At 40.2% G+C, this 72,089-nt stretch overlaps 1 protein-coding gene and 1 pseudogene across 1 annotated transcript; both read right to left on the bottom strand.

Moving 5' to 3' along the window:
* Positions 1 to 34,376: 34,376 nt before the first annotated feature.
* LOC126595456 (uncharacterized) lies at positions 34,377 to 35,141 on the bottom strand. Its single transcript, XM_050261745.1, has one exon. It carries the CDS (start codon positions 35,139 to 35,141, stop codon positions 34,377 to 34,379), a length of 765 nt encoding a protein of 254 aa, XP_050117702.1.
* A 14,574-nt stretch (positions 35,142 to 49,715) lies between these two features.
* LOC126595454 (CASP-like protein 4A3) lies at positions 49,716 to 50,529 on the bottom strand (annotated as a pseudogene).
* Positions 50,530 to 72,089: the final 21,560 nt, after the last annotated feature.

Raw genomic sequence — 72,089 nt, 5'->3', positions numbered from 1 at the left:
GACACCTTCCGTTCCAAAGGTGGCTAGTTCGATTGTTGATAGGATCGCTCAGCGTAGAAGTTCCGCGGTGCCTTCACTGCTGAAATTTGTACCAAAACGTCCGTTTGGGGCTAAGTCTGGTTCACTTTTGGGGAGAGGCTCGCTACTATAAAGAGTGACATGGTGCCTTCGCCTGCTGAAGTGGTGCCAAAACCTACTCCCTGTGCTGTTGAGACTGTTTTGTTTGTTAAGAAGAATGAGGCTACTAATGCGGGCAGTTGTGAAAAATCCACCAAGTCTGTTTCTGTTGAGATTTGTGCGCTTTTGATTCCAGATTCGTTTGAGGACATAGATGTGTGTGCCAATTTTGTTGATGGCGTTAAAGGGGTTGTTGGCCCAAATTCCTTTGTGAATCATACGATCGAGTATATGAGGATTGTTCTGCTGGTTATGATGCAGAAAACGACAATTTTAGCAGCTGAGTCTATGTTCCTTAATCAAGAGGACACCAAGGCTGCCAAGGAGGTGGCAAAGACTATGGCAGCCGAAGCTTACTCTTCGGCAGAGAAAGTCAAGAGGTTGGATTATGAGCTTGCCGCTTTGAAGGGGTCTAATAGCTCAGCCTTCACTTCTCTATAGCTTGAGACAGCCTGCTAAGAGATTGTAGTTTTAAAGACTAAGCTTGATGTGATCCAAGTTAAGTATGAAAGTGCAGAGAATGAGATTAGGTGTTACATACCTCATATTCAAGACCTTGAGCGTGCCGTCTCTGAGCTCTGCTCTGTTGTTTACGCAAAAGATGAAGAACTGATCACTGCTTATAATGAAGTGATCCACTTCAAAAGGGTCGTTTATAGGCTTGAACCTCAAGTGTTGGAACTCCAGGGTGATTTGAAGATCAACAACAGTCAACAAAAGGAAGTGAAGGAGATGTAATGAGTCCGTGCTGGTTTGCTTGAGGAGAATGAGCAGTTGAAGGATGAGAAGGATGGGTTCGAGGCTTTGCTTACTCAGAGTCAAGTCAATTTCTACAAGCTGGGTTATGTAGACCATCTATTTAGGCAGCCGTCTGACTTTGTGAGTTTTCTGGTAAAGACTTCAAGACCTTTTCTATTTCTTCGGAAGACTTGCTCGCCTTTACTTTCAAGGCTTCCATTGGTGAAGTAGTTGGAGAAGATGATGCCTAGGCTGGAGCAGTCGGTGGTGAAGCGCCAGATGGTGCTATTACTGAGGGTGCCATTGCTGCTGAAGGTGTGGCGACCGAGTTGTCATGGAGCATCCAAGCTGTTGAGGAGTAGTCTTCTACGTAGCCTTTAGGATTTTCTTTCTTTTCCTTGTTGCTTTTGATTTGCTTGAACTCCTTTGGTATTTGCTAATCATTTATCAATTTTGTTAGAAAATTTAATAAACTTGCTTCCTTCGTTTTTCTCCATCTTCGTTTCTTTTGTTCATGCCCTAACCTTTAGACTTTATAGACCAGTGGTAGGCGTGCTACTTTTCTACAAGCAGACAGGCCCGTGTAGCCTATGCAGCCATAGGAGTTGGTGTAAAACTTTGCAAAGTTGTTAGCCATAGGGTCGGCAGCCGGACACTTTACTTATAGAAGCCGACAAGTCCGCGTAACCACTAGGCTGTTAACCTTGGCTTTCTCAAATTCCATAGGTCGCGTAGCAAGTATCATAACACTTTAGGGCTTGGTGTAGGTCGTTTCACGATTTGGCAAAAATGAAGCCCATCGACAACGTAGCATATCGGCAATGGATGAAGCTTTGTATATTAACGTTAACATGTTTAACCTTCCATAAAAACGTGCAGTTGTATAAGTTTAGTTCAGCTTACTGCTCGAAGGGCAAGCTGTAGGCTACCTTAATGCACTCGGTAGCAGCTTTAGGGTTCGAGTGCAGCTGTCCATAGGGCGTACTGCGTGATGTGCCCCTTCTCTTCTTTAGGGCCCTGTTCCCCGCAGATTAGGCCAAAAGACCCAAAATCCTTCAATTAGCTAAGTTTTGAAAAAGACCATTGCAGCTACTTCTAGGAATCCCGATGCAAGCCATTATGCATCTGGTTATACTATGGCAGCTCAGCTCATCCACGTCTAGATATTCAGAGTGTGGAGTTTATCCTCATGCTTTGGAGAGCAGTCCTATGTGGGTGTTGGGGAATTGGTTTATCTTCTCGCACTATAGAGCATGGGTGGTCCTTCGAGGGTTGCAATTCCTGCAATGAGTCCCTAAAAAGGGCGCGATCTTCTTTTCAAATGTAGGAGTGATAAGTTGTTGTAGACATATAGTTGTAAACACAAAAATTTTGTATCGAATGAAATGAGAACAAGTGTACAAAGTAGATTTGTATTGATTTGAATTTGTAGGGTTACAATCTCTGTTTACAATTTTCCTCTGATTTAGTCTTCAAATTTGATGTAGATGCGCATGTTGTTGATCCAAGGGTCGCGATGACTTGATCTCGGATGAATGACTGAACGATTGCTTTAAGTTTTAAGCTTGAAACAATGCATGGATAATCTTTACCTCAAAGCTACGACAAAGGTAGTGTTGATGTAGGATTTCGTTGATTCAAGAGTCATGGTGACTTGATCTTGAAACAAAAGTCGTTCCAAGTTTTGAGCTTGCAACAAAGTCTTGAAGGAATCGGCATAAGTACTTGTTGATTCTTCAAGGGAGTGCTTCAGCTTTGGTGGAAAGAAAGCATCATCTTTGGTTCTACGTTCTTAGAATAGAGCTTTGGCAGCGTATTAGTTGTCAAAGATTTATGCAGAGGTTCTTCTTAGTGTAGAATTTTTGACTCCTTTGTGTGTCTTGGATCCTTGTATTTATAGACTTCCAAAGCCATGCCTTTGGATGGATTTGGCCTTGATTTGTGTCTTGATTTATCCATGAGAGAATTTAGGCATATTTTGTGTCTTAATTTCAGCCACCTTCTTCATATTGGCTGAAATTTATAGGCCTTGTTGCCTATTTGTGAGCAATCTTCAATTCTTGCTTATTTTGTGAAGATGCTTTGGCTTTCTTTCTAGTTTTGAGAGATCTTGGGCCCCTTGCCAATTTTAAGGGGGATTTTCTCCTTTTTGCTGAATTGTGGGAACGTTTTACACTTCCTTTGCTTGATTTGTGCCACATGTCATTGATGACTTGTTCATTTGTGATGAGTCATATGCCATGTGGAGCTTTGTGATGCATCATTTGTATGCAATGAAATTTACATGTCTACAAATGCCCCCACTTCAAGGCGCGTTTTGAAGTCCTGCAATCTGAATGTTCTAACTCGAGGGTCGTCGAGACTGGATCTTGAATTAGTTTGCTTCTTCAAGGGCTGTAAAGGCATATTTCTTGAATTGACATGATGAATTTCGTCGAGGGCTGTTGAGGTGTATTTCTTGAACGAAACATTTCTTCAAGTGTCGTTGAGGTTTTGTCTTGAATGAAATGAAAATTGTCTTCAAGGGCTGTAGAGGCTTGATCTTGAGTGAAAATTAAAGTTTTCTTCAGGGCCGTAAAGGCTTGGTTGTCGTTATAATTTATGAATTCACATGTAATCACAAAGGATAAAATCAGTTTTTGTAACATGCTTGAAAGAAGGAACTCAAACTAATGCTACATCCTTGAGAGATTTGAGCCTAAATATTTATTTGGAGAGTTAATAATCTGTGCACCATTGTTTTCTAAAGTCATTGCATGATCTCATTACTCTTTGCTTGGTTGCTACTTAGAAGGCGTTTCATCATTTAGTTCCAAATGCTAGAACTCATGTCTATTTCATTCAAAGCATGCTATTGATTTGCATAACACATATTCAAGATGAAGTTGTGTAGTGACCACCAAAGCCAAATTACCATGCCCCTATTTCATTAAGTGTTTAAGTTTAACCCCGTTGAGCCTTGTTAAGCCTATGTTATTTGTTAATCCACACTATCCTTACCTAGCCTAGTTTTGGGACCATCCATACCCTTGTTCTTGAAGCATAGTAAAGCATGACTTATAATGAACTCCTTTTTTATCAATGTATTGCAGAAAGCAAGTGTGGGGGAAGTGATTCTTGTGTGTGTGTGTGTGTGCCAAAGTCCTTAATAAGGCACGGGTAGAAAAAAAAAAAAAGAGTGAAAATAAAAAGTTTGTTAAAAAAGGGTCCAAAACATTGAATTCGGCCCTAAGTGTTGCATGAATCTTCCCTTTGTATTTAAAAGTTGATTCTGCATTCTAAAGTGGATTCCAAGTGTCTATTTCATTGCTTTGCTTGCTATCGCTTTACGAACGTTTGTTATTCCTATCCTTTCTTTATTAGCCATTACCCCCAAGCCCTGTTACAACCCTTGACTTCAATCTTGAGTGTTGTGTGTTTCAATTTGTGGAGTTCGAAATTGGTATGAGCATATGGTGTCACTGGTTCTCGCATCTAAGTAGTAGCATTCCATTCATGAGATCATATCTAAACATGCTTAATAACTCCAGAAAATTGCTTTCTTTGTTATAACATATGTGAGTCCTAGTCTTTCGTGTTTACATTAATCTTCTCACATATACTAGTGTAGGGTGTGAAGTCAGAAAATGTGTGTGAAATTAGAGAGTATCTTGTAAGAAATTGAGCAAATTCTCTAAGGCATGTTACTACATTCAAAACATCGTTTTAATTGGTTAATTGTGAACTAGTAAGTGGTGATTGTGATTAAGTATGTGCTCAAGTGTAAAGATGACCAAAATCTGTGGGAATGATGATTTTTAACATGTCATGTTTCATTAAAAATCCCTGAGGCAAATGTTGGAAGGTCTAGGTTGTGTTTTGTTTGTTTCGTTTGTTTTGTTTTGCTCGAGGACTAGCAAAAGCTAAGTGTGGGGGAATTTGATAGGAGCATATTTATGCGACTGAGTTAGCTTGTTCTCATGCATTTATGTTGTTATTTCTTAGTTAATTATGTATTTTAAGCTATTTTCGTGTGTTTGTAGGTCCATAGGCCTTATGAAGCAATAAAATGCATTTTGGTGCATTTTGGAGCAGTTTTGGGCTTGGAATGAATAGCACATGCATGGAGCAAGGTGGATGGAGGAAATTGAAGACTAAAGAGGCTAGGAATGTGTTAAAGAGAAAGAAGAATTAATGTAAAAAGGACAAAGAGCTTAACCACAAAGGGGTGTCACTCCAGCATTCACCTTTCCATCATTGCCATGCACTACCATTGCACTCCCTTTGGATTCCTATGCCATGCATCATCATCCAAGTTCCCTCTATTGACTCATTTGTTGCATCATTCCACCTCCCTTTCCTTTCTCTACCATGTGCACAATCATTCATGTTCCCTAGCTGCAACATCACTCCATTTTACCCCCATGCTTTGCATCATCATTTCACTTTCACCTTTGAATCATTTCAAACACCACTCATTGCACTCAATTGCTACACCATTCCTTGTTCCCTCCATCATTTCAGATTCATGCATCATTACATTGAATCATTGCACTCAATTGCTACACCATTCCTTGTTCCCTCTATCATTTCAGATTTCATGCATCATTGCACTCAATTGCTACACCACTCCATGTTCCCCTCCATTGCCATGCACTTCCTCTATAAAAGGAAGTGTGTGTAACATAAATTTAGTGATACTTTGTTAGATCATTCACTCCCATTTCAACACAACCTTCATCCAAACACATCCATTCCTCCATACAAACAAACCTTCAAACACTCACTAACACCTTGTGCCGTAGCAAAGGAAGGGAAGGAAAGTGCTTGGACGTTCTTGCTGTCCAACTTGGATCGTTAGAGGGTTTAGGTGTTTTCTTTCTTTTGTTTCTAATGTTTAAATTCATTTCCTTTCATTTTGTTATAAATATGGGTGGCTAAACCCCTCTTTGCTAGGGGTGATTTCAAAGCCATGATTATGTGTGCAATATAATTTGATAAATTTCAGTTATGAACTCTTGAATCGTGAATGCAATTGGCTTAACTATTTGATTGATAACTTATTTGTATTTGTTAATTAAGGGTCGACACTTAATTGGCATGCATAAATCCGTTGCTAAAATATAAGGAAGTTTCACATAATCGTTACAAACTTATATTCACATGTAGTGAAGGTCGCTTATAAACGATTGCGTTAAGTTCAATTCCTAGCATGAATGACATGATGTCATAGTTGCAAGTGCTTTGTCAATGCTTATGATTTTCATTAAACGTAATGATCTTTGATTGTATCTCTATTATGATGTCATGTAGGGAACTTTAGAAGAATGTTTTGGGTTGTCGAATGATGTCATCCAATCCAATAAAACAAGGAAAATCTGAGAGTTAACTAGTGATGTCACGGTTAATTTGGAGCATTGTCGTTCATAATTTAATGAAGTAGTAACTGGAAATCAAGTTATTTGCATACATGTCATGTGTCGAGAAAAAGCCTCTAGCTATCCCATCCATCATTTTATTTCTCACATTCGTATTACAATCTGTCTAGTTTTTCATACTTGTTTGTTTGTTACAACTTCATCCAAATCAAAAACCCCCTTTTAGTTTCTTGTTTCAAAGTGTTTCAAATCTGTTTTAGTTTGTGTTTTTAAATGTTTTGATTCAAGTAAAAGTCAATTTTCGTCCAAAGTCATTCCTAGTGTCTAATTTAAGTTTATTTAGTTGTTTTAAGTTGTTTTGAGTATTGTAAGTTTGCTTTGAGTCTTGTGAGTCTTGTTAAGTGTTTTTAAGTTTAGTTTTATGTTTTTGAGTCAGTTTAGAGGTTATTAGCAAGCCCGCCTAATCCCCGGTCGAGAACGATCCCTACTTATACTTGTACTACAATTGTCAAAAGAGGGTTAAATTTGTGTGTTAAGATAATTTTTACATCAAGGAGGGGTATTTTTTTTCTTCCCCTTTTTATTTCCATGGCAAGGAGGGGACTTCCCCTTTGTTTTGGGAAACTTGAAGACTTTGTCCATGCCTTGGAGGGGTTTCCTTCTTTGAATTTCGGCAAGGGGGCTATTTCCTTTGATGTTTTGGAAATTTTGAAGCCCTTTCCCTATCTTTTTGTTTTCTTTTCTTTTCTTTGATGATTTTTTGGTGCAAAAACAACAAGCTTTTCTCATTGTTGGCCGAAACTTACCTTGCCATTTTTGCTTGTAATTTGTTTCCTTCTTTTGGTTGGAATGTGCTTCCTTGTTTTGATTTTTCTTTTGCTATTTGGTATGTATTTCCCTTATATCATTAGGAAGCAATTGATCCCTATTTATAGGACAATTGGGTGTGTGTTTTTTTTTTCACAATTCACATCCTTGCCGTGCACATCTATTGTGCTTGTTGCCATGAGTTTTGGTTGCTGCTTGAAGTTTGTTGTAGTGCGTCACTTTTACTGTGTGGTGTTGTGCAAAAGACTGCAGTGGGTTTGTGCTGTTTAGTGCCTTTTGGTCATAGTTTTCCCTTGGTGGTGATGTTGCCGTGCAGTGCAAAAAACTGCTTGTGTAATCGCTGTGGGTTTGCTTAGTGCGGTTGCGTAGCATTTTGGTTTTCTTTGCTATTTTAGAGTGTGTTGAAGGACCGTCTTGTAGCTGCCCTCTTTGCCGTGCAGTGCCAGAAACTACTTGCATAATCGCTGTGGGTTTACGTAGTGCGATTGTGTAGCATTTTGGTTTTCTTTGCTACTGTAGCGTGCGTTGAAAGACTGTCTTGTAGCTGCCCTCTTTGTCATGCTCTTCAAGCTTTTGTGGCTGATTTCTTTTCATCGTTGTGACTTTGTCATCATCATCCTTCAACACTTACGAGGTCTTTTTTGTCTTTTGTTTTTTTCTTGCCGTCCCACCTTATGCTTATGTGGCCTTGTTTGTTTTGTTGTAACCATGGTAGTTTTTAAGTGCTTTAAGAGCAATACCATCACCATTCTTGTGAAGGAAGGTGATTCGCAAGATAGGGGAACGACATTGAAGCTTTGTGTGGCATTGACTGGCCCTAAGGCGCTTCTTCTTCCTCGAAAAGACAACTCAATGCACATCAAGTCGTGGTCTTCTGACGCATCTTGGGAGGTGATAGATTTTAGTCGACCAAATACAAAGAAGAATGTGTGTACTTTGAGGATTCTTATCTTGAATCCTTCGCACCATGCTCGTGACAATTCATCGGCTTCGTTTGAGCTTCTTAGCGATCGTGTCCATAGCAGAGCTACGACTTGGAATAGTACTTTGCCAACTACTAGAGAAGTCGTCTTTGTTGAATTTTATTAGGAGTGGCTTGAAGATGTCATAAGCTAATCCAAAAATGTACTTACCAACGTGGGCCTTTATCATGTTGTGTACGCATCTTTGTTTAGTTATGATTGCCATCCTTTCGACCTTTGTGCGTTCTTTAAGCATTGGTGTTCAGTGACCAACACACTTCACATAGCTCAAGGGGAAATGTCGATTTCACTTTGGGATCTCCATAAGATAGGAGGCTTGCCAATCCAAGGTAAGTTTTACGACGAGGTTATTCCTAGGGTGGATGATTTTTCTCATCGCAATAGCCGATGATTGCTTGCGAGTTGCAGCTAATTGTTTTGGATGTATCACAAGCTTTCTCATGAGGCTCAGCGTAAGTCTGGCGTGAAGATTTCTTCATGGATCCGATTTTGGTATTGGGATGCCATGAAGTACAAGAAGCCTTTGAAGAAAAGTGGCCGCAACAAGACCACTAAGCCAAAGGTAGACTCAGACCCGTCAAATGTCAATGGTTTTGTTAGGCACCGTGTCCCTGCAGAGTTGAAAGCGCTTAACGAACTTGGCTTAGCGTCATAGCATGTGGAAGAATCTTACTTAGCCGCTTTCTTAACTTGTTGGCTTTGTAAGTTTGTTTTCCCCACAGACGACGTGAACTTTATCCATCCTGGAGTCTTCAAAGTGGCTAGCAAGATGGCTGCAAGTGAATCTTTCAACCTTGCTATTTCAGTTTTAGCCAACATTTACAAAGGCTTGAGTATTGTTTTAAACTTAGCGAGCACTGAAGATTGTGCTGCGGTACTTCCTTACCATTATGTGTACGGTTGGTTGGGTAAGTACTTTGGTACTCATTTTTCTTCATCAACTTTAAACATGTCAGGGCCTTCTTCACCAACTTCAATCAAGCTGGGGCCTTTGATGACAAAGTACTTTGGCGTGCTTGCTGTAAAGAGCTTTGATGATTTGCAGGCGGGAGCTTTGTTTAGAGGTTGTAGAGGTTTGAGAATGGACCATCTAACTAGGGTTGGCTCGACGTGGCGAGGCCTTATAGATGATTCACATCGTCATTTCTTAGACTTGTCTTATCTTACAAGTCTTTGCTTAGGGTATGTTACTTTGCGGTAAGGAGACCGATGTATTGTTCAGTTGTATAGTCCTCATCGTTTCAGCAGGTTGTTTGGTTTTGTCCAACATGTGCCAAGCAAGTTAAAGGAAAATGCATAGGTGGAATCCTTGCAAACCGTGTATATGCATTGGGAGTTTTGTACCTGTTCATGCACAAATGCTTCCATCACCCTGCCAGCCAAGGATGAGTTCAAAAATTTCCAGTGACCAGTGCCTACTTAGGTTGGTGGTCAAAGGTACATCATAAAGACTTAGGGATGGCAAGTGACACCAATTCTTCTTATTCACGCAATGATGCGTTGAGAGAAGGTTGTTTTGCAGTTCCTATGCAGTTGGCACCTTTTGATTGTGCGAGTACAGCTCCTTTGCAAGATGGACTTGCAGCTTTAGCTCCTCAACGCCCGTGCTTGTCTTCTCAGCATTCAGATGCTACTAAAGAGACAGGTGAAGAAGTTTATTCGCATGGAGATGACCTTGTTTTGTAGCAGCGTTAACAAGTTTTGAATAAGTAACTACATAAAGGTGCTCTGGTTGATAGTGATGTTAATTTCCATCATAAGAAGAAGAAAATGTTTAGGCCTCCTCAGTTTGCTAGCCGTGTGTCACTTGAGAAAGATGTATGTATTTCTTTATTTCTTGTGATTTCTTTTGGCTTTTTGTTTCTAACATGTTTCTTTGTCTTCTTTAGGCTAGGCCTTCTTGTTCTTTTGACTTGGCAAACATGGGCATTCATTCCTTTACGGAGATGTTATTTGCAGGCAATCTATCTACAGACGAGAAGATTGGGGACCCACCCGGTGCAGAGCTTGTTCAAAATCTACCAAGTTGCCTAAGTTTGCCGTGTGTGGGTGAAGGTATGCAAGAGCCCGCCATGCGTCCAAGACCTTTGCCAACTAGCTTTGAGATTTCTCTTCGAGGGTCAAACCTTAGTGGCACTGAGCAGCTCATCCATCTCATCAGCGTTCAAGTAGCTATGGACATCAAAAGCCACATTGAGAAGAGGATTGTGAAGTGCCCATTGGAGGACCTTGTGTTGCTCAATGAGGGCTTGTTTCTGCAATTGACAACCTTAACGTTGATTCCTCTCTCTTAAGAGTCAGAATTGCTGAACTTATGGCTGTCTTGACTGAGTATTCTTCCTGGCATGCTATTTCCTCAAAGAAGTTGAGCCTAGAGGTTAGAGCTTAATAACTTACGGTAATAGACTTATTAATTGCCGAAGTTCGGTCTTCTCAACAACTTTCTTTGGAAGGTTATCAAGATATGCAGATTTCTTTGGCTTCCGTCCAAGCACGTTTAGAAGCTTTGGCTCATGAGCGAGCTGCTGGAAATATGCCCTGAAAGTCAATCTTTGGAAGAAACCTTTCAGGACAATGAATGTGTGTATAGATGACTCTTATACATCAAAAGGCAAAGATACTAATTAGGACTATCTCAATAAACGATATATGTTCTAAATAGTGAATCCATGGATAATGGATCGATGTAAGAAGTAATCTAATGATGTTAGACTACAGAAACCTTCTTCACATAACCATCATGTCCAAAAAGGTTCCTGGTCATATGATTGTCAGAGGGATACTGACAATGCAAAGACCAATACATACTGTGTCCCCTTCAATTGGAAGGATGGAAAGTCTCATCTCATTCGTATAGTGGCACTAAGATAGGTATATAGGTGCTCATTAAGGGAATGAGTTCACTGAACACAATCGAACGAGAGTACTTGCATGGAGGTCTACTCACATGTCAAGCAAGTAACTCTAATGGTTGGAATAATGTAAGTAGTCCTTTGACCTGAGGCAACATAGTTGTCTTGTGGTTAGGTCCTTGATCTTTGATTATGTCAAAGTCACTCCATTCGCGGGTGTCCACGGCATAGTTGGGGTTAAGCCACTTAGCCATGGAGGCAAGTAAATGCGCAACAAGGGATCTCTAATCCTCGTTATGAGAGGAAGAATACTCTAAGATATGATTCGGGAATCTTCGGCCAAAGTATCGAGCGTAATAAAGGAAAGCGTTCCTATACGACTCAATTGAATCATATAACATGGAATAATCACATTAGGGGTTTGACATAATATATCCATACCCTAATAGTGTGATTGAGAGTATTGTTTTAGAGAAGGATCGAATTACATTGTAATTCCAACTGAATAGGTTCTCCGAACAAATTCTACATTAGCTTGGGTAGCCATGATATATGGTTAGATGTCATTCATGGCTTGTGAGTTCTTCTAGATGATTAAATGTAGTCGTCAAAGAAGAAGGTGAATTAAAAGTAAGTTTTAATTCACTAAGTGATTGGATTAAATATAATCAATTGGATTGGTGCCAATCACCTTACTGCCTTGCTAATTAGAACGTAAAATGATTGTACACCGATACACTCTTGTAGTGAGTAACTAATGGATGATGGAAATAATTAATTGGATTAATTAAGTGTTGTGATTAATTAGAAAGTCTAAAGGAATCATAAAAGTGATAAAAGATCGTTTTGGGCTTAAAGAAAAGTTCGGGTGTAATTGGGCCCATTGGGCCTAAACCCATTGGGCTTTTATTCAAGCATAGGATGACTTGAAATGATAAAAGCCCAAAGCCTAAACCAAACACATAGGGCCGGCCAAAGAGAGGGAAAGAGAAAGTCAAATTGTTGACTTGTTTCTTTGTGTTATAAAAGGAACTTTATAGTGAAAAAGTTCATTAGGGTTTTTTGTGTGTTCATTTCAACAAAAGAGAAAACAAAATATCTCTCTCTCAAAAACACAAAAGGCCGGCCACCAAAGGGGTTTTTTTAGCTAATCCTCTTTTTCTCCATTTGGTCATTCCTCCATCCATCTCACTACACTAGTGGGTGTGGATCTTTAGAGGTCTTCAACCTTGGAGACTAAAGGAGAACCAAGGAGCACTCATTCTAGCAAAGTGGAGGAAGCAAGGAGGGAGGCTAGGCTCAAGGAGTTCAAGGAACAAAAGGCTTGGAGGTGGTCCATCCTTGGTCTAAAGTCTAGATCAAGAGGTATAAAACTAAACCTAAACTTTGTTCTTCACTAAAAAGTTTTGATGCATCTTATATAAACCTATGCATCTTGAAGGGGATTTGCATGACTATAGCTTTGATATTATGTGATAACATGCTTCCGTTGCTTATGTATATAAATCTTGAATTGTATATGCATGCTAGTCACTAGAAATCCCACATGAATCTCATTATTTTCCCTTCACGAGCGCAATTGGAAATCGAAGCATCATGACTTCAAGGTGTTCTCTCAGAGTGGGAAGCTACACTTTCTTAGCATTAACAAGGGGTTTCATGCCTAGAGCAAGAGAAAGGCGTGGCCATGGAAATGCCCACCTTGTCTCCCACCGACGTAGAGACTTTGAAGACTTTGGAAGGCTTGCTTGAAGATCGTCACTGTAGTTTTAGGGACATAGCTCTTAAGTAGTGTCTTCCATTTTTTATGCTTGAAGCCTTCTTTATTTTGGCTCATATTGATGGTGATTTTGTTTTTGTTTTGCCATACATAGTTTTGTTGCCTTTTAAGCTCGTCCGAACAAGGTACGTTGTTGCCATGTGCAATTTAGGCTCGTGCAGGCGAGGAGCTTTATGCCGTGTGCAGTTTAGGCTCATGCAGGTGAGGAGCATTGCTTGTTTGGTTTAAGGGTAGTAACGCTTCAAGAATCTGCCATTGATGGGGCTAATCTTTAAGCCATCATCCGCCATGATTAAGTAGGTGCAGTTGGTGTAGACCTTTTGTATTACGTAAGGTCCATCTCACTTTTAAGTGACCTTGCTTTTTGTCTTGTGGGTTGTGATGATAGGCCTTCGTAATGCCAAGACAAGATCTCCAGTTTGGAAAGACCTTGGGCGGACCTTCTTGTTGAATGCCTTGGATAGCCGTGCTTGGTAGCATTCCAAGAGTTGTTGAGCTTCAACCCTCCTTTGTATTTTCGTCTTCAGTAAGCCTTCTTGTATAGCCATCTTTAGTGAGGGGATTTGACTTTCGAGTGGCAGAACAACTTCTATGCTATATACAAGAGAATAAGGTGTAGCTTGGGTAGGAGTCCTATGTATATTCCTATATGCCCAAAGTGCTTCGCTTATTCTTTCATGCCAGTCTCTCTTTGTTCAACCGATCACCTTCTTCAGGAGGTTGCACAATGTTTCATTGAATGCTTCCATAAAGCCGTTGGCCGGAGCATGATACATGGAAGACTTGTGCTTCTTAAACTTGTATTTCTCGCAGAGCTCGTCCATGAGTCGGTTGGAGAACTGTTTTCCTTTGCCTGTGATAATGTAAAAAGGCACACCATATCGGTGGATGAAATGCTCCTTGATGAAACGGACGACAATTTCCATCTTCACTTCCTTTAGGGGTACGGCTTCAGCGCACTTGGAGAAGTTATCTATTGCGGCTAGGATGTAGGCTTCTCTTGCAGATGATTTTTGTAACGACCCGTTCCCCATTTTTACGGTTTATATAATTTTAATAAGTGAGTTTATGAAAATTCCCTTTGAGGCAAAAACGTTGACTCTTTTTTACTGCCTTGTCATTTCATGTCAGACTCATTTTCTTGGCATATCCTCGTAGTACTCATCGCTATGAATGTGTGGGTGCAAACGGAACACAATTTGGAGTTATAACGAAGGAGATATTAACGTTTAAAGTCGGGGGCAACCCGGTTTTTCCACCCGACCTGCCAACTTGACCCGCTTATATCACCTTCGTACAAACTCCATTTTGGGTGATCTTGGTGGCCATGGAAAGCCCTTGACGAGCCCTACATCAATGTAGTGTTAGATTTCCAAATTTCTTACCCAAATTCACAAATCGAAGCCACAAACCCACGAGGGTATCCGGCGGTTTTAACCTTCTTTCGATAACTCCGACGAGTTTCACCGTCGATGATCACCACCAAAAGACTACTCTCAACTCCAGGTATGAAATTTAGGCTTTTGCTAGCCAAATTGGCCTTAGTCACAGGTATGAAAGTTACTCCACTCATTGAGATATTCATTCTTGTAAAATTTGACAATTTTTAGAAATAGTTGAATTTTACGACGAGTCGAGGCGGCCGACAGCCAACTGCGGCGGCATGTGGGCCGAGACGTCCCTCGACCTTCTTAGGTTAAATTTGAATACCCTTATTCTATTGGTGAATTTCAATTGACAAATTTCATCATTTGAACGTAGTTCCATTAAGGTTCGTCGCTTGGTTATTATAGCAATCGACGATCCGACCGTTGGATCATCATCAAACTTTGATACAATATAATACGTAATATTTGAGAATATTAGAAACTTATGGATTAGGAATCCGACGTACGGATCTTTCCAAATAGGATATGTAAGTTATGTATTCCATTGATAAGAATTCTAAGACATGATTTGATGATTGTTCTAGGCGCCGATCGTTCGTGACACCTTGATGTTTGTGCTAGGGAGTTGCAGAGTGTACTCTAGGTGAGTGGGCTTTTGGTTTTCTATATATACGTATATATGTTTTCTATTTTCCCAGAAATTGTTTTAAATGGATTTACGTTTTTAAATGCCATGTCATGCTTGCATTTCATTTTATTATATGCATTGGCATGTATATCATACTATTGTATTACATTGTGAAGGCCATGTAAGTTTCAGGTGAGTACTGTATGATGTTAATAGTTGCATTGGTCATGGTTATATGTAGAGGCATGTAGAGCTCATTATCCTGCACCTCGGTGTTAGTGCTCCTGCCCGTGACCATGGCACAGTCCTTCATGTGATGTTCACCTACCACACCGCACGCTCACCTTGGATCCAAGTTTGGTGCACAGCCCTGCCGTACATACCACATTAGGTGGTTCCGACTCGTAGGTGATCCGTGATTATTCGCATAGCAATCACGTGATTGTAGCACTTGAACAACTTATTTACACACAGCCCTGTCGTACAGACCTCGATAGGTGGTTCCGACTTGTGTGTAGGAATTGGTTGATGAGCTATAGGTTCAGCCGTATAGGTCATTTTAGGTGACTCCGGCTGGCATATCATTTTATGTTAATTTATCTCACTTGACTTATTTTATTGTTGAGATACTTGACATGGCATAAACTCAGTTTTCAATACTCTCAAGCATGATTTCTATATACATATGTATTATTATTTCTGGGAAATTATACGAGTTTTATGGCAATGGGTTATAACGTTTTCAAAAGGTTTTTATTAAGAACTTTATTTTCAAGTCCACTCACCCTTGTTTTTGCACCCCTCCAGGTTTTTAGCGGCTGAAAGTTTGTATCGACAAGGATTTGTGGTGAATCTCAGTATAGGTGGCTACCTCTAAGGGTATGATCCTTACCCACACTACTGTACTTTACTTATGCTCTGGCGTTGCGTGTGAAATGTGCTCATTCCTGCTCACAGCGCACTCTTATCTTTAGGCACTTTTAGGTTTAAATTTATTCACATTTTCCACATCACTATACTTTATGGCTTCATCACCTTCCAAGTGTCAGCCAGCACAACTCGATTCAGAGTCCTAATGGACATTCCAGGTCGGGGTGTGTCAATTTTGGTGTGATTCGTCCTACAACTTCCAATCCCCATGTATCGAACGACCATGAAGCAACTGTAGATTGTAATGGCTTAGGTGGTTGATGTATGAAGTTGGCGTGGAATTGGAAGGCTTGGCACTTTTTGGCGTATTCCAAACAATCTTTAACCATGCTCGGCCAGTAGTAACCCATTCTTTTGGGCTAGAAATGTAGCTTTGGTCCAGACTGATGCGCTCTGCATACGCTTGAGTGTGCTTTTTTCCCTTACTTGTTCGGCGTCTTCCTCAACTTGGCATCTTGGAAGTACTCCAAAAAAGCGTCGATAGAGTGTTTCTTTGTAGTAGAGGAAGCGAGGTGCTCGTCGACGTATTTTGAAAGCGGTGTCTAGGATCGTGTTCACCATTTAATTTTCTTTCCTTGGCATATGTTCTAGGGTCACGGCCTCAAACTTTTGTAGCAGTGGAGTTGCTAGCCGAAAGTATGAGACGATATCATCTTTCCTCACTTCATATTTAGTCAAGAGTTGACTGATTATAAGCTTCGAGTCGCCATACACTTCTAGTGTTGTGATTTCTATGTCAATCACCATTTGGGGTCCAATGATCAGTGTTTGATACTCAGTGACGTTGTTGAAGCACAATTTGCTTAATTGGAAGGAATAGGGTAGTACTTGTCTTTGTGGTGACATGAATACTACTCCTGCCCCCGTTTCGTTCGTTTGTGTGGATCTGTCAAAGAACATTGTCCACAGTCAATGTAGAACACCTCCTCGTCAGGCAAGTCATCCAAGATTTTCCAATCGGCTATGATTGGGTGATCGGCAAGGAAGTTCGCTAGGGCTTGTCTCATAACAGCTTTAGCTGAGATGTAAATGATCTCATATTGGTTGAGAAACAACGCCCATTTAGCTAGTTGCTCTGTCAGAACTGGCTTGGACATAATGTACTTGACTGGTACGGCTTTAGCAACTAAGTGGATGATGTAAGCATGTATGTAGTGCCTAATCTTTTGGACGACAAAGACTAATGCAAGGCACATCTTCTCGATTGGTCAGTAGTTGAGCTCAGCACTAGTGAGAGTTCTACTTAGGTAGTAGAGTGCTCTTTCATTTTGGTCTTCATATTATTACCCTAAGAGTGCTCTAATGGAACACCTTATGCACATCAATGTATATGATGGGTGGCTTTTCAGGCATGGGTGCTCCTAAGACAGGTGGGCTTACCAGGTACTATTTTATGCTCTTGAAGGCATTGTGGCAGGTGTCATCCTATATGAATGAAGTGTCCTTCTTCATGAGTCGACTGAAGGGTTGACATCATGTAGCAAGGTTGGAAATGAAGCATCTGATAAAGGCAAGCCATCCTTGTAGACTTTTCAACTCATGTAGGTTCTTTGGTTCAGGCATGCTTTGAATGGCTTTGATCTTTGATTGGTCCACTTCAATGCCATAGTGCTTGACAATGAAGCTGAGGAACTTCCTAGAGGTGACGCCAAATGCACACTTCACCGGGTTCATCTTTGTAGGTCCAAACAAAGACGTCTTTGTACTTCAAGAGCAGTTGGTAGTACTCCCTAATCTTGTCCGCACTTAGTAGTGCACTTAAAAAGATAGGCTTCGGTTCCTTGCTTATGCCTAAGTTGAGCTATTTAAGATCATCAACCGTGGCTTGCCCCCCATCCTTGAGCTGTGGTGGTGCAACAGTGACGTCTTGCTCGGGGATTTCATTTTCTTTCTCTTGTTGGATAGTGATGTTGAAGACGTCTTGGACCTCCTCTTCAATGCCATCCTCTTAGGCTTGCTGGCGTGAAGATTAGCCAGTGTGGATGATGGTGCGCCTCCTTACCTTCAGTGGTCCTTTTGTGTCAACCTCCAAGGTTGCTTGGCCTTTCATCCTTAAAGGAATCAAGCTATGAACGTTGTCTTTTTCTGCTAGATTATCAAGCTTTTCTTCCTTTGGCATTGTCTTCCTCTTTTTAGAGAGCTTCTAGGTTTCTTCAAGTATTTTGAAGGCCAATTGTCATGGAAGAGAGCTAGCCGTGTTGCTTTGTTTCTTGGGTTTTGACAACCTTCCGAACACAGAGCTTTGAGGTGTTGGGATGTTAAGCCGTTTGAAGATAGAAGTTCGGTCTTGACCATCAATGCGATCAAGTGCAGAAATTCTAGATTTTGAACGATTCAGCCTTTCAATGACTGACGTTCAAAAGGCAGGTTTAGGCTCATTTTGATTTTGTTCAATGCTCACGCTGATGTGTTGAGCGCTAGCATTTTTCACTTTGCTTGAAATCTTCACGGGTGTATTTGGTGTGAAGCCAAGTCCAGCTTTGTTGTTGTCAACTCTGTAACCATGCTCATTCAATATCTTTTAGGTCTTAATGAGGTCACGTTCTTTATCGTTGATAGTGTTTGCATTCTTCTTTCCAAGATTTGAAGAGGAGGCGAAATTGTACCCAGCCTTTGCCATGAGTTTGTAGGCGTTTGGGTCGAATTTGGCAAGGGTTTTATGAAATCTTGTGGTGTTTTTGAAACTTTAATGTTGCCTAGCTGTGTCAGAGGTAAAACTACATTTATCTTGAGCAGCTTTACATCGTCCTTGTGCAGTTGTGTGTCGACTTTTCTTGTTCAATTTCTGAATAGGGATTGCCCATTCTTTCTTTTTGACATGGGGATGTATCAAATGATGGGTGTGTTTAATCCTTTTGAGGGCATCACACTTCTTTTGGTTGTTGTGGGTTTGGCAGGCTCATTATCGTCATTGCTTGAGGATGGCACACCATCTACTTCTTGCTTCTTGGGCACGGCTTGCCGCTCCTGTTTCTTAGGTGTGATTTTGCCTGTGGATTCGATCTCTTTTGGAAGAGCTTCGGCCACCATGTCTTCATCCATGTAAAACTTGGCATCCATGAAGTGTGATTCGGCTTTAGTGAACGGTTTGGTGTCACCTTGTATCATCTTCACTCTTTCTTGGTAGGATTTTAAGCATTGGGGGACGGTGGATGACACTACTCCATTCTCGTGGATCCAAGGCCTTCCTAAGAGCAAGCTGTAGGAAGTTCTTGCATCAATCACATGGAATAGCGTGCTTGACTTAAGTTCGCCAATGGTCCTCTTGACTTGGATCATGCCTATTGCTATTCGTCCTCCTTGGTTAAAACCTTGGAATAGGAGGCGGTTTCAGGACAGTTCATGCACCTTGATGCTGATCGTGGTCATCGTTGACTTTGGCATGATGTTTATGGTCACTCCACCATCCAAAAGCATGCGGTTGATTTTGTTCTCTCTCACGTACCCAGAGACGAAGAGAGGACAATTGTGAGGCTTTGACCCTAAAAGCAAATCTTTGTCAGCGAAGTTGATTGCATCATGGGTGGCACAACATGTGGCATATTCGTGTGATTGAAGCTTTAGGCCTTTGTCATTGCTTACTTGCACCTCGTGGTTGTCGAGACTCGCTAAGACCGCTACTACTGCTTTTCACATCTCCTTGGGCAATCGTAGCACCTCTTCGATGCTAAAGTGTGCTGGCAGTCTTTCTTTGGGCGTGGGAGTTTTCTTTTCCTCGATGGTGATTGCTTTGCTTTTTGAAGGCTCTCCTGTCTTTATTTCAACCATGTGGTAGGCAGCGGCGGTGAACTGTTGGAAGAAGTCCTTTGGGAAGTATTCGTGCAAGGAGATGGGAATGCATGGCTCTTGCTCTATTGGTTCCCCAACATATGTTGGCTTAGCCGCTCTTATGTTTTCTTTTGGCTTCCTATTGTTGCTGCAGCGGTGCTTCCTCCCTTGCTCCACCTTTGGTTGTGTGGCTTGTGGTCTTAGCTTTCTTGTCTTTTTGTAGGTCACCAACGTCCATCCTTCTTCGTTGTTAGTAGTTGTATCTTGGTCGTTTTCCCCTAGCAATGGTTGTGTAGAAGGTGCCTTGCAGCTTGAGCATGGACGAGAGTGGTCATGCGTCACTTGGAAAGGCACGGGATCAAAGGATCCAACCATAATCGTAGTAGTGTGAGTTGCGACCATGTCAGGTCAAGCTCAATTTTCCATTGTTGTGCAAGCTTGATGATGAGCTCTTTAAGGATGAAGCACTTGCCAACCAAATGACTTACGATACAATGGTATTTACCGTATCTAGGATCGTTAAAGCTGTTCATCTCTTCGAGGCACTTGCATTCAGGCAGCTCAATTACTTTCTTCTCCAACAGGTCGTCTAACATTGCTGTCACGTTAGAGTCCAAAAAAGGTACGTCTTCTACTCTGGTTCCCTCAAGGTGTTTTTGCACCTATCTTGGGTGAGATCTTGATAGGCACGGGGGAGGTCTTAATGAGGGTAGCGTTCACAGTAAAAGATTCCTTGGCGGGCTTCTTCCTAGTCTTGTCCATCTTCGATGCAAACACATTGTCCTTCATGAAGTTGGTGACTGGCTCCTTTTTCCCATGATTGGCACCTTATCCTCAAACGTTCTTAGTTTATGCCTTGAAAGATGTAATGTAACCCCCAGTGTATGCCTTGAACACACATCTCAATGGCGGAGGTTTCAAAAAGCTGATTTTTGCAATCCAGACTTAATGACTGCCATCTATTGATGTAGTCGACGATAGGTTCATCCTTCCACTGCTTTGTAGTTGTCAGCTCCAGCATGCTTATGGTGCGGCGAGTACTGTAGAAGTGGTTGTCGAATTCTCTTTCAAGCTGATCCTAGCTGTTGATAGATTCGGGCTTGAGGTCAGTGTACCAATCCTCAAAGGCGTTACCTTTCAATGAGCGCACGAATTGCTTAACGAGGTAATCTGCCTCTATCCTAGCGTTGTTGCAAGTTTCGATGAAATGGGCAATATGTTGTTTGGGATTGCCCTTTCCATTGAATTGCATGAATTTTGGTGGCTGATAACCCCTTGGCATCCTCAAGGCATCAATCCTTAGAGTAAGGCTTTGAATACAACATAGAGTCGTGTGAGCTCCATTCGTACTGTGCCTTGATGGTGTTAGTGATCATCTCCTATAGCTGCTAGATAGAGAGAGATCCCATGAGCACCATTGATTAGTCTAGCTTCTCCTTGGCTTTTTCTATCAGAGGCTCCTTATCTTCGTCAGTTTCCTTCTTTTGTAAATCAGCCTTTGGGTTGCGGTCAACTTTTTCGTCATGTTGTGCCTCCAGTCGGTTGATGAGTGCGGCAATTTGCAAGTCCTTTTCCTCCATGGTCCTTGTTAGCCTTGCAATTGCTTCATTCATTTGAGCCAATTTCTCTTTGATGGAGGTTGCACCAATAATCATGACTTACATGGCTACGGGATTAGAGTTGCTGCTTGAGTCGGCATCGGAAGTTAAGGACTCAGAGTATCTCCTCGGGCTTTCTTCCATTGGAGCCCTTAGCGAGGCCAAGGTGATCACGAGTGTGCCAAATGTGTGTTTTTTGTCTATTTAAAGATAGAGATGAGATGCAGAGATGTCCCATCTGGCATGCCAAATTTGTAAACACGAAAATTCTATATCGAATGAAACGAGAACACGTGTACAAAATAGATTTGTAAAGTTTTGAATTTGTAGGGTTACAATCCCTGTTTACAATTTTCCTCTGATTCAATCTTCAAATTTTATGTAGATGCATAGGTTGTTGATCCAAAGGTCGCAATGACTTGATCTCAGACGAATGACTGAACGATTGCTTCAAGTTTTGAGCTTTAAACAATGCGTGTATAGTCTTTATCTCAAAGCTGCAGCAAAGGTAGTGTTGATGTAGATTTCGTTGATTAAGGGGTCTTAGCAACTTGATCTTAAAACAAACGTCATTACAAGTTTTTGAGCTTGTAACAAAGTCTTGAAGGAATCAGCATGAGTACTTGTTGATTCTTCAAAGGTGTGCTTAGGCTTTGGTCGAAAGAAAGCTTCAACTTTGGTTGTACGTTCTTTGAAGAGAGCTTTGGCAGCATATTAGTCTTAATTTTAGCCACCTTCCTCATATTGGCAAAATTTATAGGCCTTGTTGCCTATTTGTGAGCAATCTTCAATTCTTGCTTATTTTGTGAAGATGCTATGACTTTCTTTCCGGTTTTGAGAGATCTTAGGCCCCTTGCAGATTTTAAGTGGGATTTTCTCCTTTTTGCTGAATTTTGGGAATGTTTTACACTTTGCTTGATTTGTGCCACATGTCATTGATGACTTGTTCATTTGCGATGAGTTATATGCCATGTGGAGCTTTGTGATGCATCATTTGTATGCAATGAAATTTACATGTCTACAGTAGTCGAGCCAAGTTATAAATTACTTCTGAATTCCTCATTGAAAAATGAGTGAAACGAATGAAAACCTAGCTGTAAGGTAAAGACTGCATAACAATTGGATAATCCTCAGCTCGCAAGGTAGTGCCCATTGAGCTACTCGAGTTTTTCAGGTTTTGACTTAGCGGGAGGTCACACACGGTACTTCCTCATATTATAGGCATTCACTGCTTTTCGATTTCTTTATCGCTTATGGTCGCGAAGGTGTAATTACCTTTGCCGCCTACTCTGCTGATCCTCAGATGGGATCTATCTTTTTGGAGCCTTCTCTATGGGCAGTGATGAAGGCTTTTCTTAGGACTAGATCTCCGGGTTAGAACTACCGGATCTTGGCTCTTTTATTGTAGTTGAAGATGAGCTGCTACTGGTAGGCTGCGATGCTGGTGATGGTCTGCTCATGCTTTCTCTTAGCCATATCTAAACTTGTGGCCATCTCTTTACTGTTTTGCTCAATGTTTGGTAATAGAGTGCTGATACTTGGCACAATGACATTGGGAGGAATGATTATTTCTGAGCTAAATGCCAAAGAGAAATGAGTCTCACTAGTTGCTCGTCTTTTGGTGGTGTGATAGACATCCGGGGAGTTCGTCTGGCCATTTTCCCTTCTTGTCGGAGAGGGACTTCTTGAGGCAGTCGAGGATCGTTTTGTTGGATGCTTCGACCCGCTTATTGCCTTGAGGATTTCTCGGCGTGGACATGTGATACTTGATGCCATACTTTTGGAAGAACTTTGCCAAATCCTTGCCCATGAACTACAGGCCATTGTACGTGATGATGGATTTAGGGATGCCAAATCGGCAAATTATGTTCCCCCATATGAAGCACTCTATGTCCATATGAAGCGTTCTATGTTTGTCTAGGTCGTGGTTGTCATGGGCTCTGCTTCTACCCATTTGGTGAAGTAATCGGTTGCCACGATCATCATACTTGCCCCTAGTAGCGTGTGGCATTTGAAGGATGATTTTGTGAAAACATGTTCATTTAAGCAACATCTATAAGCATGCAATTAACAATTAAAGGCGGAATCATGCTTGCATGCAATTAAAAACAAAACATTAACCAAGAAATTCAAAGCCTAGTAGATTGGTGAACCATTAATCAACTCAAAACAAAGTGAGTTGAGATTTATACCTTTGTAGATTCCTCTTTGCATAAGCAAAGGCTAATCACCCAAAGAGAGGGCCTTCATTCCTTGCATCTAAAATCTATGGATTTGGATAGATGAAAAGGTTTCTCCAAGTTCCCAAAATTGAGAACCTCTAAGTATCTTCACCAAGGTTAGATTGGAGAAGAAATGAGTGACCTTGGAGTAGTGGGATTGCTAGATGCACCCTCCAAGGGGCCGGCCTCTTTAGAGAGAAATGGAGAGACATGTTCTCTCCAATTTTCTCCAAAACAAAACCCTTAATGAATTTTGGCTATAAAGTCATATTTATACCTTTATTCATTTGAGTGGCAAACTTGTAAATAAGTCCAAGTTCACTACCCTTAACCATATGGCCGGCCTTAGGGTGTTGTTTGGGCTTTTGGGCTTTTGTGAATTAAGTTGTCATACAACTTAAGTCAATGGGCTTGACATTCGAAGCCCATTGGGCCTAAACGTCCAAAACTATCCCGAGGTCTTTAACGAACTTATTCGTTTGATTAATTAACATTAATTAATCCTTGCCATAAATAATTAAACCATTTAATTATTCTTACTCATCTCCATTGTTTCTTCAATCTCCAGCTTACACGGTGTACGATCCATGAGGTTCCTTTTAGCAAGGCAGTGGGCGATTCAAACTCTTTCAAATCGATGACATAATCAAAGATCAAGGACTTAACCACAAGACAACGACGATGCCTCAGGTCAAAGGACTACTTTGCATTATCCCAACCATGAGTTCTCATGTGACATGAATATGAGAACTCTTCGTTGATCGTGTTCAATGAACTCATTCTCTATTGAGCACCTATGTACTTGTCTTGATGTCACACACAGCAATGACTCGAGACTAGTCACTCTCCCTGAGAGAAGATACAGCACGTACTGATCTTAACGGACTGTCAATGCCCAATTGGCAATCCTATGATCAGGAACGTTTAGGATGTGTCTACGAAAGAATGGTCTCATGAATCTAACTTCTTTAGATCGCATTCTCCCAATCACATATTCCTTGGACTTTATCGTTTAAGCATATAACATTTATATGAGACAGCTCAAACAATAATCTTTGCCCTTTATAGTTAAACTAGATTAGTTTAACATGCGAAATGTCTGTAAAGTATCATCATATGATTGGTTTTAGGGCACATTTCCAACAGCATTGGCCCTACCAAGTCGATAGCCCACTACATGAATGGCCAATGACTCGTCTTCGAGTGTAGTTCACTGGCAGGTAGTGCTAGTAATGGCTTGTAACGTTGGCAGTGATCGCACTTTTATACTAATTCCTTAGCATTTGGGTGCATTGTAGGCTAGTAGTAGCATGCGTTAATAGCCTTTTGTGCTAAGGATTGGCCTCCAGAGTGATTTCCATAAACGCCTTCGTGGATTGAGCTTAGAACCTTTTGGTCATCGAGAGGTGCTACGCAGCGGAGATGTGGTCCAATATAGGATCTTCAAACGAAAATACCGTTCCACATGTAGTAGCGTGCTTCCTTTATTTGGAGCTTTCTAGACCCCAACCTTTTCGTGAGGAGTGTGCCAATGACTAATTAATCTATAATAGAACTTTGCCAGATGAGAGTTGTACTAATCTATGACACTTTGGCTCCTAGCTCTGCCTCTATGCTTGGCTTGTCTAGATACTCCACTAGAATAGAGCGTTTGAGTTTGTTGTCGAGGACAGAGCCTAGGCTGGCTAGCGTGTCTGCGTGAGCATTATTTACTCATGAAACTTGAGTGAGAGTGTAAGTCTGGAATGCCTCAAGTTGCTTGCGTAACTTTTCTAGGTATTGCGCCATCCTTGGATATTTTTCCATGTACTCCCCAGTAGTCTGGCTAGCGATTAGCTGGGAATCGAAATGAATTGCGAGCTTTTTCACCGCCAAATCTGTCTCCAATTGGGGGTCTGCTAGTAAGGGCTTGTACTCCGCTTCGTTGTTGGATGGTTTGAAGCTTAGAGTGATCGCCTGCTCGAGCATTGAATTATTTGGGGTGGCAAGGACCATGCCTACTCTTAAACCTTTGGAGTTGGATGCGCCGTCGACATGCCAGAAGTCTCCATCGGGTAGAGCAAGCACAGTTAAGGTGTGCTCAGCTACCTCCGAGGCGTCGTTGGGCCATTCTGTTACATTGCATAGGTTAGGCGTGAATTCTACTATGAAGCCCGCCAAGGCTTAGGCCTTTATCACTATGTGGGGTCGGAAAACTAAACTGTATTGGCCAAGTTCCAACTCCTGTTGCATCGCTCGTTGAGAAGCGTCTGGACTATGTAGGATTGATCGTAAAGGATACTAAGTCATGACGATGACTGTGTGAGCTTGAAAGTACGATCTGAGCTTCCGAGGCACAACAACTAGCGCCAAAATTAATTTCTAGTTCTTTAGATATCTAGTTTATGTATCGAGAAGAGCTTTAGAAGTGTAGAATACTGGTAGTTAGGCCCCTAGCTCTTTTCGTATGAAGGCAGAGCTAACTGCTACTCCTGAGATTGCCAAGTAGATGTATAAGTCCTCCGCTGCTTTCGGCTTGGATAGTAAAGGAGGTGATGTGAGGTACTTCTTTAGGTCTTGGAAAGTTCTTTCACACTCATGATCCCATCTGTTTTGTTGTGCCCTCTTGATGGCCTTGAAAAATAGCTTGCATCAATTGATGGACCGTGAAAGAAAGCGATTGAGGACGGCTCCTCGTTCGGTTAAGCTCCAGATCTCCTTCAAGGTGGTTGGAGATTTCATCTCTAGGGTCGCTCGAATTTGCTTGGGTTGTGCTTCGCTGTTGGAAATATGCCCTAAAACGAATCATATGATGATACTTTACGGACATTTCACATGTTAAACTAATCTAGTTTAATATAAAGGGCAAAGATTATTGTTTTAAGCCGTCTCATATAAATGTTATATGTTTAAACGATAAGTCCAAGGAATACGTAATTGGGAGAATGTGATCTAAAAAAGTTAGATTCATGAGACCATTCTTTTTCGTATCCATATCCTAAACGTTCCTGATCATAAGATTGCCAATTGGGCATTGACGGTCCGTTAAGATCAATACGTGCTATGTCTTCTCTTAAGGAGAGTGACTGGTCTCGAGTCATTGGTGTGACTAACACCGAGACAAGCATGTAGGTGCTCAATGGAAAACGAATCCATTGAACACGATCAACAAGGAGTTCTCATATTCATGTCACATGAGAACTTATGGTTGGGATAATGCAAAGTAGTCCTTCGACCTGAGGCATCATGGTTGTCTTATGGTTAGGTCCTTGATCTTTGACTATGTCAGAGTCACTCCGTCAGAGTGTGTCCACGCCATAGTTGGGGTTAAGCCACTTAGCCATGGAGGCAAGTGAATGCGCAACAATGGATCTCTAACTTTCAAACCGTTTGAGGGAGAATACTCTAATGATATGATTAAGAATCTCTGGCCAGAGTATGATGTGATTTAGGAAGGAAGTCATTCCAAATCAAATTCAAGGTAATCATATAAGTAAGAGAATCACATTGGTAGTAGACATGAATAAACTATCAAACCAAACAATGTGGTCAACAATATTGTATTAGAGAAAGACCGTATTGCATTGTAATCCTAAACTGAATAGGTTCTCCGCCTCTTTTGATTAGCTTGGGTAGCCATGACATACTGCTAGGTGTCACTCATGGTTTGTGGAAGCCTTAAAGATGAGTATTCACTAAAGGGAGAATTGAAAGTATGTTTCAATTCACAATCGATTTGAAGAGTTCTAATTGCCCACTGCCTCACTAAAAGGAACCTAATGGATCATACACCATGTAAGGTAGAGATTGAAGAAACAATGGAGATGAGTAAGGATAATTAAATGGTTTAAATATTTATGGCTAGGATGAATTAATATGTTAATTAATCAATCGAATAAGTTTGTTATAAAGCTCGGGTTAGTTTTGGGCCTTAAGACCCAATGGGCTTCGAATGTCAAGCCCATTGACTTAAGTTGTATGACAACTTAATGAATAAAGATTCAAGAGGGCCCAAACAGCCCAAAGACCATAGAAGGCCGGCCATATTGATGAAAAAGGGTTTTGTCTCTTTTTGTCACTTAAGTGAAGTGACTATATAAAGAACTTTATAGTCAAAATTCATTAGGGTTTTCTAAGGGAAGAGAAGAGAATACAAAAGCTCTCTCTTCTCTAATGAAGGCCGGCCACCCTAGAGGAATATAGCTAGCAATCTTCCCTCATCTAGGTCATTTATCTCTTCATCAATGCTCTCCTTAATGCGGAGACTTAGAGGTTCTCTATTTTGGGAACTTGGAGAATCCATTCATCCATCCTTCTCTAAGAAATCCATGGAGCTAAGAAGTAAGGAATGAAGACCCTCTCTCTTAGGTGATTAGCCTTTACTTATGCAAAGAGGAATCAACAAAGGTAAAAGATTTCTCAACTCATTTTGTTTTGAGTTGAGTCTTGGTTCACCATAACTACTAAGCTTTCAATTTCATGGGTAAAGTTGTGTTTTTGAGTGCATGCAAGCATGGTTCCGCCTTTTAATTGTTAATTGCATGCATAGATGTTGCTCAAATGAACTTGTTTTCACAAATATTTCCTTCATTCGCTTCATCGTTGGGTTACTCGGTACCCTAAGAATTTGCCTGAAGAAGATACTCCAAATGTGCATTTGGCGGGATTGAGCTTCATCTTGTACTTTCTAAAGTTGTTGAAAGTTTCCGCCAGGTTGCCGATGTGGTCTAACTGCTGCTTACCCTTAACCATGATGTCGTCAACGTAGACTTCCATAGTTACTTCAATTTGCTTCTTGAACATCATGTTTACTAACCTTTGGCAAGTGGCTCCCGTGTTCTTGAGGCCAAAAGGCTTGATCTTGTAACAGTAGGTGCCTCGCTCGATCACGAACACGGTTTTTTCCTTGTCAAGCTAGTACATGGCTATTTAGTTGTAGCCGGAGTATGCGTCCAAGAAATGGAGCAGTTGGTTCCCAAAAGTTTAATTTATTAATAGATCGATTTGGGGAAGTAGATAAAGATCCTTTGGGCATGCTTTGTTAAGGTCAGTGTAGTCTACACAAACCCTTTATTTGCCCTTCTTTTTCTTCTTTAGTAGCACGACTTTGGCAAGACATGTTGAGTATGCTACCTCTTCTATGAATCCAGCCTCCAGTAGCTTGTCAATTTCTGCTTCGATGATCGTGTTGGAAATATGCCCTGAAAGTCAATCTTTGGAAGAAACCATTCAGGACAATTGAATCGATGTATGGATGACTCTTATACATCAAATGGCAAAGATACTAATTAGGACTATCTCTATAAACGATATATGTCCTAAATAGTGTATCCATGGACAATGGATCGATTGAAGAAGTAATCTAATGATGTTAGACTACAGAGACCTTCTTCACATAACCAAATGTCCAAAAAGGTTCCTGGTCATTGGATTGTCGGAGGGATATTGACAATGCGAAGACCGGTACATACTGTGTCCGCTTCAATTGGAAGGATGGAAAGTCTCATCCCATTCGTGTTGTGACACTAAGGCAAGTATGTAAGTGCTCATTAAGGGAATGAGTTCACTGAACACAATCAAACGAGAGTACTTGCATGGAGGTCTACTCACATGTCAAGCAAGTAACTCTAATGGTTGGAATAATGTAAGTAGTCCTTTGACCTGAGGCATCGTCGTTGTCTTGTGGTTAAGTACTTGATCTTTGATTATGTCAAAAGTCACTCTATCAGAATGTCAACGTCATAGTTGGGGTTAAGCCACTTAGTCATGAAGGCAAGTGTATGCGCAACAAGGAATCTCTAATCCTCGATAAGAGAGGAAGAATACTCTAAGATATGATTCGGGAATCTTCGGCCGAAGTATCGAGCGTAATAAAGGAAAGCGTTCCTATACGACTCAATTGAATCATATAAGAAGGAATAATCACATTAGGGGTTTGACATAATATATCCATACCCTAGTAATGTGATCGAGAGTATTGTTTTAGAGAAGGATTAAATTACATTGTAATGCCAACTGAATAGGTTCTCCGAATAAACTTCTACATTAGCTTGGGTACCTATGACATATGGTTAGATGTCACTCATAGCTTGTGAGTTCTTCTAGATGATTAAATGTAGTCGTCAAAGAAGAAAGGTGAATTAAAATGAAGTTTTAATTCACTAAGTGATTGAATTAAATATAATCAATTGGATTGATGCCAATCACCTCACTGCCTTGCTAATTAGAACCTAAAAGATTGTTCACCAATACACTATTGTAGTGAGTAACTAATGGATGATGGAAATAATTAATTGGATTAATTAAGTGTTGTGATTAATTTAGAAAGTCTAAAGAAATCATAAAAGCGATAAAGATCGTTTTGGGCTTAAAGAAACGTTCGGGTTTAATTGGGCCCATTGGGCTTTTATTCAAGCATTGGATGACTTGAAATAAATGAAAGCCCAAAGCCCAAACAACACAAAGAGGGCCGGCCATTTTAGGTGTGGAAAGGGTGAGATATTTAGTCAAGTTGTTGGCTAGGTTTCTTATGTCTATATAAGGAACTTTATAGTGATATTGTTCATTAGGGTTTTTGTGTGGTTAAAAACAACAAAGAGGCAAAAGAATATCTCTCCAAAAACTACACAAAGGCCGGCCACCTTGGGGTGATTTTACTAACATATCTTTCACCCTTGGTTATTCCTTCATCCTTCTCACTACTCTAGTGGGTGAGGATCTTTAGAGGTTTCCTACTTTGGAAACTTGAAGAGAACCTAGGAGCACTCATTCTATCAAAGTGGAGGAGGCAAGGAGGGAAGCTAGGCTCAAGGAGTTCAAGGAACAAAGGGCTTGGAGGTGGTCCATCCTTGGTCTCAAGTCTAGATCAAGAGGTAAAAGACTAAACCTTCACTTTGTTCTTTTCTCTAAAATTTTATTTGATGCATTATATATAAACCTATGAACCTTGAAGGGGATTTGCATGACTATAGCTTTGTTAATATGTTATAAATGCTTCCGCTGCTTTCGTATATTAAATTTGATTTGTATATGCATGATAGTCATTTAGAAATCCCATCCATGAATCTCATAGATTTCCCTTCAGATCGTCACTTGTTCGAGTGCAAAATGCCTTCTTTATTGAATCACCAGTTTGGCAGCGGGGCCGACGTACAGCTTGTGGCAATCTATCTTAGGGTTAATGCTGGGTGAAGATGTCATGATTCGGAAGCGGGGCCTTCTTTATTGAATCACCGGTTCGGAAGGTGACCACGTGAAGATGTCACGATTTTCCCTAAAGAAAGCCATGAGTTCTTCCTTTTCCTTCAGGCTCAAATGTGAGCCGATACTAGTAGTCTTCTTCGTATGCTGGGAATCAAGAATGATGTGTTCGGCGTCCTCTTCGGGTTTACATCCTATCTCATCTGTTAACGTGTGGGTTTGGACACCATCTTCTTGATCCGCTTGCTGTAAATGTTATTTGGTAGCTTTACGTCCCTTTGGACTTTGGTTGCCTCTATGAGGGTAAAGGTCTTTTTCTTTGATTCATTCAATACTTGCACAGTGCATCGTTAAGATGCGGCCTGGTCAGACTTGATTTCTCCGACTCCTCATCTCGAGATGCTGAATCAGATTTTTTTATACTTGACGGAAGTGACAGCATCCAACATTATTAGCCAAGGTCTCTCTTAAATCCCATTGTAGGGAGATGGGTCGCTTACTATTGTGAACATCTGCTGTGAAACAACTGGTGGTGTTTTCACGTCAAGTGTGATATGGCCGATGGTTGTTAAAGTATGTCCGTTGAATCGGGTGAGTACCTTCGTTTAGCGTATGATTATTATTCCAGGCCCATCTTCTGAATTACTGAGAGTTGAAGTAGGTTGACTGCACTTCCATTGTCAATCGTCTTTCTATCGATCATGGCATGGGCCAATTGGACAGATACCACCAACGCGTCATTGTGCGAAAAGTTGACTCCCTCGGCATCCTGCTCGGTGAAACCAACGATAGGTCTAGGTTAGGTATCGACTGCTTTGACTTGCGAAAGTAGTAGAGCCTGCTAAATCTTCTGCTTCTTTGAATTGTTGGTGGCCCCAAGTGCTCAGATTCGACGAAGATGCAATTAATTTGGATAGTCTTGTTGGGCGATTCTTTGTCAGCATCCACGTTCCTTCTAAGTTGGGCAACCGGCTTGTCCAAGTATCTGTCGACTTTGCCTTATTTCATAAGCTTGTCTAGGTAATTTTCCCAAGTGTAGCAATCGTCAGTTGTGTGACCGGAACCTCGGTGGAATGTGCAATACTTGGTGTGGTCCAACTTGGAAGTATCTCCCTTTGATTGCTTCGACAGCTTGAACCATGGTTCACTCTTTATATTGTGGAGGATTTGGTGAATCAGGATCGAGAATTTATAGTAGCTCTTGGATGCCAAGCCTTCTTTAGTGGTGGGTCGATCCCTACGTTTGGCCCCTACCTGCTTTTGTTGTACTACTTCCTGTCTTCCTTCTTTTAAGCCACTGTCAACTCATTCTGTGGCTGCTCAGGTGTCTTATATGCTCACCGAGCCTCATCCCAAAGTGCATGCTTCTCTGCCAAAGCGAACAAGTCTACTAGGTGATGCGAATAATATAAGCACACAAATTAAACCCTCTTTTGACAATTGTAGCAAAGTATGTAAGTAGGGATCGTTCTAAACCGGGGATTAGGAGGGCTTGCTAAAACCTCTAAACTGATTCAAAAACAAAAAGAAACAAAGTTAAAAATGTAAACAAAAGACTTTAAAACAAGAAAGTAAAAGGGGGATTTGGGTTGGTGAAGTTGAAAGTAAAACAAATAAACTAAAACTTAAATAGATTTTTAGCTAGGCAGATTATAAAACGAATTTGAGAAATAAGATGATGGATGGATTAGTTAGAGGTCCGTTCTTCACACATGACACACTTGTACATGAATCGATTTCCAATTGCTTTTCAATAAACTATGATGCTCAACACTCCAGATTGACCGTGATGCACAAATTAACCCTCAGATTTTCCTTTACTTATTGAATTGGATGAATGCATGCGACAATCCAAATTATTCTCTAAAAGTCCCCTATATGAATGCATAATAGAGATACAATCAGAGATCATTACGTTCAATGAAAATCATAAGTGTTGACGAGGCAATTGTAACTATGAATGCATGATACGTTTGCCAAGAATTCAATTAACGCGATTGTGACAAGCAACCTTCACTACTCATGAATATAAACTTGTAACAATTAGGTGAAACTCATTTATATTCTAGCATCTAATTCATGTATGAAAACTAAGTATGCATCCTTAATAAACATACAAGAATCAGTTATGAAGAAAATAGATAATTGAATTGCAATCACAACTTATCAAATCACAATTGGAGGAAATCAATTCATATCACAAGCATGTTCATGGCTTCAAACTTCCCCCTAACTAAATAGGGGTTTAGTTCCTCATGTTCACAAAGCAAAGATAAATAGAATTATACATTGAAAACAAAAGAAAGAAAACACCTAAACGTTCCAACGACCCATGTTGGATAGCAAGCACGTACAAGAACTTTCCTCTTCTTCTTTGTTGCAACACAAGGTTGGAGAATGGTTAATTTCTGCATGTTTTCAATGAGGCTGCTGCCATGGGTATTTATAGGGAGAGGATGGACTTGTTTAATTCAATTTTCTGGTGTGAAAACAACAAGGATATACGGCAAGCATGTGGAGAATAATGGTGGGTTAGGTCTTGAATCATTCACTCAATTTTATGGTGTGAAAGCAACAAGAATGCACGGCAAGCATGTGATTTTAATGATGAATCATTTATTCAATTTCCTAGTTGGTTAGGTATTGAATCATTCACTCAATTTTCTGGTGTGAAAGCATCAAGGATGCACGGCAAGGATGTGATTTTTGGTGTGAACATGGTTTTGAGTGGAATTTTGGTCAATCCTTCTAGAAACCTATCCCTTCTTGCAACTTGTATTTGTTTCACCAGATTTTTAGCATGTTCATTTGATGTTTTCACTTCAAATTCGTCCAAACTCCTTGCTCCATGCATATGCACTTCATTCCAAGCCCAATTTTGCTCCTAAAAGCTCCAAAATGCTCCTTTTTGCATACTTTGACAATAAAACCTGAAATTGCACGAAAATGACTTTAAACACTAAACTAACTAAGGAAAAACAACATAAATGCATGAGAACAAGCCAATTAAGTCGCATAAAAATGCTCCTATCACTAGGGTTAGATCTTTTTTCATTATCAACTCTCCAAATAGTGGGTGGTCTGCTGGGAGTTTTTCTGGAAAGCTGGGCTTGATATCGAGTCGTCGCATCTGACTATCTTTGCCTTCTCTACTTTGAACTTCTTCACATAGTCGCGGAGCAACTCCTTTGGGTTCTTATTCACGTTAAACAAGTGATCAAACTTTTTCTTGATCAATTTGTAGGATGACTATCTTTGCCTTCTCTACTTTGAACCTCTTCACATATTTTGCACATAAAAGCATCGTTGTTCCGATAAAGGACCATTGTGCTTCGGTAGTGCTTCAAATGCTTTTCCAAATCTCCATCTCTTTTGAAAGATGTGAAATGAGGCATGTTAAACTTGCGCGGAGGCTTCGCCTACTCGATCTCATCCGTGAAGGGTGACCTGCTCATATTGGAAATGCTTCATCGGTGACTTCGTTGTGTTGGAAATCACGCAATTACTCATTCAAGAGCCTCTCCACTTCTTCCTGAACTTTCCTTTATCGGGGTAGCGGAGCTCTTGGCTGCCCCCAGCCTTGACATGTTGGTCTAGGCTGCTTTTCTACGTTCTCTACTCATTGATGCCACGGTGGCAATGCATGTAGGTTGACTGCACTTCTATTGTCAACCATCATTCTATCGACTATGGCATGGGCCAGTTGGACACATACCACCAACGAGTCGCCATGCTGAAAGTCGACACCTTCGACATACTCCTCAATGAAACTAAAGATGGGTCCAATTGAGTGTTGACTGCTTGGACTTACAAGACTAGTAGAGCCTGCTAGATCTTCCGCTTATTTGAATTGTTGGTGGCCCCTAACTGCTCAGATTTGACGAAGATGCCGTTAATCTAGATAGTCTTGTTGGGCAGTTCTTCGTCGACATTCGCGTTCCTTCTAGGCTACGCTGCTGGCTTGTCCAAGTATCTATCGACTTTGTTATCTTTCATAAGCTTCTCTAGGTAGGTCTTCCCAGTGTAGCAGTCGTTGTTTATGTGGCCGGAACCTCGGTCGAACACGCAGTACTTGGTGTGGTCCAACTTGGAAGTATATCCCTTTGATTGCTTTGGCAGCTTGAACCATGGTTCGCTTTTTATGTCACGAAGGATTTGGTGAATCATGATCGAGAACTTAGAGTAACTCTTGGATGCCAAGCCTTCTTTAGTCGTGGGTCGATCTCTACGTTTGGCCTCTTCCCTACTTTTGTTATACTGTTTCCCGTCCTCTTTCTTTTGAGCCACTGCCCACTCTTTCCGTGGCTGCTCAAAAGTCTTATCTGCTTGCCTACCCTTGTCCCAAAGTGCATGCTTGTCTTCCAGAGCAAATGAATCAGCTAGGGTTAGATTTTCTTTCATGATCAACTCTCCAAATAGTGGGTGGTTCAGTGGGAGTCTTTTTTGGAAGGCTGCGCTTGATATCGAGTCTTCGCATTCGACTATCTTTGCCTTCTCTACTTTGAACCTCTTCATGTAGTCATGAAGCGACTCGTTTGGGTTCTTTTTCACGTTGAACAAGTGATCGGATTTCTTCTTAATCAAGCGGTAGGATAAGTATTCTTTGGTGAAAACCAAGGAAAGATCATTAAAACTCCAGATGGATCGTGGCAGTAGGGTGTGAAACCAATCTTGGGCCTCGCCTTGTAAAGTGGTGGCGAATATTTTGCACATAACAACATCATTGTTTCATTAAAGGACCATCGCACTTCGGTAGTGCTTCAAATGCCTTTCCAGATCTCCATCTCATTTGAAAGATGTGAAATATGGCATGCTAAACTCTCGCATAGGCTCCGCTTGCTTGATCTCCTCTGTGAAATTGACTTGCTCATATTGGTCATGTCCAGTCATAATGTTTCATCGGTGACTTCGTTGTGTTGGAAATCATGCAATCGTTCATTCAAGATCCTCTCCATTTCTTCCTGAATTTGCCTTTGTTGGGGTATTGGAGCTCTCAGCTGCCATCAGTTTTGACTGTTGGAAATGTGCCCTAAAACCAATCATATGATGATACTTTACGGACATTTCACATGTTAAACTAATCTAGTTTAATATCAAGGGCATAGATTATTGTTTTAAGCCGTCTCATATAAATGTTATATGCTTAAACGATAAGTCTAAGGAATATGTAATTAGGAGAATGTAATTTAAACAAGTTAGATTTATGAGACCATTCTCTTTCGTATACATATCCTAAACGTTCCTGATCATAGGATTGCCAATTCGGCATTGACAGTCCGTTAAGATAAGTATGTGCTATGTCTTCTCTTAGTGAGAGTGACTGGTCTCGAGTCATTGGTGTGATTGACACCAAGATAAGCATGTAGGTGCTCAATAACGAATGAGTCCACTGAACACGATCAACGAGGAGTTCTTATACTCATGTCACATGAGAACTCATGGTTGGGATAATGCAAAGTAGTCCTTTGACCTGAGGCATCATAGTTGTCTTGTGGTTAGGTCCTTGATCTTTGATTAAGTCAAAGTCACTCCATTCGCGGGTGTCCACGGCATAGTTGGGGTTAAGCCACTTAGCCATGGAGGCAAGTGAATGCGCAACAAGGGATCTCTAACCTTTAAACCGTTTGAGGGAGAATGCTCTATGATATGATTAAGAATCTCTGGCCAGAGTATGAATGAGATTTAGGAAGTCGTTCCTAATCACATTCAAGATAATCATATAAGTAAATGAATCACATTGGATAGTAGACATGAATAAACTATCAAACCAAACAATGTGGTCAAGAGTATTGTATTAGAGAAAGACCGTATTGCATTGTAATCCTAAACTGAATAGGTTCTCCACCTCTTCTGATTAGGTTGGGTAACCATGATATGCTGCTAGGTGTCACTCATGGTTTGTGGAAGCCCTAAACGTATATAAACACTAAAGGGAGAATTGAAAGTAAGTTTCAATTCACAATCGATTTGAAAGAGTTTTAATCGCCCACTGCCTCGCTAAAAGGAACCTAATGGATCGTACACCGTGTAAGGTAGAGATTGAAGAAACAACTGAGATGAGTAAGAATAATTAAATGGTTTAATTATTTATGGCAAGGATTAATTAATATGTTAATTAATCAAACGAATAAGTTCGTTAAAGACCTCGGGATAGTATTGGACCTTAAGGCCCAATGGGCTTTGAACGTCAAGTCCATTGACTTAAGTTGTATGACAACTTAATGAATAATGATTCACAAAGGCCCAAATAGCCCAATAATACCCTAAGGCCGGCCATTTAGAGGAAGGGTAGTGAACTTGCTTTAATTACAAGTTTGCCACTCCAATGAATAAAGGTATAAATATGACTTTATAGCCAAAATTCATTTAGGGTTTTTTGAGGAAATTGGAGAGAACACAAAGCTCTCCTTTCTCTCTAAAAAGGCCGGCCACCCTTGGAGGGATTAACTAGTAATCTTTCTCCTCCAAGGTCACTCATCTCTTCTTCACATCTTACCTTGGTGTGGAGACTTAGAGGTTCTCAATTTTGGGAACTTGGAGAAACCTATTCTTCCATCCAAATCCATGGATCTAAGAAGCAAGGAATGAAGGCCCTATCTCTTGGGTGATTATCCTTTGCTTTTGCAAAGAGGAATCTACAAAGGTATAAATTTCTCAACTCACTTAATTTTGAGTTGAGTCTTGGTTCACCTAACTACTAGGCTTTGAATTTCATGGTTAATGTTTTGTTTTTAAGTGCATACAAGCATGATTCTGCCTTTAATTTGTTAATTGCATGCTATAGATGTTGCTTAAATGAACATGTTTTTTCACAAAATTTCCTTCAAGTGGTATCAGAGCCTAGGTCTAGTAGTTGGTGAATCCTTTTGGGTTTTGTAGTTCATAGTTTATGATTTAAATGTTGTAATATGTTATAAGCTTTATTCTTGCTTCTTTGAATGTAAATTTGGTTTGAAAATTTGCCATCTCAAATGTTGTAGATGTAGTTCATATGAGCATGAATATTGGAGCTAAAATTTGGTGCCATGTTTTTGGGAAAATTCGGCCAAATCCAAAGGGTGGATTTTTGGGTTCATGTTTGACTTGTTAAAAGTGTTTTCAAGTAACTTTTGGAACCCCTATGTACCCTAGTTTGGTTATATGTTATTTCCGTAAGTTTGAGTGGTTTTGGGATGTCTTTGGGTGAAAAATGTTCATGGAGATTTTTTGAGTTTTTCATGAATGTTCTTCATTGTTCTTGATATTTTAGCCAAGAACAAAAAGTTTGATGTTTTGATTCAAAGTTTTTGGTTAATTTCATAAAGTCTTTGTTTTGTGTTGGTTGGTGTGACTTATCTATCAACAAAAACATTTATTGAAATTTTGAAAGGTGATAGAAATGGTGATGGGTGTGTAAGAAGTACTTCTCTTACACACACACCACTTGCATGGCTTTATGACTTAGTTGAAAAATTTTCAAAATTTTGATGGCTTCATTACTCTAAAAACCGGCCACTCCCTCAAAGGGAGTACTTTTGGGGCTTTTATGCAATTACATAAAGTTTTTGTACTTTTGTGTATTTTGTAGTTTGACCCAAAAGTTTACGTATTTACGTAAAGGCCCAAAATCATTAAAGGACAAATTGTTTTGTTCCTTTAATGAAGTTTTTCAATTTGTTGAAATTTTTGGGTTCTAGTTGTAATTACATGAAGTAGTGAACTTTTGTGTTTTTACAAAGTGAGCTCAAAAGTTTAAGTTTTGCAACATAGCCCAAAAGTTGAGGTTATTGCATTTTGGCCCAAATTAGGTTGAGAACAAAATGGTTTTGTCTCTTTAAATGAGAATTGAATTTTCATTTCATTTAGCTCCATTTAAATCAATTATGTGGAAACAAAAACCAAATGAAAAATGTTGCATTCAAGTTTAATTAGTTAAAGCGTTAATTAATTAAAGGGTGATTATGAACCTAAGCCTATTATAATTGAGCTATGTGAAAGGCCGTCTCAAATTTGTTTGAACCATGGGAATGTGTAGATTAGATTTTGGTTGTAATTTGATATGATCAAATGTTGTAAAAGAGCATAAGCTCTTCTTTACTTTAAAGTAATTTGTTTTGATCAAATGTTGTAAAAGAGCATAAGCTCTTCTTTACTTTAAAGTACTCATTTTCCTGTTTTATTTGATATGCATGAAATTGGAATAGTTGGGTCCAACGCCCAATAAGAAAAACACGCCTTAATATGATTAAACGCGTAACTAAAATCAATCACCATCCCTAGACCGAGATTCAACACTAGGCTCGTGTTGGATCTAATCAAAGGTTCATAGTCATCCTAAGGCCCTAAGGCAACTATATAGTCCATCAATGAATGCAAACCTCAGGTTTGTAGTATCATATACTCTTGCTTTAAAAACCGTTTTATAAGCATAGTGGGAGTATTATATACAACTAAAAACAATCAAATGGACCAATAGTTGTAATAGGACCAAAATTGTTTTAATAAGATTAAAATGTATATTTATATGTGATGAGACCTAAAACCCTCAACCAAACCATTATTAAGTTGATAAGCGTGAGAGTGCTTTGAACACTCTTTCGTGGCCTTCCACTGTGGTAGGCTCCGATCATTTGTGACTCGTACACCGACTTCACCCTATCATGGGGGAGTACAAAATGCGTGCTTACACTCAGGATGAATCCTATACGCATACATGATGTTGTGAAGGTAGGCAACGAGAATGATCAACATCATATCATTGTGAGGTTGTTCTTGAACCCCTACCCGAACTTGCATGGTGGGAATGACTTAACTAAGTGCAATGGAGCCAACATCATATCATTGTGAGGCTTCATTCTCTAGAGGCCAAATAAGATGGGTACTTGCAAGAGATGGAAATGAGTAAGTGTACTCTCTCATTATTATTGATGCTAGCCAACATCATATCATTGTGAGGTGGGCTTGGTAATGATGAGTCTCCCATACCCTACTAAGAGTTTCCTCCAAAACTCTCGAATTCCGATGAGGGATATGGAATTTGCCAAAAATAGTGGGTGGCGCTATTTGATTTAAAGACCCGAATCAAATGGCTTAAAATCAATCAATTTATATTTGTTATGTATTTGTTTACCAATATATTTGCAAACGCTATCCAAAACTTGACTAAGAAAAGTTGAATGCTTTAGTTTCCGAACTTGGTACCACAATCCCAAAGATTGTCTTAAATGGATTGTATATGTACCTAAGTAGTCTAAATCCTCACAATCTTCCTATTGATAATGTATCATTGGAAGAACATGTTAGATAAGTCTATCATAAAGAGGACAACACTTTTAATGTCATAGTTCTTCACTTACAAATCGTTGTATGAAGAAATAAGAGTTGCTTTGAACAACCCTTAGCTAATGCAAACACTTGTGCTTATTTCTTTGTTAAATGAACAAAGAACTTGAGAAGAAAGCACAAGGGCATGGACACTTTATGTGCCATGATTCTTCACTAACAAATTGTTGTATGAAGAAATGAGAGTTGCCTTGAACAACTCTTGAAAGTTTGTAATTATGTTTAGAACATAATGGTTGGTTGACAAAAATAGTCCATCAACATGGACTTATGATGATTTTGAATCATTGAGTGTTGAAGTGTTAAACCACTTCTAGAAACGGAAACTAGGCAAGGACTTCACCTTTGTGTCCCTATCCAAATGGTTCACTAAGTTTATTGTAAACTATATAGTGAACAATAACCACACACTCTCCAAATCGTTTGATGTGTATAACACAATTGAAATAAGTTTCAAGAGAGATAGTGGGAGTTTAGGGACCATGACTATTGTAGTCAAAAGGAGAAGTCAAATGAAGAAAGCGAAATAAACTCCAAGGGAACAAACTTTCTTTATGAAAGGATGGACATTGGAAGGGGTATTTGCAAGAAATGTCTTGCAAGTGTCAAGAACACACCTTTCGAAGGTGTTGTAAATTGTTCTTGAAAAGTTCAAAACAGTTGGTTCTTCTACTTGAATGCTTGATTCCATATTAGTAACTATGTTTTACAATCGTTGTAAAAGTGTGGCTAATAAAAAGTAGAAGATTAATGAGAGAAGAGAAAGTACTTCACATTCGGAACGTGAATCAAATGTAGATCTCTGCGAAAGAAGATGGTACTTACTTCCTCATATGAACTACCAAAGAAATTGGAAAAACCAAAGATTGTCTTTACATTCCAATTTTAAGGAACTTAATTCCATCACTATAAGGGATGGATGAATGTTTTGTTTGACAAAACATTGTTCTTTATTAATGAATGATTAGATTATTGTAATCTAATTAATTATCTCTATAGTAGAGATGATATGGCAGTGTTAACTGTTTAGAATATAACGATGCTTAAAACCCAAAAGGTTGCAAGGTAGTGACTAATCCCAACTGAGTTGTGATACCTCAAAAACATAAAATACGAGTTGGTCATAGATGGATGCTTTGGATCGTTAGATCCGGATCCAATACCTTCTTATTAAAATTGTATAGAGGCGAAATGTTCGAATCTTTATTCTTTTGGAAAGAAGAAAGAATCACAAAGTTGTTGAGGTTAATTCACTTAGATGTTAGTGGCACTTGTCCACAACATAATACTACTCATGTTGTATGACATTCACAGAAGATCACTCTCGGTTGGACTATAGTTTATTTTGAATAAACACAAGTCCGAATACTTTGCAAAAGGTTTCAAAGAATTCAAGAAATGTAAGTTGATGAGTAAGACGTCTAAAGTATTTGCCTCCTTAGATTTGATCCAAGGAAAGATAACACTTTAGAATAGTTTCCTTGAAAAATATCAAGGAAAGAAGCATCAAAAGATAATGGATTTCTCCATTAGGAGAAGAATGAACTTGAATAAGATTTAGTTTGTTGGATGTTATCAATTACCCATATATAGCATATATGCTTCTAAGACAATATGATTGTCAATTAGAAGATCTTCCAAAATTTTCATGACTCCATAAGATGTAGTTGGAAAGAAAGACAAATCTTAATCATGTTAAGATTTGGGGTTGTGTGCTAATAAGCAATATTTGTTTGAGAATTATCTTGTGGACATCCTTAAATTAACCTTTGGATATCACTTCTATAAACCAACTAACAAATGTTGTTTTGTTGGGTAGTTCATTGTAATCCTACACTAGGATTTGTCTAAGATAGAGCAAATGAACGAGGGATAGAACTCAAAGAATGGGTTCTTTGAGAAAGAAGATAGTGATCAACAAATATAACAACCTAGTTCCTATACCACAAGCTCCAAGGTAGTCGAGAAGGATTTATAAACCGTCTCAGTTGAATGGTTTGAACTTTATGACTATGTCATAGAGTTACACCTCTTAATTCAAAAGAAATAAGAATGAAAATCCTTATGACTACATTGAGTGTATATACGATATATACTCAAGGAAATGGTAAAGTACCATTTGACCCGAAATAATGAAACCTCCATAGCTAATTGGTAGCTTAAGGTGACTACAATTAAAGAGATTGGTTGACTTGGAAGAAACCATCTTTAACGTAGTCTTGGTTTCAATTAATTCGAAGATTGCTAGCTACAACTAAATGGTGATTCAATGTTTGGACATAATATGGGTTTCTGAAACCATTATTAAGATAGTCTTGATAATATATGTCTAAAACTATGAATCACAAGACATGTAAGTTGTAGAGATCCAACCATCATGGATCTTAGCAAGCTAGTGGGAGTTATAAGCGTCTTATGAGAGAAAGATCAAATCAATTGATTTCTCATAAAGATGAAAATTAATCTTTTGTTTACTAAGTTTACAAAAGATTAGTGGGAGTTAATCATATTTCTAAAATTGAATATATATGATATATTAATTTTGGAAATGAAAAGAATACTTCTTCGTTAAAGTTATGACTTTAAGCATTCTATAACGATAGAATGTATATGGGAGATATAGTCTAAATACATGGGATAGAAATCTATAATGATATATTTCAAGATATAATTGGATTATATTAATCCCTAATAATAGACAAAAAGATGCTAGGAAGTTTCTCATATGATGATAAACTTCAATAAGAAGAACAACTCTAGTAAGACTAGGAGGTAGCTCTTCTCAAAGGGAACGTACCCTTTGACTCCCAAAGAAATAATGCGTAAATAGAATCCTTTATGCATACGTAGAAAGGTGATTTATGTATTTCATATTGTATGAAAACATTGATATGAGTTGTACCTAGAAAGGTACAAGACGATATCAGTGCAAGCCCAGGATCAGAACCATGGCAACTGTCAAGTGAGTCCTTGAGTATTTAAGAAATATTAAAGGATAGATTCCTCAAAGAATGAGGAAGAATTAGAGTAACGAAATGGAAGTGTAAATGTATTAGATTATGAATCTAATCCATCACTGGATGTTTCTTCATTATGAATGAAGAGATAATCAGATATCTCTTTATTATGACTAAAAGAGATATTTGGATGGAAACATTAAAACTAATGACTTTAGTGTGTTCCATTGTGAATGCAAAATATATTGCCATATAGAAGCTTACAACAATGTTGTTTGGATGGGAAAGTTCATTTATGAACTCTCTATCCGGTTCCAACCAGAAAGTGTCTCTAGTGTACCGACACTACGACACTAATGGGGCAATAGCTCAAGCCAGGGAATCAAGGTCTCATCACGATCCGAACTCAAATGAGAGACTGAACCACATGATTGAGAATCATGTATAATGATGACGTCGTTATTCTCAAGGTTGCTTCTATGGATAACATATAGATATCCATTGTCCAGGCCTACTACTCAGCCATTTTTGAAATGACTACAGAAGAGGTATCATCACTGATGACCAAGCTGATTGGCTCTAGTGCAAGTGGGAGATTGTTGGAAATGTGCCCTAAAACCAATCATATGATGATACTTTACGGACATTTCACATGTTAAACTAATCTAGTTTAATATCAAGGGCATAGATTATTGTTTTAAGCCGTCTCATATAAATGTTATATGCTTAAACGATAAGTCCAAGGAATATGTAATTAGGAGAATGTAATTTAAACAAGTTAGATTTATGAGACCATTCTCTTTCGATACATATCCTAAACGTTCCTGATCATAGGATTGCCAATTGGGCATTGACAGTCTGTTAAGATCAGTATGTGCTATGTCTTCTCTTAGTGAGAGTGACTGGTCTCGAGTCATTAGTGTGATTGACACCAAGATAAGCATGTAGGTGCTCAATAACGAATGAGTCCACTGAACACGATCAACGAGGAGTTCTCATACTCATGTCACATGAGAACTCATGGTTGGGATAATGCAAAGTAGTCCTTTGACCTGAGGCATCATAGTTGTCTTGTGGTTAGGTCCTTGATCTTTGATTATGTCAAAGTCACTCCATTCGCGGGTGTCCAAAACATAGTTGGGGTTAAGCCACTTAGCCATGGAGGTAAGTGAATGCGCAACAAGGGATCTCTAACCTTCAAACCGTTTGAGGGAGAATACTCTATGATATGATTAAGAATCTCTGGCCAGAGTATGAATGAGATTTTGGAAGTCGTTCCAAATCACATTCAAGATAATCATATAAGTAAATGAATCACATTGAATAGTAGACATGAATAAACTATGAAACCAAACAATGTGGTCAAGAGTATTGTATTAGAGAAAGACCATATTGCATTGTAATCCTAAACTGAATAGGTTCTCCACCTCTTCTGATTAGGTTGGGTAACCATGATATGCTGCTAGGTGTCACTTATGGTTTGTGGAAGCCCGAAACGTGTATAAACACTAAAGGGAGAATTGAAAGTAAGTTTCAATTCACAATCGATTTGAAAGAGTTTTAATTGTCCACTGCCTCGCTAAAAGGAACCTAATGGATCGTACACCATGTAAGGTAGAGATTGAAGAAACCACGGAGATGAGTAAGAATAATTAAATGGTTTAATTATTTATGGCAAGGATTAATTAATATGTTAATTAATCAAACGAATAAGTTCGTTAAAGACCTCGGGATAGTATTGGACTTTAAGGCCCAATGGGCTTCGAACGTCAAGTCCATTGACTTAAGTTGTATGACAACTTAATGAATAATGACTCACAAAGGCCCAAATAGCCCAATAATACCCTAAGGCCGGCCATTTAGAGGAAGGGTAGTGAACTTGCTTTAATTACAAGTTTGCCACTCCAATGAATAAAGGTATAAATATGACTTTATAGCCAAAATTCATTTCGGGTTTTTTGAGGAAATTGGAGAGAACACAAAGCTCTCCTTTCTCTCTAAAAAGGCCAGCCACCCTTGGAGGGATTAACTAGTAATCTTTCTCCTCCAAGGTCATTCATCTCTTCTTCACATCTTACCTTGGTGTGGAGACTTAGAGGTTCTCAATTTTGGGAACTTGGAGAAACCTATTCTTCCATCCAAATCCATGGATCTAAGAAGCAAGGAATGAAGGCCCTATCTCTTGGGTGATTATCCTTTGCTTTTGCAAAGAGGAATCTACAAAGGTATAAATTTCTCAACTCACTTAATTTTGAGTTGAGTCTTGGTTCACCTAACTACTAGGCTTTGAATTTCATGGTTAATGTTTTGTTTTTAAGTGCATACAAGCATGATTCCGCCTTTAATTTATTAATTGCATGCTATAGATGTTGCTTAAATGAACATGTTTTTTACAAAATTTCCTTCATTGACCTGCTGGTCTAGGCTGCTCTTTTATGTTCTCTACTCATCGATGCCACTACGGGGGTGCATATGGTTCATTCCTAGCAGGCGAGGGAATTCTTCGCAGGCTGCCGGTTGAACTCGTGCCAGATTGAGTAACTGCTTCTCTTCGTCCATCGTGTTGCCAACTCCAATGTGAGTTGGAGGATGCTCCTTGCAAACTTAGCCGCGAATGAACACTCTTCTTGGAAGGTTGTTCGTGTTGATTATCGGAGTATGGTTCTAACCGTGAATGTATGCTCGCTGGTGTGCCTAGTCGAGAGTGCACTTCTAATTTTTAACTAATAAAAATTGGACCTTAGATCGATTTTTAAGAGCACTCAAGCACCATGGAGCTAATAAAAAAATATGTCGATACTAGGTAACGGATAACAGATTTTAATCATCACCCGATTCAGCTGTCTGTAATAGATATATAGCCTCAATGTTCCGTCTTTCTTCTTCACGAACAAGACTAGAACTCCCTAAGGAGAAGTGCTGGGCTGAATAAACTCCTTATCAACAAGTTCTTGCAACTAGATTTTTAATTCTCTTAACTTTGCAGGAGCCATACGATAAGGTGCTAGAGAAATAAGGTTAATACCTGGAAGTAGGTCGACGGTGAACTCCACTTCACGATCTGGTGGTAAGCCAAGTAAATCATCGAAAAAAACATCAAAAAAATGTTTGACTACTAGAACATCTTCCACACATGCATGAATATCTTCAGTCATCACTACATGAGCTAAGTAGCCTTGACAACCCTTTCTCAACATTCGTTTCGCCCTCATGCAGATATTACTCTGTGTTTCAGACCACTATGTTCGCCGACGAAAGTTACAATAGGCATGTATGGTTGATGGATAACAACAATTTTCTGGCAATAATTCAACATGGCATAATTGTAATCTAACCAATCCATGCCCAAGATAACATCAAAGTCAACAATATCAAAGGGCACGAGATTAGCTGGCATTATTACATTCTTAATAAGAACGAGACATCCTCAATACTCCTAACTAAGATAACAAATTTCACCTCTAGGCATTGAGAACTCCAAATTGTAACCGAATAGAGTAGGGTGAGGTTTGGTATTTTAAGCAAACATATGAGAAATAATGGAGTGAGTATCACCCGAGTCAATTAAAATTCTAGCAAAGTGGCCTAGAACATTCAACAAACCTATGATTAAGTTGGGATTACACTGAGCATCCCACATCATTGTTTCGACCCATTGTTTCGCTAGGAAATTCCCTTGTCGCTGCATAGCATGAAAAGTCTTTTCAACATGCTCAAACCAAGCCTCGGGTCCCTTGTTGCCATATAAATTATTTATTTGAAGATTAGATGCGGTCTCTAAGGTAGTCCTTTGGGGAGGACAAATTATTGTCTGAATAGCGGTGGCGATAGCCTTTCCAAGTTGTCCAAAATCAGGAAAGTTTGTCTCAAGTGCAACACGTGGTGATCTACGAGGTGGCATGATCTGACATAAGAGATCAAAAATTACGAGGACTTATAACACAAATGAAGAATGCAGGACCGCTAAACCTATGCTCTAATACCAAACTAACACACCTCGACCAGAGTCAAGGTATGTTGGCCGACACCCAAAGGTGACGTAGCCAAAAGGAAAGTGATGTCTAAAATATAGAACAATTTAAACCGAAGCAAGAATTTATTTAAGCTAATAAAGAGAGTGTGAAGTAGTGGGAAGAACCCATAAAACATAAGTAGTCAAAGCATAGATGATAGTATGACATAAGTAGAGCAATCGAATCTAGTTAAGATACTTGTTACACAACCAGAAATAAGCTCCTATGTTTATTTGGGAAGACGTCAGAATCGCCAAAGATCCCTCGTACACACCATAGAGGATTCAGCTAACTATGTCCTGGAAGGGTGAAAAACAGAAAGTGTGAGTGGGCAAAAACAAAGGTTTATGAATTCCAAACATACTAACCCTTTGCTGTAAAACAAGTATAGTTTCTGGAAAATCATACTACGTATAAGTATGAAATCAAAGGTAATTCATCAATAATTCAAGAAACAAAAAAAATTATAATATCTCAACCGTAGCATATCGAAATCAGGTGCTAATCAATCTATGCTAACACACGAGTTCATCCAAAGGAGTTCTGACATGAACTGGATTAGGTGTAATCATAATATACACTCTGTTGATGCACAAAACTGGAGGTCTTGGAACAACATAAATCCGACCGTGAATATGCAAGAAATGTAAATAACACAAGATGTATCGTGGTTCACCGCAAGGTTTGGGCTACGTCTAACCTGATTATGTATGCATCGTGGAGAGAGCTTTTGAGGGTGAGAGAGCCCTTCCATGGCCTAAGAAATTAGCCTCCCTCATTGTGAGGGTGAGGAGTCCTTTTATAGAATAAAGGCTCCTCACTTATTACATATTTGCCACTTCTTTTATTACATAATTACATTTCAGTCCCCCGAGTATTTGTACGAGATCTAAATACGGAGCCCTAAGTATGGTATAAACAGTAGTCCCCCAAGTCTTCAGTCAAGAGAGTCTTTTGGCTAGAGACTTGAAATTCAGTCCATGTGTGGGCCGAAGTAACTAGATGTTGTCCTGAACTGATGCTCGAGATGAGGCGGTGCTCAATCTGAAATGATGCTTAACTAGAAGTTGCACATGCTGCGAGGCTGCTTGGCTCGTGGCTTATGTTGCCTTGGTTGGCTCAGCTTGTGGCGTTGAAGGTGAGGGAGTCCCTTTTATAGAATAAGGGCTCGCTCCTCGTTACAAAAATGATGGGTTAGAGTTGGTGCTCGCGGCGAGGCGGTTGCTCAGCTGGCGGCGATGCTTTTTAATGAAGGTGAGGGAGTCCCTTTTATAAAATAAGCGATCGCTCCTCAATACATAAATGATGGGCTAGAGTTGATGCTTTCTAATGATGGTGAGGGAGTCCCTTTTATAGAATAAGGGCTCACTCCTCAATACATAAACGATGGGTGCTTTCTAATGAAAGTGAGGGAGTCCTTTTTATAGAATAAGGGCTCGCTCCTCAGTACATAAATATTTCATGAGGCCCAGTTGAGGCCCAATATAAGGTACATAATGTAGTCCCCCAAGTCTTCGGTCAATAGAGTCTGCTGGCTGGAGACTTCAAATTGAATCCATATATGGGCCGAAGTGGTGGTTTTTCGGAGGTGGTATTTGTATACCCTGCATTGGAGCTTTATAGGTGAAGCTTTGCAAGTGAAGCTTTGAAGCTGAAGCTCTGTAAATGAAGCTTTTGAAGCTAGAGCTTTTGTAAATGAAGCTTTTGAAGCTACAGCTCTATAAATGAAGCTTTTGAAGCTAAAGCTTTTGTCAATGAAGCTTTTGAAGCTGGAGCTCTATAAATGAAGATTTTGAAGCTAGAGCTTTTGTAAATGAAGCTTTTGAAGCTAGAGCTCTGTAAATGAAGCTTTTGAAGCTAGAGCTTTTGTAAATGAAGCTTTTAAAGCTGATTGACATGAGTGATGCTCATGAATGTTTATGTTGATTGACAAGAGTGATGCTTATGGATGTTGACATGAGTGATGCTCATGAATGTTGACATGAGTGATGCTCATGAATGTTGACATGAATGATGGTCATGAATGTTTATGTATGATTGACATGAGTGATGCTCATGAATGTTTATGTATGATTGACAAGAGTAATGCTCATGTATAATTTGAAGTATTGGGCATACTTTTGATCACCTGATTGGTGATAATAGCGGCAGGGTGCCAAATAATTTTGGAATACTTGGCGTACTTTTGATCACCTGGTTGGTGATAATAGATGGACTGGCTGCCGAATAATATTTTGTAGTACTGGGCGTACTTTTGGTCACCTGGATGGTGATAATAGAGGGACTGGCTCTTTTGGGCATATGGGCCTTCACCCTCCACATGACATTGCAGCCCATTATTTTGGGCTTGCGGTTTTATTTTTATTTTTATTTTTTTATAATTTTTATTACCCTCTATACAGATGACTCCGAAAGATAAGGAAAATAAATTACATCACTTTAAAGTAAGGAACCCTTATCTTCCTCCTAGGTCTTCCTCTAGCTTTCTCATAAAATAGGAACATGCATGATGAAAGTGTGGGCATCTTCTTTGGCTTTAGTAAGATCTCCCTTTTTCTTTTTCTTTTCACTTTCTCAAAAAATGATTCCACATGGCTTTCTCCTTTTGCTTTCTCAGAAATCAGAAAATGATTTCAAATGCATGAAAACGCCATCACCGACGAGAAATTTGCAGAGCGAGTCCGGGACTTGCGTTGCGACTGACGCGAATGTTGGTGGTGATGGCTTTGGATGGTGCGATTCGAGAGAGGGAAGTCGCAGTAGACGACGGAGAGAGAGAGAGAGAGAGAGCAGCGCGGCGAGGGAGGCCAAGATCGGAACTTTGGAGACTTGAAATTTGGCGGAGAGGTACGTTTTTTTTTTTTGAGTTGGCTGAGAGGGAAATTCAGTCGGTCAATAGCTCAGCTATGCATCAACCACTTTCATTCACATTCTGTAAAAACAACATCTCACCCACACGAGAAATCGAAAACCGAGTCGACGGGCAGCCGGGTTTTAGGATACATTACGCAGAATCGTGGGTACAAAGGATGTAACCAGATATGAGAGAGCTAAGCGCAAAGGCAACAAAAGCCAAGAATGCCATGCTAGCCGAAGCAATGGCCATCTTCATGAATTCACTTTCTACCAATTCGATTGCCATTCATCGACCCGAGTGGCTGCAGATGATGATGCAGAAATGAGAAGGTATGCCAGCACCTGATCCATGAAAAAATCAAAGTTGCAACGAAGACGGTGGCTGATCACGAACTTCCCGGTGACTAGATGGTAGGATAGATTGTAGGCTTGAAAGGCAGCATATGCAAATCCAATTACATTCACAGCCAAGTAATACCTGTATTCCTTGTAGCGGTCGAAGGAGTCGTCGCTCCATCCCTGAGTCTTGTTCGCCGCTATAACTGAGAATGAAATCAAGCACAACACCAACTCTCTCACCCTAAACCCCAGCACCGCAGTCTTCATCATCTCTCCCTCTTCGACCGTCTCAAAATCGAATTCGTCAACCCCTTGGATCTCGTCCTCGTCGGGCCTAATCACTTGCCTCGGCGGTAGGAGAAAGTCGAGGTCTTCACCGTCGGAGCTTTGGGGGTTGGTTTCCGGATTAGGGTCTTACTAGAGCCATCGCTGTACGTGCGGGGGAAAAGAGATGAAGAGATTTGGGGATTTTTTAGGGTTAAAGATTAGGGCTTTGAGAGAAAGTGAGCAGAGGTGACGGCCCTGAAGCGTTCTTGGCTGGCGATGTCCCAGATCTCAGTCGCCTATCAGCACCACCTTGAGCAAGTACTCCTCTCCATTGAGCCCTTCCTCCATTGGGTCTCTTTCTCTGCGAGTATTCTTCGACTGAATTGTTTAGACTTTTTGTTTTTTTTTATTCCCTGCACTGAGAAAGGATAACTTAAACATTGCTGACGTAATCGCAGATGCAGAGCAAGAAACTTGACCAAATGTTTATGTTCCTTGTGGAAGATGGGTAATCACAAGATCCATAATTGGGGTCTGTTTGGAGGCGGTGGTGCAATGCCGGAGAAGCCGCAAGAACTATGGTTAACCTGGATGTTAGGAGCAAATCCACCTTCGTCGCTAACATTGGTTGCATCCTGACCGTACTTTTTTTTAATCATAGACTTAAGGGTGTGATATACTTCCACGCCCATCTTCATGGCTTCCTTGAATGAGGAAGCTCCAATAGGAAGAATCATGAACTCCTGATTCACGGTGGGATTGCCACGGCTGTTGAAGATCTGCTTAGCCTTAATGCTCTGGATCGTCGCCATGGATGGATGAACACCGATGAAGAGCAATGTCTTCTCTTCCCCTCCACCTTCTCTGGCGGAGCTCTAAACTGGTATTGTCGTCTTCCACCTGAGATAGTAGACTCATGTGAGGAATTGAAAAAACTTTTTGTTTCTCAACACATTTTCCAGACAGATCGCTTGTACTCTGCGGATGACTTGTACACTATTCGCCAAAAGCCAGACGAGTCATTAAGTATGTATGCTAGCCGCTTCAGCCATGAGTATTCCCGTTGTGCTTAGGCAGACGACAAGACTGCCCTCAAAGCCTTCACGGCAGGCCTACGTGATTGTTTCTTCAAGTACATGATCAATGCCAACACTTGGAAGACTTACTCTGAGGTGATGGCACAGGCTTACAACCATGCCCCCACAACCACCCCTTATCAACAAGTAGGGAGTGGAAGCTAGATCCAACCAAATAACCTCGACCTTCCAAACAGCATCGGTGCCTTCCCCTGCCATACTTAATACTTTGCCAAGTCAACAGACATTAATCTCAGGGCAAAAGGAAAGATTTCCATCCTCGCCAGTCTCATTTTAGTAAAAGGAGTAAGGGATACTACCGTGATAACCAAGGGTATCACCATGATAATCCCCGACCCCAGGCAGTCAACACAGTGGGTCAAGCACGTGTCAGGACAGCCCCTACCCCGAGGTATGAGACATACACACCTTTGAACTCCACATGCGTGGCCATTTACCCCAACATAGCACACCTGATACCGAAGCCAAAGCTGAGGCACCCCGGATTACAAGCCCACGAAGAACACGGGCACGTTTTGCTACTACCATGAGCATAACGACCATGACAGCGAGAAGTCTATCACCCTTCGTGATCATATTAAGCTTTGGCATGTGAAGGAAAAATTGATCAATTCCTCTTTCACCCTTCAATGGGTAACCGTAACCAACGCCAGGTGAATGTGATATATTCCATAAGTGGTGGCACACTCGTATCTAAATCTTCCAACAGGGCCATGAAAAATAGTGAACGAGCTTTAAGGTCTGGCCACCAAGTGTTTCACGTGGAAGACATCAGGGGAGGTAAGTATCAAAAGCCTAATTGGGATCCAATATGTTTCTACCCTGAGGAAGAAAGAGGTATCATCTTCCTTCACAACGACCCACTGATCGTGGAAGCTCACATAGCCAACTTTGAAGTACGACGAATCCTGGTAGACACGGGGGCTTTGGTCAATATCATGTTTGCTGAAGCTTTCAGGGCACTTAATGTAGCTGAACACTTGCTTGATCGCTCGATTTCCCCTCTGATAAGCTTTTCCGGTGATATCGTGCAACCTTTGGGGAGCATACACTTACCTTTCACCACTTGTACATGCCCTTACACAGCTACCATTACCACTAACTTCCTGATGGTTGATTGCCCAACGGCATACAATGTCATTTTCGGACACACAGGCATCAATGATCTCAAGGCCATGGTATCCACACATATGTTGTTGATGAAATTTCCAACCCCCTATGGCAATGGTTACATCAGAGGAGATCAACTTAGTGCACGATCATGTTACAACACTTCAGTCAAGCAACAACACCTGCCTATGCCCAAGGAAACCCTTTCTATACATGACCAATTCATAAAGACCAACCCAGACGAAGCTAACTTGGATCTTCATGGTGGCAACAGTCAACCCGACGATCCTCGAGATGACTCTTTCACCCAGCAAGCACAACCCGCTGAAGAGTTGGAGAATGTCTCTATCTCAAAAGATTATCCGGATTGCATGGTGAAGATTGGCACCACCTTGTCACCACCCATTCGGTTGGCATTGATCTCTTTTTTGCAAGAGAACACTAAGGTCTTCGCCTGGTCATACGAGGATATGCCAGGCATTTCTCCTGATATCATCTGTCATCGCTTAAGTATTGACCCCAAGACCAAGCCAATGAGACAGAAGCAAAGATCTTATGACGCTGAACGGTACGAGGCAATGAAGGTAGAAGTTGAAAAACTCAGAGGCATAGGCTTTGTCCGCGAAGTCAATTATCCAACGTGGGTAGCAAATGTTGTGGTTGTTAAGAAGAATCCGACCAAGGAAAGTCTCCTGCTCCAAAATGTCTTGTGGAGAATGTGTGTCGATTACACCGACCTAAACAAAGGATACCTGAAGGATAGCTTTCCTCTTCTTTACATAGACAGACTTATAGACTCTACGGCAAGGTGTGAACTTCTAAGCTTCATGGATGCTTACTCGGGATACAACCAAATCCTCATGAACCCTCCGAACCAAGAACACATAGCCTTCACTACAGTCATGCCCTTCAGCCTAAGAAATGCAGGAGCAACTTATTAGAGACTGGTCAATTCAATGTTCGCCAAATAGATTGGGAAGAGCATAGAAGTTTACGTTGATGATATGCTAGTCAAGAGAGAACATGCTGACCAACACATCACCAACCTATCTGAAACTTTCACCATTCTGAAGAGGTATCGAATGAGGTTGAACCCCAACCAATGTACCTTCGGCGTAGGCTCTGGCAAATTCTTAGGCTTCATGATAAGCCAACGAGGCATTGAGGCTAATCCTGAGAAGATCAAAGCAATCCTCGACATGAAGGAACCGGTAACTTTAAAAGACATCCAGAGCCTTACTGCAAGGTGACAGTCTTAACTAGGTTCATATCTAAGGCCATAAACAGATATGCTCATTTCTTCAAAACACTTAAGGGAAGTAAGAAGTACATTACATGGACTGATGAATGTGCTGAGGCATTCAAGAACCTCAAAGACTACATGAGTAAAGCCCTTCTGCTCTCCAAACCTAAGGTTGGTGACACTCTCATTATCTATCTGTCGGTATCGGCTTCAGTAGTAAGTTCCGTTCTCATTCGAAAGGATGGTAATGTTGAACGGCCTGTCTACTACGCTAGCAAGGCCTTACAAGATGCAGAGACACGATGCTCGAAAACTTCACCCTTACTTCCAAGCACACTCCATCATCGTGCTTACCGATCATCCTCTTCGACAGATACTCCAAAGTCCTCACACTTCTGGGTGAATGATCAAATGGGCGATAGCATTGGGTGAGTTTGACATCTCCTACCAACCGAAGCTAGCTGAGAAGGGCCAAGCAGTGGCAGACTTCATCGCCGACTTCACATATCCTGTTGACATTGTTTCTACGCCTAAAGAAGTTGTTTCATTACCCACGGAAGCTCAGAAAATAGAACCAACAGCCCCATCATGGAGTCTATATGTTGTGGAGCAGGACTAGTCCTTATGACCCCTGACAAATTGGCGATAGAGTATGCTCTTCGTTTCAAATTCAAGGCGTCGAACAATAAGGCCGAATATGAAGCCATTCTAGCAGGCTTACGTTTGGCCAAACACCTTGGGGTTAAACGAATTGATATCTTCAGTGACTCCCAATTGGTGGTTAACTAGGTCACCAACAACTTTGACACTAAGGATAGCTCCATGGCAGCATATCTGGCACAAACATAATTGTTGCTCAAGCATTTCCACTACCAGATCACCCAAATTCCTCGAGCGGCAAACAGTCATGCAGATGCTTTGGCTCGCATCGCCTCAGCGGTGGAAGACAAGATTGGGAGAAAAATTCAGGTTGAATTGTTGGCAGCACCAAGCACCACGCCTGCGGAAGTGTGCAACCTACAACAGGGGGATAGTTGGATTACCCCGAATTATAGATTCCTTGCTCATGGCACCCTTCCAAATCACAAAGTCCAAGCTAAGCAGATTCGATACAAGGCTACCCGTTACTTGATCATTAATGACCAACTCAACAAGCGAGGTTTTAACCTACCATACCTAAGATGCCTCATACCCGCAGAGGCGAAAACTGTCATTCGGGAAATACATGAAAGAGTCTGCGGAGATCATGCTGGATCTTGATCCCTAGCACACAAGGCTTTTCGCCAAGGATATTACTGGCCAACACTCCACCAAGATGCCATCACAATATCCCACTCATGTGATAAGTGTCAACGCTACGTAACTATTCCTCACTCCCCTCCCGAGCTGCTCACTCCTATGATTAGCCCTTGGCCCTTTGCCCAATAGGGACTTGATTTGATCGGCCCAGTGCCTGCAGGGAAGGGCAAGGTTCGCTATGCAATCGTTGCAGTTGACTACTTCACAAAGTGGGTCGAAGTAGAACCCTTGGCAGATTCGGCATTCCCAATGCGATAGTCACTGACAACGGGCGACAGTTCAACAACAATAAGTTCAGGATGTTCTGCTCTAAGTTCAACATCAACTTATTTTTGCCTCCCTAGCTCATCCCCAGTTTAATGGACAAGTTGAAGCCATCAACAAAATAATCAAGCGAACTTTGAAAACCAGCTTGGACATGGTTAAAGGTTATTGGCCATAATTTGTACCCCAAGTTCTTTGGTCATACCGCACTTCGTATCAGACATCAATAGGAGAAACCCCATTCTCACTTGCCTTTGGTACAGAAGCTTGTTCCAGTTGATCTTGAGCAAGCAATGTTCCGAGTCCAGAACTACGTGCAAAGCGAAAATGACAAACAACTTACCCTCAACTTAAATCTAGTCGAGGAACACAGAAACCAGGCTCATTTGAGGAATGTCGCTTACAAGCAGCGCATCTCCAACTATTATGACTCAAGGTTCAAACCTTGTTCTTTCAAAGTGGGGGACTGGGAATTGAAGAAAAGATTACTCTGCGACAGAGTCCCGAGTGAAGGAACACTTAGTCCAAACTAGGATGGACCGTTTAAAGTTGTTGGCATCACTTGCCCAGGCTCCTACAAGCTTAGAAGCTCCAATGGCAAGACCCTTGGCCATCCATGCAACGCTGATCACTTGAAGTACTATTACAAGTAAACTCACATTGTACAAGTGTTAAGCTTGTTGGAAGTATGCCTACAAAGCCACTCATTTGATGTAATAGCTTTTGGAATACTTATTGTATTAAACTTTTATATGTTTAATGAAGGGCAAAGCTTATTGTTAATCACTATTTATTGTATCATGTGTTTAAGCAATAAGGGAATCCAAGGAATGTATTTGATCTAAGAGATAAGTGATTTAAGTTAGTTAGATTATCGAGACCTTTCTCTTATGTTCATTTCTAAAACGTTCCTAGCCATAGGATTGCCAATTGGGCATTGACAATCCGCTAAGGTTAGTATGTGTTATGTCGACTCAAGTGTGAGTATGACTAGTCTCATGTCATTTAGTGTTGGACACTAAGGCAAACACATAGTTGCTCGAAATAGTGATCGAGTACACTGAACAACGATCAAAAGAGAGTTCAAACATACATGTCATGTAAGAACTCGAAAGTTGCAATATGCAAAGTAGTCCTTTGACCTAAGGCATCATAGATGTCTAATGGTTAGGTCCTTGATCTTTGATCATGTCAAAGGCATTCCATTGGAGTGTCCACGACATTGTTGTGGTCAAGCTACCTAGTCATGTAGGCATATGAATGCACAACAAGGAATCTCTAACCTTCCATGGTGGAAGGAGAATACTCTAAGATATGATTCGAGAGTCTTTGGCCAAAGCACATGAATATGACTTAGGAAGTTTGTTCCAAATCATATTCAATTGAATCATATAGATAAGTATCACATTGGATAGTAGGCATGAAACAAACTATCACCTGAAACAATGTGATTAAGAGTATTGTATTAGAGAATGACCGTATTGCATTGTAGTTGTAACTGGATAGGTTCTCCAACCACTTCTACTTAGCTTGGGTAACCATGATATGCTGCTAGGTGTCACTCATGGTTTGTGGAAGCCCTAAAGATTAGCAAACACTAATTTTAAGGGAGAATTGAAATGTGGTTTCAATTCACAATCGATCGTTAGAGTAACAATTGCCCACTACCTCGCTAAATGGAACCTAATGGATCGTACACCGAGTAAGGATGTTGGTGAAGAAATTAAATGAAATGGATAAGCAATTAAATGGTTTAATTGAAGAATGGTCAAGGTTAATTAATTATACGAAATGTTCGTATTGGGCTTATATGTTTGTTTTGGGTTTCGGGGCCCAAAAGCGTTTTGGTCCACAAGGCCCATTATGTTTAAGTTGAATGACAACTAAAACAAAATGGGCAATTAGCCCAATCAATTTGATATGGCCGGCCATTAGGGTGAGAAGTGTCAAACTTGGATTAATTACAAGTTTGCCACTCACATGTGATGAAGTATAAAAGGAACTTTATAGCTTTATTTTCATTTAGGGTTTTTCTTGGTGAAATGAGGTGAAACAATTTTCTCTCATTTTCTCTAAAGAGGCCGGCCACCTAGGGAAGGAATAGCTAGCAATCTCTTCTTCCCTAAGTCATCCATTTCATCTTCACATCACATCCTTGGTGAAGAGACTTAGAGACATCAAGCTTTTGATGTTTTGGAGAACAAATCCTCAAATCCTCAAAGAAGCAAAGGAGCATAAAAGGAGGAAAATCATAAGGAAGATCCAAGGAGCAAGGAGGTGACTTGAAGGCCCTCCACTTGGGTGAATCCCTTGTGTAATCAAGGATGAGCTTCAAGGGTAAAGAAACTCTAAATCTTTCCTTCTCTTTAATGTTGTTAAAGAGTTTATTGGTTCACCATATACTAGGCTTTGAAAGTCATGGGTTTTATGAATTGTTTTTTAATGTATGCCTACTTTAATGTGTTAATAGTTTGCATATGTATTCAAATATTCTCACATGTTCTTAGCTAGGACAAAATTTTTCCTTCAAAGCTTCAGCCGTTCGGCATCCTATGTAATGAAGACTATTTGGCATGAATTCAATAAAGAGGTGATTTAGACAACTCGGTCCTAAACCTCTTACATTCCTAGCAATGAAACACTCAGGTTCAAAGCTTCAACATGAATGCTTCCAACATGAAACAAATTCTAAGTATATGTCAACAAGACTATACAAATAAACGAACAGCTTCACAGTATATTCGTTCAATCATACATTCCAACACATTCATACCTAAGCGAATTGTGCTTTGAAAGGGTTCAACATACTTTGTGTCATTCGACACTTGTTACAATGTGCCTAGACACTTTGCCCTTATTCTCACCAACCAGGTGATGAAATGTGAAGAATGAACTCATCTTCATGCCACTAACCAGGTGATGAAATGTACAACCCGTACTCTAATATCATATGACAACTTGCCACTCATGCCACCAACCAGGTGATGAAATGTACAACCTGTACTCTCCTTCATGCCACCAACCAGGTGATAAAATGTACAACCCGTACTCTAATATCATTTGGCAACTTACCATTCATGCCACCAACTAGGTGAAGAAGGAAATTATCCTCGTGCCACCAACCAAGTGATGAAATGTGATGAACTCACCTTCGTACCACCAACCAAGTGATGGAAGCAATAGTTATAGTCACCAACAAAGTCTTATTGCAAGCCAACGACAACTTCAGTGCATGGCATACGAAGATCAAGCTATTCAGCCCTCTTGCATCTGCTTCAAACATTTCCCCTATGTAACAATGCAAACACCACAATTCTCAAAAGCTTCACACACTCTTGATCAAGACAGTGTGAAGAGGTGCCAACAAGTGCTTCATCAACGGAGTTCAACTACAATTCTTAAAAGCTTCACACACTCTTGATCAAGACAGTGTGAAGCAAAACCAATTTATGGTGTCAACAAGAGCTTCATCAATGGAGGGCAACCACAATTCTCAAAAGCTTCACACACTCTTGATCAAGACAGTGTGAAGCAAAACCAATTTATGGTGCCAACAAGAGCTTCATCAATGGAGGGCAACCACAATTGTCAAAAGCTTCACACACTCTTGATCAAGATAGTGTGAAGCAAAACCAATTTATGGTGCCAACAAAAGCTTCATCAACGGAGGGCAACTACAAATTCTCAAAAGCTTCACACTATCTTGATCAAGATAGTGTGAAGCAAAATCAATTCATGGTACCCAACAAAAGCTTCAACTCCAAAGCTTCACCTACAAAGCTTCACCCATAAAAGCTTCACCAACAAAAGCTTCACCTACCACAAAAGCTTCACCTACAAAAGCTTGACCCACAAAAGCTTGACCCACAAAAGCTTCACCCATAAAAGCTTGACCCATAAAAGGTTCGCCCACAAAAGCTTCACCCACAAAAGCTTCACCTACAAAGCTTCAACACAAAAGCTTCACCTACAAAAGCTTCACACTATCTTGATCAAGATAGTGTGAAGCAAAATCAATTCATGGTACCTAACAAACCTTCACCTACAAAGCTTCAACACCAAAGCTTCACCTACAAAGCTTAATATATATATATATATATATATATATATTCAGAAATTCAAAAATTAAAAAATTCGAAAATTCGAAAATTCGAAAATTCAGAAATTCGTAAATTCGAAAAGAAAAAAATTGCCTAGGCCTCCTCTTCTTTGGGCCTAACAACTTTCATAACAAATATATATGAAGGAGGAGTTTTGGGCTACCACTTAGAAAGGAAAATGGTGAAGTGTTGTTACTTTAGAAACTTGGCTACTAGCAAGACACCTCATTCGTCAACTCCCTCGACCGGTGACTTGGGGGACTCCTTCCATATGCTACTGCACCTTGATACTCGGAAGTCTCACGACCACTTAGTGACTTAGATTTTTCAAGTCTCCAACTGAGAAGTTTTCCTCACTCGGGAAATTAAGGGAGCACTACCTCAACATACATGCTTCATTCACAAAGCTTCAACATACAAGCTTCAACAAAAGAAAAAACTCAAAGAACTTAGTGAAGAAAGCCATAGTGTATTTAACACAATACGTTGAAATGAAGCAAAGCTTGTTTATTGATATCTCCACTAACTTACAAATATGTACATATACATGAATCAAAATAAACAAACAAGAGGGAGCCTTCACAAAGGTTGCTCAGAAGAAGTCTCAGCAGTCTGCAAAGCCCCAGAAAGAGGAGGCACCGGAGGGTGATTATTCGAAGCATCAATACTAGGCAGAACCCCAGAAAGAGGAGGCACTGAAGGTTGATCATTTGGAGCTTCATTACGTGGTACAACTCCAGAAGACGAAGGCAATAAATGCCTTTGGAACAAACCCACAAACCTCTGATGATCAAGTAAAATATGACCATCAGATTCCTGCAGCTGGTCGAGCTTCCTCTTCATGTTTGTAGCATAGTCATGTGCGAGCCTGTGCAATTGTTTATTCTCATGCTTGAGCCCTCTGATCTCCTGTTTGAGACTTATCACTTCTGCCGCCAATGATTCAACTTGACGGGTTTGAGCAAATAGGTGTTGGGCCATATTAGACACAGAACCTGCACACTGAACACTGAGAGCCAGATAATCCTTCACAGCCAACTCATCAGACCGTTTGGAAAGTAGTCTGTTATCTTTGGAAGTGAGAAGGTTCGTGGCCACCACCGCAGCGGTCATATCATTTTTCATCACAGAGTCCCCAACGGTAAGAGGACTAGTAGGGAATAAGAAGAATGGCCGTCATATGTTGTCTTGAGAAGGCATGGCTGCCTCTTCACCAAAGTTCAAGTCAAAAAGACGGTTGGATAGGCCAGACATTTTCAGAAATGATGAAGGAGAAATGAGGTGCAATAAATCTCTAAAGTAAGGGGAAAATTCCTACAAGCAATAATTCTCTGAATGAACTTCTTGCACACAATTGGTGCCCTTATAAAAGAAAGGGCAACAGGTCCGTTGGTCCAAAAATCGAAGAGGTACCACTCTCCGGATTTCGAAGATGCACCACTTTCCACACACAACATCAGCTCCTCGGGTACCATATATAACTTTGCCAAAGATCTCTGACAAAGTTTAGACACATAAATTTTGAAGGTCCAGCTACCCTACTATTACCTACAAGGGTAAAGGAACAACACCACTGCTTGATAACTAGAAAGTCTCAATGTGTGTCAACCTCCATGCTTCGTGGCAAAGCAGACTGGCAAAAATGCCCAACTTTTACTCACATTCGAGAAAACACTCCTAACAAGATTGCTTGCTCAAAAATCAAAGAGGAACCGCTCTCCAAATCTCGAGAGCCAGAGTCCCAACAGGATTACGTGCTCAAAAATCAAAGATGTACCGCCCTCCAAATCTCGAGAGCCAGACTCCCAACAGGAATAATTTCTCAAAAATCGAAGAAACACTGCTCTCTGAATCTCAAGAGTCAGACTCCCAACAGGATTGCTTTCTCAAAAATTGAAGAGGCACCGCTCTCCGGTTCTCGAGAGCCAGACTCTCAACAGGATTACGTGCTCAAAAATCGAAGACGCACCGCCCTTCGAATCTCGAGAGCCAGACTCCTAGTAGGATTACTTTCTCAAAAATCGAAGAGACAATGCTCTCCGAATCTCAAGAGTCAGACTACCAATAGGATTGCTTTCTCAAAAATCTAAAAGGCACCGTTATGTGAATCTCGAGAGCCAGATCCTCGACGTGATTGCTTGTTCGAAAATCGAAGAGGCACCGCTCTCCGAACTTCAAGAGCCAGATTTCGTTGGATAAAGCTTGTCTGTAATCTTCACACGCAACATCAGCTTTTTCCAGATACCAGAGACCACTTTTTCAAAGTGCTCTGACAAAGTTAAAACACGTGAAGCTTGCAGCTCCCACTACATTGCTATGACCAAGATGGGTAAAGGAATAGCACTACTACTTGTTGTTAGGGAGACTCCTATATATGTCAACCTCCATCCTCCATAGCCAAGCAAACCTACAAATAAAAAAAATGCTCAACTTTTCTTCACATCCGAGAGGACACTCTCAACAGAGTCTCTCGAAATACTTAACTTCTTTTCCTCCCGATAATACCTCTGCAAACAAGCCACACTAGAGCAAGAGTATCTCATATCATCACGGTTAAAAGCAAGAGTATCCCATATCATGCTTTTTCCCTGTCTTTTCCTTTGGCCTTGTTCTTACCTGCAAGACAAGGAGAAAGAGAACAATCAGTCAGCACTTAGAATCAAGCTTCCAGTTAGGAACTGACTGCCTGGAACCCCTTGCCTAATTACTTACCTGGCATTACTCTCGAGTACTCATCTTCAACATCTTATGCTTCCAGAGAAGATACCATATCTGCCTGAGGAACAGATAGGGTAAGTGAGAAGGATACAAGGAAGCATGTGGAGACAAGCGTAACAGAACACGTGTTAATACATCCACTACTTTGTCAACAGCAAAGTATCCCATATCATCAGGGTCGAACGTACTCTACATTTAATGGACTTGTTTTGACCCTCAAATTCTTGAGTTGGCCTTATACTTTGGAGGAAACCAGAAAACCCTCCAGCCTAGTTCAAGAATACGCTTGTGGAAAGTTACTTCTTCAAAAGAAAAAGTATCTCATACCATCTCTTCTCCATTTGCTTCTCCTTGTCCTTATTGCTGTTTACGACACAAGGAGAAGAAGAACAATCAACCGGAAGCCGAAGTTGAACCTCCCTCTAGGTTGCTTGCTTGGAAGTCTGATTGCCTACCTTATCTGTTACCTCATTTGGCAAATCTCCTAGCTCGGTGACTTGGGGGACTTCTACTATAGGGTTTGTATTGCACTTGACCAAGCCCGAAACTACAAGTAAGCTTCAAGTGAAATTGATACATTACCTTATGCATCTTCATCGGTTACAGATACCACCCCTGGATGGAGGAAAAGTACTTCCAGAGAAGATGCCACATCTACATATGAGACAGATAAGGCAAGTGAAAATGATACCACACTTCGGTACTTAGAAGTTTCATGATTACTCAATGGCTTGGATCTTGCAAGTCCCCAACCGAGGAGGTTCCCTCACTCGGGAACTTAGGGGAGCATTGTTCGTACCATACTTGACCAATCCCGAAACTACTAAGCACCGGTCAACGTTATACCATCAAGGACCCATAAGAGTTTCCCTCCAATCAGGAGGCCAATCACAGCGTGACACGTGTCGACATTAGAAGCCAATTATAGTGCGACACGTGTCAATATCAGAAGCCAATCACAACATGACACGTGTCAATGTCAGAATGAAACTAGAAACTCTCTTCTATAAATAGAGATCATTCTCTCACAATATATTCCTAATGTCATTTGTACTAAATCATTCACTTGTACTCACTAAAGGAAAGCTTGAACCTATGTACTTGTGTAAACCTTCACAATTAATGAGAACTCCTCTACTCCGTGGACGTAGCCAATCTGGGTGAACCACGTACATCTTGTGTTTGCTTCCCTGTCTCCATCCATTTATATACTTATCCACACTAGTGACTGAAGCAATCTAGCGAAGGTCACAAACTTGACACTTTCTGTTGTACCAAAGTCCTCACCGATTTTGTGCATCAACACACTCTAGTACTACAAATATGTGAAGACTGACACTAAGTGCATCACCTACGAGCCCTAGTTGCCTATTGCAACCTAGGACAGGACTGTCAACTACAGTTGATCCAAAGTGAGCGTGCGTTGTGATGTGAACATACACGTGAATCTTGGCCCCGGCTTGGGGCGAGTACTACACGAGTGCAAGCATGCATGATGAGCAGGTAAAATGTATATAAACATGCAATGACAATTTATAAATCTCAACAATATAATAGCACTTTTAAAATGAAATAAAACATGGCATGACAGGCATAATATTAAATCCAAAAGCATTTGTGGAAACCATAAAACTTTATATAATATATATATATATATAAACAAATGCCCACTCACTGATATGTAGCCGGATTGTAACCTCTTAGCTCATCAAGATAATTTTCTCCTATATGTGAAACAACTATAGTAATTATTTAATTAAAACATACAATAAAAGGCTAGGAAAATCCCCTATGGTTTCCTCAAACGAAGGGTTTAACTATACGAAAACATTCTACTCGATGTCATGAACCCGTACACGTCAACCACGCGTCGCTAAGAAGTGGCACGTGCCTCCACATGTTGCCCACTTGTGGCCACACACAGGTTATGTGCCTGCACACGCTGGCAGGTTCCAGAGGAATATTTCGTTAGAATTGACGGAATATTCTGTTAAGTCTAACGGTGTTACGTTAACAACGTGAAAATATTCCGTCAACTTTAACAAAATAGTCTCCACTGTCCGTCGCCACCATCTGGTTCGTCGGAATCTGGAAAATTTCACCAGATTATCTTAAAAACTTTAAAACTTCATATCTTACTCATTTCTCAACAATTTTCGACGTACCGTATATAGAAATGAAGCTTGGAAAGAGAATAACAAGTTTATACTTTTTCAAAGTTCAAAAAGTGGACAGAAATTGACTGAAAATACCTTGAAAGTCTCGGCCCTAATTCCAACGTCCCCCAGCCGCATTTCTACACATTGGCTTCTCTTCAAACTTAAGCTAGAGGCCATGCAGAGTTGTGTTGTTGCTTCTAAACCCTCCAAAACCTTGTAACTCGAATGGAAAGTTGCCAGAGAACCATGATCCGAGTCGGAACTCCAAGTTGGAAACTTTAAATTCGGTTATTTTTTAATCGACTAGTACAGATGGACTCATGGTGAGGAGAGGAGCATGATGGTGGTGGTTTGAAGTCCAATCTATAATGTTTGATGATGATCTTTGTTGTTACAGAGAGAAGACAGGTACGTTGAGAAAGAAAAGAAAAAGAAAGAGAGAGAGAGAGAGAGAGAGAGAGAGAGAGAGAGAGAGAGATGGAGAGTTTCTGATTGGATAAGAGAAAAAGGGTTTCTGATTGGGTGATGGAAAATAGGGAGAAAGGTGGTTGGTTGTGTGGTAAGTGAGGGATCGGTTTTTAAAGTGGGAAAGGGTCCAAATTTACACAATTTAAATGTAACATCCCACATCGCCCAAGGGAGTGGATCTTGTAAGCCTTATATGTATATTCCCATCTCTACCTAGCACGAGGCCTTTTGGGAGCTCACTGGCTTCGGGTTCCATCAGAACTCCGAAGTTAAGCGAGTTTGCACAAGAGCAATCCCAGGATGGGTGACCCACTGGGAAGTTCTTGTGTGAGTTCCCAGAAACAAAACCTTGAAGGCATGGTCGAAGCCTAAAGCGGACAATATCATGCTATGGTGGAGTTGAGCCTGGGATGTGGTGGGGGCCCAGGCTGGGATGTGACAGTTTGGTATTAGAGCCACTTTGTCGTTCAGTGCGAGTGTGCCGACGAGGACGTCGGGCCCCTAAGGGGATGGATTGTAACATCCCACATCGCCCAAAGGAATGGATCATGTAAGCCTTATATGTATATTCCCATCTCTACCTAGCACGAGGCCTTTTGGGAGTCATTGGCTTTGGGTTCCATCGGAACTCTAAAGTTAAGCGAGTTCATGTGAGAGTAATCCCAGGATGGGTGACGCACTGGGAAGTTCTCGTGTGAGTTCCCAGAAACAAAACCGTGAGGGCGTGGTCGGGGCCCAAAGCGGACAATATCGTGCTTCAATTGAGTCGAGCCTTGGATGTGGTGAGGGCCCGGGCCGGGATGTGACATTAAAACTACAAAATATCTAGCTCACCCTATCTGAAACATTGTTTACTAACACTGATTAATTTGCACACACATGTACAATTTTTCCCGTTGTTAACTACTTTGACTAAGCGTAACTTCTTCGTTACAAATCTGATTCAGGTCTAACTCCTGCTCACGCGCTCATAATACCAAATTTAATTACAATAATATATAAAATAATTTAAAAGCCAAACAACAACGTCCACGTTAGATTCCACTTTTCCAACAAGGGTATAATCATCATTTTACACACTCGGGAAGGAAAATTACGTGAAAAATTAGGGACGGGTCATCACATGTTGCCCTTGCACCATGGCATTGGTTTGAACCCTATTAGTTCCCTAATCTAACAAATCTATCGTTGGACAAAAAAAAACAAAGATGTCGAAGATCTCTCAAACTTCCTTAGAGAAACAAAAAACTTCAGAGATGTTTACTAACAAGCAAATTATTGAGAGTGTCTTGTGAAATGATAAATGACACACCCCGATCGAAATCAAGGCGTGTTGGCCGTCACGTGAAGGTGACGTAACCAAAAGTGCAAGTGATGAAAGAAAATTGTAATAAATTAAAACTGAAACTAGAAATTAATTAACTAATAAAGTGAGTGTGAAGTAGTGGTTACAACCCATATACTACTAATATTCAAAGCATAGATAACAAAGGGTAAAGCAGTCAAGTGAGAGAAGTACGTATTACGTAACTAGAGATAAGTTCCTACGTTAAGATGGAGATATGTCAGAATCCGACAGCTATTCCTCGTACACCACAGAGATAAATCAGCTAACTAGGACTTTGAGGGGCGAAAAACAGTAGGGTGAATCGGCACAAAAATAAAGGTTTATAAAATCCATTATTTTCCAAATATACTAACCCCTCGTTGTAAAACAAGTATAGTTTCTAGAAAATCATACTACGTATAAGTATGAAGTCAAATGCATGCCAACAATAATCCAGAAGTATGGCACAACAGAATATCTTAACGACAATATGAATATAATAATGTGCTCAACAAGCTATACTAGCATGCAAGTCGAAGTCACCTAATGCGACTTGTAAGACAACACCTATTGTTCATCCATCTAGGCTAACACACGAGTTAGAGTCACCTAATGTGACCTGTACGACAAGACTAGGTGTAATAATATATGCTCTAGTGCTACGATCATGTGAAGACTAGTGCTATGCGCGTCAACTACAAGTCGGAGTCGCCTAATGCGACCTGTACGACAGGACTAGCACCTACTTGGATCCAGGGCGAGCACTAGCCCTAGCCCAGGGCGAGCACTAACACCGGTGCAGCAATGATGAGTGAACTATATGAAAATATGCATGCCATAACTCAACATTCCAAACAACATAACAATCTCACCTGTACTTACCTGCTGTCCTGTAGAATTACTTAGTATTATGCAATGGCATAATATTTACGAGCAGGTAAAATGCATATGAATATGCCATGATCAAATATATAAATCTCAACCACATAACAACATTTTTAAAATTATAAACTCATGGCATAACATGCATAAAACAGTTAAAAAGCATATGAGGAAACTATTAAGTTTATATATATACGAAAACAAAATGCCCACTCACTAGTATGTCGTAGGATCGTAGCCCTCTAGTCTTGCTTGTCCACATACGTCCTCAGGGTAAGTCTCCCGTATATGCGCAACAACTACTCACAATTAATTAATTGGAGATATATGGAAAAACTAGGAAAACCTTCCCATAATTTGCTTAAATGGAAGCTTTGAATAAGCCAAAATGTTCTACTTGAAGTCACAGACCTGCAAGTAAAAACCACTCGTAGGCCGGAGGTCGGACATTGTTGGAAATGTGCCCTAAAACTAATCATATGATGATACTTTACGGACATTTCACATGTTAAACTAATATAGTTTAATTTAAAGGGCAAAGATTATTGTTTGAAGCCGTTTCATATAAATCTTATATGCTTAAACGATAAGTCCAAGGAATATGTAATTGGGAGAATGCGATCTAAAGAAGTTAGATTCATGAGGCCATACTCTTTCGTATACACATCCTAAACATTCTTGATCATAGGATTGCCAATTGGGCATTGATAGTCCGTTAAGATCAATACATGCTATGTCTTCTCTTAGGGAGAGTGACTGGTCTCGAGTCATTGGTGTGACTGACACCAAGACAAGTACGTAGGTGCTCAATAGAGAATGAGTTCACTGAACGTGATCAATAAGGAGTTCTCATACTTATGTCACATGAGAACTCATGGTTGGGATAATGCAAAGTAGTTCTTTGACCTGAGGCATCATAGTTGTCTTGTGGTTAGGTCCTTGATCTTTGACTATGTCAAAGTCACTCCATCTGAGGGTGTCCACGACATAGTTGGGGTTAAGCCACTTAGCCATAGAGGCAAGTGAATGCACAAAAAGGGATCTCTAACCTTCAAACTGTTTAAGGGAGAATACTCTATGATATGATTAAGAATCTCTGGCCAGAGTATGAATGAGATTTAGGAAGTCATTCCAAATCATATTCAAGGTAATCAAATAAGTAAATGAATCACACTGGATAGTAAACATGAATAAACTATCAAACCAAACAATGTGGTCAAGAGTATTGTATTAGAGAAAGACTGTATTGCATTGTAATCCTAAACTGAATAGGTTCTCCACCTCTTCTGATTAGCTTGGGTAACCATGACATACTGCTAGGTGTCACTCATGGTTTGTGGAAGCCCTAAACGTGTATAATCACTAAAGGGATAATTGAAAGTAAGTTTCAATTCACAATCGATTTGAAAGAGTTCTAATCGTCCACTGCCTCGCTAAAAGGAACCTAATGGATCGCACACCGTGTAAGGTAATGCTTGAAGGATTTGATGGAGATGAGTAAGGACAATTAAATGGTTTAATTGTTTATGGCAATAATTAATTAATATGTTAATTAATCAAACGAATAAGTTCGTTTTAAACCTTGAGTTAGTTTTGGGCCTTAAAGCCCAAATTGGGCTTTGAATCGTCAAGCCCATTAGCTTAAGTTGTATGACAACTTAACAAACAAAATTCAAGAAGCCCATAACAACCCAAAGGCTTGGGAAAACCGGCCACATAGAGAGGGCTAGTGAACTTGGCTTAATTGCAAGTTTGCCACTCCATTGTGAGGTGGTATAAAGGCAACTTTATAGCCATTTCATCCTTAGGGTTTCTTTTGGAGAAAGGATGAGAACACAAGCTCCCTTTTCTCTCTAAGAGGCCAGCCACCCTAGAGGATTTTAGCTAGCAATCTTACTTCCTCTAGGTCACTCATCTCTTCTTCAAGTCCTACCTTGGTGTGGAGAGTTAGAGGTTCTCAACTTTGGGAACTTGGAGAATCCTTTCAACCATCCTCATCCAAGAAATCCATGGAGCTAAGAAGCAAGGAATGAAGGCCCTCTCCTTGGGTGATTAGCCTTTGCTTATGCAAAGAGGAATCAACAAAGGTATAAAATTTCTCAACTCACTTTGTTCTTGAGTTGAGTCTTGGTTCACATAACTACTAGGCTTTGAATTTCATGGGTAATGTTTTGTTTTGAGTGCATACAAGCATGATTCCGCCTTTAATTGTTAATTACATGTCATAGATGTTGCTCAAATGAACATGTTTTTCACAAAATTTCCTTAAGACATGCCCTCATGTGCTGTCCAACCCACGACCATATGTGTTGCCACACGTAGGTATGCATCTGACAAAAACCTAACGGCAGTTAGGAATATTCTATTAAAGTGACAAAATATTTCGTTAAAAGTTAACAATGTTACCTGACACCGTTAGAATATTCCGTCAACTTTGATGGAATATTCCTTGTCTTCTCTGGTGAGCCTCGCTGTCTGGTTTCACAAAAAACTGAGAAAATCGCCTGTTTCTAGAAAATTTTCAAAAATTCATTTCTCAACCATTTTCAGCTCACTTTATATGGAACTGAAAGGAATGAAGAGGAGAAAAATTTTGTACCTTCAAAAAGTTCAAAAAGTGGACGTAAATTGTCTGAAATTAGCTCGAAGCTCTCGGGCCTTATTTCAACTCCTTGAAATTGTGGGTTCTCGCCTTAACTTCACTCAAAACTTAATCTAGGGTGTCCCTGGAGTTGTGTGGAAGCTTTCCCGACCTTCAAAATCTTAGCCCGCAGTTAAGACCATGTTGATGTAGAACTCACCGAGTCGGAGCTTCCGAGTTGCTCCACATTGACCACTCAAAACCCAACCAACACGTGATCTAAGGGTATGGTTGAGTTCATGGTGAGGAGAGGAGTGTGATGGTATGGTTTTTAAGCTCGATTTGCAAGGTTTTGACGTTGGTCTTCCTTGTTGTAGAGAAAGAAAGAAGAGAGAGAGTGACTTTTCTGATTAGGCAGAGAGAGAGGGAGAAAAGCTGATTGGGTGAGAGGTGTGAGGGACATATTTGATTGGTGGGTGAATGAGGAAGGCACGGGACCAATTTAAAAAGAACAAAGGATAGGCTTTTACAAATTTCTTATAGTAAAAGCAAACCAGAAAATCTATCTGAAACAGTGTTTCTAACACTGATAAATTAACACACACTCGTGTACAATTTTACCCATCAATTATGTACTTTAACGTAACGTAACTTAACTTTTTCATTACGAATCCAAATCAACTCCAACTCGCACTCACGCGATCGTATCAACGAATACTAATTAATTACGATAGCGTGAAAAATAATTTAAGAACAAATAAACGCGTCCATGTCACTTGCCAACAAGGGCATAAATGTCAATTCACATACTCAGGGAGAAATTACATAGAAAATTAGGGATGGGTCATGACAATAAAAATGATGAAGTCAAAGATGGTAGTTCTAATATGTAGCCTGTTTCACAAAAAGAAACCAAGTGGAAGGGGACCAAGAAAGGTTCAAATTTGATATGATGAGGGAGGACCCTCAACAAATACACTCCAAATAGGAAGAAGTTTTTCCGTGATAAGGAAAATGAAATTATGCGAAGGAATACCACAATGAGTATCTTTCAAGATGATGATTCATCTCAAGCCTATATTCCAAGTCCACCACTATGTCCACCACAAAATCCACCAAGTCAAGGTGGTAAATATTATTATGATCACTAATTTTATGCAATTTATTAATTATCATTTGTAATTTTATATAGTTTATTAATTATCGTTTGTATTGATTTTATGTAGTTTATTAATTATAGTTTGTCTTAATTTTATGTAAATTAATAATTATTTTTTCTATTAATTATGGCTTATTAATTATTGTTTCTATTAATTATTCTTCCATAGTGTTTCATGTGTTAGTTTTTTTAGGTTAAAATGTTCATAAAATTACTTTAGGATAGTCTACATAAAAAAATTAGCCTAAATTCATTTTTTTAATAATATGGGGTTAAAAATTTATCCCATAAGGGTTGGAGCAGAAAAAGCTGTTTCGGGGTTAAAACCTAAATTTTCAGGGCAAAAAATTTAGGCTTTAACTCAAGAGTTGGAGATGGTCTTAAGGGATTAAAAACCAGTATTAAGTGTTAGTGCAGTCCACGTATTATTTGATGAATAAAAAAAGTGAATTAGAGAAGATAAAATGAGAAAATCTAAATTTAGATGTACTTTACAAATATAATATTCATATCGTCACCCTAAATGCCACTTAGTACTATGGTCTAGCTATATTCCTCTTCACTTGTAAGAGAGAGGTCTTAGGTTCGATTATTGCCAAAGACAAATTTGAACCACATTATTGCTAGCCCATTGTGAGGCCAAGACTAACTCCAACCCTTGGAGTAAGTCCTAAAATTTACCTTCTATTCCTCCCCTCATGACACATCCCGATCTGGAATGTCTACTAGGACTCTGAACCGAGTTGTGTTGGAAGACACCTGGAAGGTGACAAAGCTATAAAGTATAGTGATGTGAAAAAATGTGAATAAATTTAAACCGAAAAATGCATAAAGACAAGAGTGCGCTGTGAGCGGGAATGAACCCATTTCACACGCAACATCAGAGTATAAGTAAAGTACAGTAGTGTGGGTAAGGATCATACCCTTAGAGGTAGCCACCTATAGTGAGATTCGCCAAGAATCCTCGTCGATACGAATTTCCAGTAGCTAAAACCTGGAGGGCCGAAAAACAGAAAATGTGAGTGGTAAAAAACAAAGCTTTTAGAAATCATTTCTCTTTCCAAAAATAATAACCCCTCACCGTAAAACTCGTATACTATTCCAGAAAATTATACTACATATGTATATAGAAATCAGGCTTGCGAGCAATGAAAACCAAAGTATGTGCCATGTCAAGTATCTCAACAAATAATATGCAAGCCAGGTGCTATGAATCAATATAAAATGATATGTCAGCTAGAGTCACCTAATGTGACCTGTACAGCTAAACTTATAGCTCATAAACCAATTCTTGCACACAAGTCAAAACCACCTATTGTGATCTGTATGACAAGGCTGGGTGTAAATAAGTACACTCAAGTACTACGATCACGTGAAGGCTGTGCGATAAATCACGGGTCACCTACGAGTTGGAACCACCTATTGTGGTTCGTACAACAAGGCTGTGCACCAAACTTGGATCCAAGGTGAGCGTGCGGTGTGGGAGGTGAACATCACGTGA

The sequence above is a fragment of the Malus sylvestris genome, chromosome 13, assembly GCF_916048215.2.
Source record: "Malus sylvestris chromosome 13, drMalSylv7.2, whole genome shotgun sequence".
NCBI lineage: Eukaryota > Viridiplantae > Streptophyta > Magnoliopsida > Rosales > Rosaceae > Malus > Malus sylvestris.
This window is presented reverse-complemented; position numbering and strand designations above follow the sequence as displayed.

What these genes read in the sequence shown, in the direction of transcription:
- LOC126595456 (XM_050261745.1), bottom strand. Translation starts at nt 35,141, where the DNA reads ATGTGCAAAATATTCGCCACCACTTTACAAGGCGAGGCCCAAGATTGG.